At 38.4% G+C, this 69,520-nt stretch overlaps 8 protein-coding genes across 9 annotated transcripts in view; 5 read left to right on the top strand and 3 right to left on the bottom strand.

The window, feature by feature from the left end:
- Positions 1–164, top strand: part of LOC139196888 (uncharacterized) — a 999-nt gene extending 835 nt beyond the window's left edge. The window contains exon 2 of the mRNA XM_070823240.1: positions 16–164. Within this exon, the coding sequence (XP_070679341.1) occupies positions 16–164 (149 nt within the window). The remainder of the gene's footprint in view (positions 1–15) is intronic.
- A 26,296-nt stretch (positions 165–26,460) lies between these two features.
- LOC103400667 (bidirectional sugar transporter SWEET4-like) lies at positions 26,461–29,291 on the top strand. Of its 2 annotated transcripts, none has more exons than XM_008339335.4 (5): positions 26,461–26,770; positions 26,991–27,027; positions 27,635–28,016; positions 28,426–28,545; positions 28,832–29,291. In XM_008339335.4, the coding sequence occupies exons 1-5, from the start codon at positions 26,728–26,730 to the stop codon at positions 29,033–29,035; spliced, it is 786 nt and encodes a 261-aa protein (XP_008337557.3). In that variant the 5' UTR covers positions 26,461–26,727; the 3' UTR covers positions 29,036–29,291. The 2 variants fall into 2 exon arrangements, with proteins under 2 accessions (XP_008337557.3, XP_070680105.1); XM_070824004.1 differs by having other exon boundaries at positions 26,478–26,770; positions 28,795–28,935.
- Positions 29,292–29,472: 181 nt separating this feature from the next.
- On the bottom strand, positions 29,473–34,417 carry LOC103400668 (protein NLP6). Its single transcript, XM_008339336.4, has 5 exons — positions 33,894–34,417; positions 32,445–32,992; positions 32,061–32,108; positions 30,993–31,932; positions 29,473–30,846 (listed from the first exon to the last, which is right to left on the bottom strand). The coding sequence occupies exons 1-5, from the start codon at positions 34,171–34,173 to the stop codon at positions 29,720–29,722; spliced, it is 2,943 nt and encodes a 980-aa protein (XP_008337558.3). The 5' UTR covers positions 34,174–34,417; the 3' UTR covers positions 29,473–29,719.
- Positions 34,418–39,011: 4,594 nt separating this feature from the next.
- LOC114825329 (uncharacterized) lies at positions 39,012–40,765 on the bottom strand. The gene is made up of 4 exons (XM_029103732.2): positions 40,628–40,765; positions 40,412–40,518; positions 39,389–39,423; positions 39,012–39,277 (listed from the first exon to the last, which is right to left on the bottom strand). The coding sequence occupies exons 1-4, from the start codon at positions 40,628–40,630 to the stop codon at positions 39,210–39,212; spliced, it is 213 nt and encodes a 70-aa protein (XP_028959565.1). The 5' UTR covers positions 40,631–40,765; the 3' UTR covers positions 39,012–39,209.
- A 74-nt stretch (positions 40,766–40,839) lies between these two features.
- Positions 40,840–44,881, top strand: LOC114825328 (uncharacterized). Its single transcript, XM_029103730.2, has 12 exons — positions 40,840–41,078; positions 41,158–41,365; positions 41,482–41,529; positions 41,816–41,890; positions 42,062–42,159; positions 42,401–42,644; positions 42,797–42,894; positions 43,212–43,347; positions 43,429–43,554; positions 43,743–43,982; positions 44,103–44,161; positions 44,498–44,881. Exons 1-12 carry the CDS (start codon positions 40,974–40,976, stop codon positions 44,672–44,674), a joined length of 1,614 nt encoding a protein of 537 aa, XP_028959563.2. The 5' UTR covers positions 40,840–40,973; the 3' UTR covers positions 44,675–44,881.
- Positions 44,882–46,197: 1,316 nt separating this feature from the next.
- LOC103400669 (26S proteasome non-ATPase regulatory subunit 8 homolog A) lies at positions 46,198–48,729 on the bottom strand. Its single transcript, XM_008339337.4, has 6 exons — positions 48,523–48,729; positions 48,013–48,091; positions 47,670–47,772; positions 47,248–47,511; positions 46,853–46,964; positions 46,198–46,543 (listed from the first exon to the last, which is right to left on the bottom strand). The coding sequence occupies exons 1-6, from the start codon at positions 48,625–48,627 to the stop codon at positions 46,403–46,405; spliced, it is 804 nt and encodes a 267-aa protein (XP_008337559.1). The 5' UTR covers positions 48,628–48,729; the 3' UTR covers positions 46,198–46,402.
- A 1,320-nt stretch (positions 48,730–50,049) lies between these two features.
- On the top strand, positions 50,050–57,943 carry LOC103418393 (alcohol dehydrogenase 1-like). The gene is made up of 9 exons (XM_070823239.1): positions 50,050–50,115; positions 50,203–50,292; positions 50,418–50,546; positions 55,875–56,088; positions 56,604–56,740; positions 56,976–57,022; positions 57,142–57,467; positions 57,580–57,662; positions 57,753–57,943. Exons 1-9 carry the CDS (start codon positions 50,050–50,052, stop codon positions 57,792–57,794), a joined length of 1,134 nt encoding a protein of 377 aa, XP_070679340.1. The 3' UTR covers positions 57,795–57,943.
- Positions 57,944–61,157: 3,214 nt separating this feature from the next.
- On the top strand, positions 61,158–63,358 carry LOC103400674 (small ribosomal subunit protein bS6c). The gene is made up of 2 exons (XM_008339341.4): positions 61,158–61,620; positions 62,930–63,358. The coding sequence occupies exons 1-2, from the start codon at positions 61,249–61,251 to the stop codon at positions 63,167–63,169; spliced, it is 612 nt and encodes a 203-aa protein (XP_008337563.3). The 5' UTR covers positions 61,158–61,248; the 3' UTR covers positions 63,170–63,358.
- The last annotated feature ends 6,162 nt before the right edge of the window (positions 63,359–69,520 follow it).

The raw sequence follows: 69,520 nt of genomic DNA, 5'->3' as shown, positions 1-69,520 counted from the left end.
ATAATTGTTTGGTAGCCTCCGAGATTGCTCATTATATGCATAGGAAGAATAATGGATGGAATGGGGTGATTGCGTTGAAGTTAGATATCAGTAAAGCCTATGATCGTATTGAATGGAGTTTCTTGGAGCAGATTATGATAATGTTGGGTTTCGCGGAGGAATGAATACAATGGATAATGATGTGTGTGTCTACGGTTTCTTATTTGTTCAAAATGAATGGGGAGCCTGTGGGGTTAGTGTATCTGAAATGGGGAATTCGTCAAGGAGATCCCCTTTCACCCTTTCTATTTGTCTTATGTATGGAGGGATGATCAACATTATTTGATTCTTGGGAAGCACAAGGTCGTATTTAGGGGGCCTAGGTATGTAAAGGGGCTCCAAGTGTTCATCATTTGTTATTTGCGGATGATAGCTTTATTTTTTCCAAGAGTTCTTTGCAGGAGTGTTTGCAGGTGAAAGAATTATTGTGCACATATGAAAGGGCATCTGGGCAAGCGGTTAATCTTTCTAAAAGTAGTGTTGCGTTTAGTAGGAACCTTGCGGAGTTGGATGCACAATTGTTGGCCGATTGTCCACGGATAAAACGGGTGGAGTATCACGACCGATATCTTGGACTACCAATGTTTATTGGTAGGTCCAAGAAAGACGCATTTGCTTAGATTAAAGATCGGTTGTGGAAAAAGTTGCACGGTTGGCGTGGTTCTTTGTTGAGTAGAGATGGTAAAGAGATTTTGATTAAAGCGGTTGCTCAGGTAGTGCCATTGTATACGATGCAGACATTCTTGCTACCTAAGTTTTTTGTGATGAGCTAAACCAAACGGTGGCCCAGTTTTGGTGGGGAAGAGAAGGTGGAAAACGGAGAATACATTGGGTTAAATGGCAAGGGTTGTGTAAGCCAAAAAGTGAAGGGGGTTTGGGGTTTAAAGATTTATATGCATTCAACCTTGCTTTGCTTGAGAAGCAAGGGTGGAGATTACTACATCAACCTAACTCTCTTATGGCAAGAATTTTCAAAGCTTGGTATTATCCTACTTCTGAGTTCTTACAGGCTCTAGTTAAACCTAATTCGTCCTACTATTGGCGTATTGTGGCGGCATCTAGGCATATTATTTGTCGTGGTTCATGATGGAGGGTGGGGGATGGTTTACGAATCCATATTTGGGGGGATAACTGGCTGCCACGAGAACACTTCTTCAAAGTTCTTAGCTTCAGACCTATGGGGGTACACCCAGAGCTCACGGTGAGATCTTTGATGGTGGAGGATGATGGGATTCGGTGGAATTCAACTTTAGTTTGTAGTTGGTTCTTGGAGGAAGAAGTAGATTTGATTTTGAGTATACCCTTGAGTTTATTCTACTGTGCGGATTTGTTGATTTGGATAAAGGAACCTAATGGCTTGTTCACTACTAAGAGTGCATACTTTGTGGCTCGATCGGGTTCAGGAATGAGTGGTGATGATCCTATTGGATCGGTGATTAATGGTGATACAAGATTCCTATGGAAAGCTTTGTGGCGAGCTAAGGTCCCGGGAAAAGGTGAAAATTTGTGTATGGCGTGGGTATATGAATGCTTTGCCTTCCAAAGTTAATATGAAGAGCTGACAGGTAATTATAGACGATACTTGTGGTTTTTGTGATAAAGAGGCGAAGACGGTTGAACATGCTCTTCTAATGTGTCCTAGAGCGGCAGTGGTGTGGTTTGGAAGTCCATTGGGCATCTGTTCTTTTCATCTAATTGAGGAGGACTTTGGGACTTTAGGACTTTAAATAACTAGTGAGTCATATCCATCACGTTTTTTTTCCATCAGTTTTGGTATTGGCCAAAGTACGCAGTCCCAGCTTAAGCCAGTGGTTTTTGGGTTTAACAAGTAATTTCTGGTTTTCAACTAGTTAACCAAAGTATGTAGTCCCAGCTTACGCCAATGGTTTTTAGGTTTATCAATTAATTTCTGGTTTTCAAGTAATTAACTTGGTAGTTGGATCAGGAAACTTGGTAATACTAAAGGAGTGCAAGAAATTAGAAATTATTAATTAAAATAAAGAAAAAGAGAAAGAGCAGGGTCTAAATATATCTCAAGGTGCCGACATAGACAGAAGGTGTGCTGAAAGTCAAAAAGGGGTTTCATGAACCGAAAATCTACTTCTATAAAATATCAAAACACGCATTAATCGACACTAAAATATTAGCATGATAAGGGAGAGCAGAACTACATATATATTAGTACATTTTCCATGTTTTTACACGTAGCCATCTCTTTTTCAATGATTTAAGATGACGAGAATCGTATCAATGTCGAGAAATATTCATGCAAATCGGTCCTAAACATAGGCCATTAGGCTCGTCTTTAAAAATTAAGTAAACCAATAGTTAATTTTCAGAAAAAACAAATAAAATGCATTAATTGATAAAAAATAAAAAAAGGTAACACAATCCATTTATTTTGATTAATAATTAAGTATAATGCTAGGAGATCAATTTTTTAGACTAAATTTCAGAGAAAATTTCAGTGTGGTGGTAACACGACTTCAAACACAAAGTATCATAATACAATTGGTTGAAATTTTTTTTTTCAAGTTTCTAACCAATTTTGTTTTACAATTGGTGTATTGGGCTGTGTTTCCGATACACTGAAAAATCTCTCATGATTTTGTAAACCATATGATGTTGTTGTTGATAATTGAATAATTACTTAAGTTTTGATTAACGTGTTTATTTTTTTATTAATTACACATCATATAATTTACAAATTTGATCTAAAAAGTTAGTAACTCCCATAATATTATTCCTCAAAGTTTCAAACTTTCAACGAAAATAATAGATAACTATTTTTGGACGGCTTTAAAAGTAAGTGGACAATGTGACCTAATTAGTCTACTTGCTCACTTTAACTGAAATATCGATGCCTCTGTATCCCTTATTAGTTCATTTTGGCATGAATGTGCGTTCCATAATACAAACCTAAACAGGGTAGAGAACTGGTACAACTATCTAATTAATCATATTTATTTACCACAGTTATTATAGTAATAGAGAATGGAAGCTTACACACATTTGAGAAGAGATAGAAAAAAAGTAATATATACAACCCCGTTATGTGCAAATTAGTTTCCTAATAGAGATTTCACCTATCTCAACATGTTTGTATTGGTGGGAGAAAGAAGTACATCTCCCATCATATTTACATGTTTTTCTCCTAATCAATATAATGCGACCTATCGCAGCGTGTTTATACACGCAAGTTTCACATAAAACTAAATTTTTATGAGAGAGATATGGTCAACAATGATGACATAATTGGTTGTATATACATATATGATAGAAATGTTTTTACGTCCATTTTTCTTTGTTCTTTTGCTCTCTTTCTTTGTCTAGATTGTGATTAAAGTCCGGCTGCTTCAGCCTTCAGGCTTCAGTATTGCTGTTATTAACTTATTAGAACTGATCAAAGGACATGCATTATTTATGCATACAAATTTAGTGCTCGTGTTTATGGGTTGAACTTGATGATAATTAATAACTTAATTAAAATGTTGAACTCAGATTAAATGCATGACCAACTCACCTTTCGAACTGAGACAGTGTGACTCACCAGTCACCACCCCTCGTACCTTCTGCGTCGACTAATCATACAAATTTCTTCCATTTTGGTTTTAGCATATGAAATAGACATGTTTGGAGATAAGGTGAAAGGCCATCCAGTTACTGAAAGAAACAAAGAAAATATGACCCACTGCCTGCTCACAATTATTCATAGACTAAAAGAAAAGAAAAAAATAAAAACAAATCAACAATTATAGAGTATCTGATCTTAAGATATGTAACATCAAAATTGCACCAATTAAACTTGCTAGTTGTATAATTATGTATGCATAGTACAATAGATATGTATTTGTTAAAATATTAATTTGAGAGTGTGAATCTCACATCAAGGAATTAAGGGACATTGCATATGCTTATAAAATGTTGAGCTACTTCATACATATTGCCAATTAATTTTAGGAAGACATTGGATGTGGTCCCTAATTGTAAATATTCTTTGACTGAAACCTTGTTGGTTTTTAATTTTTGATCCAATTAAGTCCCTGAAATTAATGTGATAATTTATTTCTATGTACGTTACTATATTTTTTTAATTAAAATTTGAAATTTATAGTTGTTTATATTAATGAGATTTTAAATGAAAACCATAATTTGTGGGATTAAAAATATTAAAATATAAATATACTATTGTGTGTGTGTGTGTGTCTATATATAAACATGGGTACATTCATCAAAATTAACCAAAAAATTATTGTATCAAAACATGGGTACATTCTTCAAAATCACAAAAAAAAGAGAGAAGATATTAGGCTTAATAAAATTAGTAAATTTCTTCGATTAAACTTAACATGGATACATTCTCAAAATAAAGAAAAAAGAATATACCCATATAAGTTTAAAAATGGATTAGAAAAAAAATTGAATAGATTTTATATTAAAAAAGGGTACATTTTACATATAACAAATTGGTATATTTAAGAATGAGTACATTTTAAGATTAAAAATTTGAAAAAAATTACATGAATGGTACATATAATTAGCATGGGTACATTTAGCAAAATTAAAAATGGGTACATATAAAAAACAATATGGGTACAAATACAAACAAAACTTTATAAAATATGGGCAAAAAAAGAAATTAATATACGGGTACAAATTAAAACTGAAACGAAAATTGGTACAAATTAAAAAAGGGTTGCAAATTAAAAATGGGTGCAAACTAAAAATAAAAATATATGATAAAAAATTTAGCCATAAATATAAATATACTAATTGTAACATTTTTAACATTAAATGAATATATTTAGAAATAAAAATATTTTATTATTGAAATAATTAATTATGTTATTAATAACAAGGACCTTAATCAAAAATTAAAAAGGAATAAGGTTTTAATCAATGGAGTAGCAAAAGGAAGGATAAGAACCTAATTTCTCTTTAATTTTATGATAGAACTTCAACTTCTTTCGTAGTATCAAACCATTTGTTGAAATTCTTAGAGGTATTTGTAGACATCGAAATTTCGGTAAATAAATGTTGACCGATAAATTAAAGTGTCAACGCTCATGTATTACATAAATTTTACACGTAGCATGCAACTCAACGAAAATTGAAATGAGTTGGAAAAATCGTCAAATAGGACACGTGTCAACACCTGGCAGAAACAATTTATTTCATCTGGAATATTATATTCAAAACTAGGCCTTGGAAAATTCTATAAATAGAAGGCTAATTCATTCATTTAAGGAGAACCAATTCATATTACACCTTGAAGCTCTGAAGCTCTGAAACTCCGAAGCTTTCAAGCATCCAGGTTCCCGAAGAATCAAGAAAGCCTTCTTCGTTCTTCGTTCATCGTTCTTCCAAGATCAAGCCCCGACGGCCCTTGGATCAACAATCATCCACCTTCAAGCCCAAGCCTCAACGGCCCCTTGAAGAAAGCGTTCATCGTTTATCAACTGTTCATCCTCAAGGATCAAGCCCCAACGGCCCCTTTGGATCGACAACATCTCGGAAATCCGTTCATCACTGTTCTTCGAGATCAAGCCCAAAAGCCCTCGAAGATCCGTTCAAGCCCAAAAGCTCTCGAAGATCCGTTCGTCACTGTTCTTCGAGTTCAAGCCCAAAAGCCCTCGGAAATCCGTTCATCACTGTTCTTCGAGATCAAGCCCAAAAGCCCTCGAAGATCCGTTCAAGCCCAAAAGCTCTCGAAGATCCGTTCGTCACTGTTCTTCGAGTTCAAGCCCAAAAGCCCTCGGAAATCCGTTCATCACTGTTCTTCAAGATCAAGCCCAAAAGCCCTTGAAGATCCGTCAATCACCATTCTTCAAGATCAAGCCCAAAAGCCCTTGAAGATCCGTTCATCCTCGTTCATCCAAGATCAAGCCTCGACGGCCCTTGGATCAATCGCACATCCCACAAATCAACACCTTACGGAGATCGAATCAGAGGATCAAATTAGAGAGAGATTGTAACCCAAAATCAAAAATACAAATATTTGTTTGTGCGCGTTCGTTCTTGTCTCTTTCGTTTCAGGAATTTTCCGTGTTCACAAATTGGCACGCCCAGTGGGACATCTCTACCTCTCATCTCTTTCTCCGTTCAAGGAATATAAGCACACTTCCAAAATCAATGACGTCAAGGAAGGCTCAAGCTGTTCCCATAACCGGCGCAAAGAACAAAGGCGCCCTCGTCGCAAGTGGTGTCACGTTGGGTATCACGACTCGAAGCAAAGCAAAAGCTACTTCTGCCACCTCTTTCACCTCTGCATCAACTCTGCCATGGGAACGAGAGTACCCCAGGCACGAGCCTGTGATCACCTTAGCCTCACTAAGGGCACCAAGGGGGGAAAAACCAAGGGAATACTCCGAATCCGTGCTCTCCGATGACGATTCAAGTGGCAGTTCAGCCATGCAAGTCATGACCGCTGGAGCAACTTCAATCGAGGAACAAATTGCTCAAATGAATGAAGCAATCGCAAGACTAACTCGAACTGTGGAGGAAAAAGACTTGCAAATCGCAGCATTAGTCAACCGACTGGAGGCGCAGGACAGCGAGAAACCCGACCCAGAGGATGATCCACTAAAGGGAGTTGGCGGGGACGAAGAACCCCCGGTGAAGAAAATCGATGGAAAGCCGAAACCAGACCCAGCAGCGGCGCTCATGGGGTCTCTTTCTATCCAGCAGCTGCAGGAGATGATCACCAATACCATCAAGGCACAGTACGAAGGGAGCTCATATACCTCCGGGTTGTACTCAAAGCCGTATTCAAAGAAGATCGACGCCTTGAGGATGCCGAGGGGTTATCAACCACCAAAGTTCATGCAATTTGATGGAAAGGGAAACCCGAAACAGCACGTCGCCCACTTCGTTGAAACTTGCAACAACGCAGGAACCGAAGGGGATTACCTCGCCAAGCAGTTTGTGCGCTCGCTGAAAGGAAACGCCTTTGAGTGGTACACGGATCTGGAGCCTGAGTCCATCAACAGTTGGGAGCAATTGGAGCGGGAATTCCTCAACCGCTTCTACAGCACCCGCCGCACTGTGAGCATGCTAGAGCTAACAAGCACAAAGCAGTGGAAGGACGAGCCAGTCATGGATTACATCAACCGATGGCGTAACCTAAGCCTCGACTGTAAGGACAGACTCTCCGAGATTTCTTCAATCGAGATGTGCATCCAGGGCATGCAATGGGGTTTACAATACATCCTTCAAGGTATCAAACCACGCACTTTTGAAGAATTAGCCACCCGTGCCCACGACATGGAGTTGAGCATCGCCCACCACGGAAAGAAAGAGCCAATCACCGATTTCAAAAGGGATAAAGTGTTCACTTCAAGAGCAGACAATCATGGAAAAAAGCCCGCCAAGGAAGCTTTTACCACCAATACCACCCCTATCAAGACCTCGTCCGCGCCCGTCAAAATCTCTTTCAATAAAGCAAGGGAGACAAAAAAAGGTGAGCCTTCCCACACCCAAGATAGGTACAAAAACACCTTGAGGGAATTGGAGCAAAAGGTATACCCTTTTCCGGACTCCGACATGGACGCAATGCTGGACGACCTGCTGGAGAAGAAGGTGATTGAGTTACCCGAATGCAAACGCCCTGAAGAAATGAATCGCATCAATGATCCCAAGTACTGCAAGTACCATCGTATCGTGGGTTATCATGTGGGCAAGTGTTTCATCCTAAAAGAACTCATCATGAAGCTGGCACAACAAGGACAGATTGAGCTCGACCTAGAAGACACAGCTGCGACGCACACCACTACAGTCGTGTTCGGATCCTTTGATCCCGTGCTTCTTCAAGAAATGCCTGACCATGCCCGGCAATACTCAAATCACTCTACACATTCTGCACCACCATCACTGGGGGCAAGCAACCAGGACGCACCTACTGACGATGACAAAGGATGGACATTGGTAACCTATAAGAGGACAAGGAAACCAAAACCGCAAGCTATAAAGCAAAAGGGGGAACAAGGGAAAAAGCACCGCCGTCGCGGCAATAGGAAGCCTAAGAGAAACATAAGAGCTACTAAGCCAATATATGTTGGGGAACTTGCGGAGCAAAAGCCACGCATTCCCGTCTCATTGCACGAGTACTTCCCGGAGGACTTATTCCAACATTGCACTATCACCGCATGTCACATGGTCGAAGTAGAAATGGAAGAACCCTCAAAGGAAAAAATTATCGCCGCTGAGGGAGAAAATACTCCGACACCTGAAGAAGGTCTGCCAATACACTTTAGCATCGAGGAAGCGCTACAATTGCCAAAGAAGATACGAAGGGCGTTGGCAACGGTTCTAGCGAGTTCAAACGACCACGAAGTGCAAGAAAGCAAGAACGAAGGCTTGAGCCTTTGGCCATACGAGTGTGCCACATGCTGTGCCGCCGATGACACAATCCACTTCGCCGACGAAGACTTGCTGCTAGGATCCAAGCCTCACAACCGACCTCTCTTCGTCTCTGGGTACGTAAGGGAGCACAAAGTCAGCCGCATGCTTGTGGACGGTGGGTCAGCCATAAATATCATGCCAAAATCAACAATGACCGCAATCGGCATCAAGGTAGATGAACTATCCCTAAGCCGTCTACCAATCCAAGGTTTCAACCAAGGAGGACAAAGAGCGATGGGCATGATCCGAGTGGAGATGACCATTGGTGAACTCAAGTCAAGCGTGATGTTCCACGTGATTGATGCAAGAACTTCCTACGGTCTGCTCTTAGGAAGGCCTTGGATCCATGCGAACGGAGTAGTACCGTCCACCCTTCACCAATGTTTAAAATTTTACCAAGAACGAGTGAAGGTGATCTATGGCGACACCAAGCCATTCACCGAAGCCGAATCACATTTCGCAGACGCCAAGTTCTACATGAATGAAGACACGGTGCCCGAAACTCTTCCAAAAGAGATTAAATCCATGAGCAAAGCAGCACCTAAAAAACAGGAATGGCAAGCGATGCCCAAGAAGCAAGAAGAAGAAGCTATGCCCTCTTCAAGCAAAAGCGACGATGAGTTTTCTAAACCTGCAACAACCAGAGGAAGTAGGACGACCTCAAATGGACCAAGCGTACCCGTCTTCCGATACATCCCGACGTCGAGAAGAAAGAATGGTCAATCCCCGTTCGAAACTGCAGCGAGCAAAGCCGATGCACAGCGACACATAGATAATGTAAAGTTGCTCAAAACAAATGCAGTTTTGCCTCTGACCCAGCTAGGCGACACTAAGGATGCAAAACCGTCACAGGGCTTCGTAAAAGGCCTACCAAAGGGGGTAGAACCAAGCTTTCTCCCAACCAAAAGGACCGAAGAAGGTTTTGATCCAAACGCCCACAAACTTATGTCGAAAGCTGGGTATAACTTCACCTCCTCTGCAAACTTGGGAAAGAATGATTTGAACACCGTCAAAGACAACGAACGTGATCTCACTAAAACTCAGAAGAAGTTGGAGAAGCATGGTTACAGGGTTAGCAACAACAAAGCTGGACTTGGCTTCACACCAAATGCACCGGTGAAGATCTCCAGCAAGGCAAAAAATGCTAGCGCTCAACACATCAGCATAAGCATTATACAAGATAAAGAGGAGACTCAACCTGCCCCCCGGACATCAGTATTCGGTAGAATGAATTGTTCAAAGCCCAGAGTTTCGGCACCTAAACTCATTGGCGGTCAAAACAAAACTTCCATCTTCAAAAGGCTTAACACGTCAGTATCTCGAGGCTCGGTTTTCAAAAGGTTATCAAAACCTAAAAAGCAAAGCAATACGACTAGCTTTCCTCCACGACAGTCAGTTATGGAAAGACTTGGAGAAGCCAAAGAGCATTCCAAAAGGAGAAAGACTACACCAGAAGTAGAAGAGATCGATTGCCTGGCAGAAAAGGATGACGTTCGAAGTTCCATTCCTTCAAGAATGAAGCGCCAAGCAATTTTGGAGGTTAACACAGTTGGATCACTGAAAGTGAAAAGGCGCACCATCATTCACACTGGACAATCTTCATGCCAACTAGCTCAAGAGGTTAACACCGAAGAAGAAGCCCAAGACATCTTCCACATCACAATCCAAGAAGATGAAGAAGATGAAAGCCTCGAGGAAGATGTCATTGCAGCACCGTCACAACTCGAAGATGGGGGGCAAGCCACAGTTGACGATCTCAAAGAACTCAACTTAGGCACAAGTGAGGAACCGAAGCCTATCTTCGTGAGTGCATTACTAAGTACAGACGAGATAGGGAAGTATTACCAGCTGCTATTAGAGTTCAAGGATGTCTTTGCGTGGACCTATAAGGAAATGCCCGGCCTCGACCCTATCATTGCGGTGCATCATCTTGCAGTCAAGCCTGGAACGCGACCAATAAAGCAAACTCAAAGACGCTATCGATCTGAGCTCATCCCACAAATTGAGGCCGAGATTGACAAGTTGATCGAAGCAGGCTTCATTCGAGAGGTGCAATACCCCAAGTGGATCTCCAACATCGTCATAGTCCTTAAGAAATCCGGACAAATACGTGTTTGCGTGGACTTCCGAGATCTCAATAATGCTTGCCCAAAGGATGACTTCCCCTTGCCAATCATTGAAATCATGGTGGACGCGACCACTGGCCATGAGGCACTATCATTCATGGACGGCTCTTCTGGATACAATCAAATTCGTATGGCTCTTGAAGATGAGGAACTAACAGCCTTCCGCACTCCAAAAGGTATCTACTGCTATAAGGTGATGCCCTTTGGTCTGAAGAATGCTGGAGCTACATATCAACGCGCAATGCAGAAGATCTTCAATGACATGCTACACAAGAGCGTAGAATGTTATGTAGACGATGTGGTGGTCAAGACAAAGAAAAGATCAAATCACTTGAAGGATTTGCGAGTAGTGTTCGAAAGGTTACGAAAATACAACCTCAAGATGAACCCACTAAAGTGTGCATTTGGCGTCACATCTGGAAAGTTCCTTGGCTTCATTGTCAAGCATCGTGGCATTGAAGTGGACCAATCAAAGATCAAGGCCATTCAAAGCATGCCCGAGCCAAGAAACCTGCACGAGTTGAAAAGTCTACAAGGACGGCTAGCCTTCATCAGACGCTTCATCTCCAACCTCGCAGGGCGTTGTCAACCGTTCAGTCGACTCATGAAGAAAGATGTTCCGTTCGTATGGGACAAAGCATGCAACAATGCTTTTGAAAGCATAAAGGAATATTTATCAAGTCCACCTGTCCTGGGGGCACCTGTACCAGGGAAACCGCTCATATTGTACATTGCTGCTCAGGAAAGTTCAGTCGGAGCACTCTTGGCACAGGAAAATGAGGCCCAGAAAGAAGGAGCGCTCTACTACCTCAGTCGAACGCTTACCGGCGCTGAATTGAACTACTCCCCAATAGAGAAAATGTGCCTGGCCTTGATGTTTGCCATCCAGAAGCTCAGACATTACATGCATGCTTACACCATCCACTTGGTTGCTAAAGCTGACCCGGTCAAATACGTCATGTCCAAGCCAGTTTTGACAGGGCGACTAGCTAAATGGGCATTACTTCTCAATCAATACGAGATCATTTACGTCCCAGCTAAAGCCGTCAAGGGACAAGCGCTAGCAGACTTCCTTGCCGACCATCCAATCCCAGCCGATTGGAAAATCTCAGACGACTTGCCCGACGAAGAAGTGTTCTGCATCGACGTATTCCCGACATGGACGATGTTCTTCGACGGATCTGCACGAGCAGACGGAGCGGGGGCAGGAGTAGTATTCATGTCGCCACAAAGGCAAGTACTACCTTATTCATTCCAGTTAAGCGAGTTATGCTCTAACAACGTCGCTGAGTACCAAGCACTGATCCTCGGGCTCCAAATGGCAATCAACATGGAAATCACAGCCCTTGAGATATACGGCGACTCCAAGCTCATAATCAATCAACTCCTGACTGAATACGAGGTGAGGAAAGATGACCTCGTCCCATACTTCCGGCTGGCAACGCAGTTGCTACAGAGGTTTGAGGTCGTAACACTAGAACACGTGCCAAGAAAAGAGAATCAAATGGCAGACGCTCTCGCCAACCTAGCCTCGAGCATGACATTAGGAGAAGACGAAGCTACAAACGTGCCAGTATGCCAAAGATGGGTAATCCCGCTTGTCACTGAAATAGTACTAAGTGATGCGAACGTTATTTCAATACTTCTGGTCAACGTTGAAGAATGGAGACAGCCTCTGATCAACTACCTGGAGCACGGAATGCTTCCAGATGATCCGAAACACCGCTCTGAAGTACGTCGACGAGCACATCGCTTCCTCTATTACAAAGGGACACTATACCGGCGATCTTTTGAAGGGGTACTTCTGAGATGCCTAGGCGAGGAAGAAGCCAATCAAGCCATGGAAGAAGCACACTCAGGAATATGTGGAGCGCACCAGTCCGGACCAAAGCTTCATTACCAGCTCAAAAGAATGGGTTATTACTGGCCAAGCATGGTAAAGGACTGCCTAGAATACGCCAAAAAGTGCCAAGCCTGCCAGTTTCACGCCAACTTCATACATCAACCGCCTGAACCATTACACCCCACAGCTACTTCATGGCCGTTCGATGCATGGGGATTGGATGTCGTAGGACCAATTGCGCCAAAGTCATCTACGGGAGAGGCTTACATCCTGGCTGCAACAGATTACTTCTCTAAGTGGGCTGAGGCCATACCCCTGAAGGAAGTCAAGAAAGAAACTGTCGTCTGTTTCATCAAGGGACATATCATCCATCGATATGGGGTGTCTCGCTACATTGTCACCGACAACGGAAAGCAGTTCTCAAACCGACTCATGGACGAGCTCTGCGAGAAATACAAGTTCAAGCAGCGCAAATCCTCCATGTATCATGCTCCGGCCAACGGTCTTGCAGAAGCATTCAACAAGACATTGTGCAACCTCCTGAAGAAGGTAATCGGTAGAACAAAGAAAGACTGGCATGAAAGGATAGGCGAAGCCTTATGGGCATACAGGACAACATATAGAACGCCTACCCAAGCCACACCTTATTCTCTTGTATATGGCGTAGAAGCTGTTCTACCACTTGAAAGTCAAATCCCCTCGCTAAGGATGGCTATACAAGAAGGCTTGACTGACGAAGAGAATGCAAAGTTGCGTCTTCAAGAACTGGAGGCACTGGATGAGAAAAGACTCGAAGCCCAGCAACACCTGGAGTGTTATCAAGCTCGACTTTCTAAAGCCTTCAACAAGAAAGTTCTCCCTCGGTCTTTTCAAATGGGAGATCTCGTCCTTTCATTGCGTAGGCCTATCATCACAACTCACAAGACAAAGAGCAAGTTCACGTCAAAATGGGATGGACCATACGTAGTACAAGAAGTCTACACCAATGGTGCCTATTTAATCATGGCGGAAGACGGCTTAAAGATCGGCCCTATCAACGGCAGATTCCTGAAGCGCTACTACCCCTGAAAAGCAACAAATTCATGCTCCTTGTTCGCACGAGCCTAAACTGCACGAACCAAAGCTCCTCGCCTGCACGAGCCTAAACTGCATGGCACAACGCTCCTGGTCTGCACGAGCTGAAACTGCAAACGGCAAAAAAAAAAAAAAAAAAAATGTATTTTGAACTACGTTATGACTTGATCCCTCCTCAACAAAGGGTACGTAGGCAACTCGAAGTGTCAAAACTTCAAGTACAGTCACACCATCTAAAAAAAATAATAGTAATAATAAGTAAACACTTTGAGGATCGAGGAGCAAATTCAAGAACATAAATGCTTTATTTCTTTGAAAGAAGGAGTTGGCTCCAAGGCCTTATTACAAGAAATATTACTTGAAAACTATGTCTCTAAAGCTACGAAGGCAATCTCCAAGTGAGCCTTCCAAGGTCTTCAAAGTCTCTACCTCGGTGGGAGACAAGATGGGTAACTCTATAGTCGTGTTTTTCTCTCGTTCTAGGCGTGAAATCTCTTCTTGGTACTGAGAAAGTGCAGTTCCCTGCTCTGCGAGGACACTTTCAAGTTGTAATGCCTCGACTACCAACTGCTCTCGCTCTCGCGCCAATGCATCTAGACGCCTTTGGACAGAAGTTAACGAAGCCTCCGTGGCTTGATAATCTCCTGAAACAGCTTGCTGAAATGACCAGACTTGAGCCAGTGAGGAGTCTATCATGGTTAGCTGGTGAGCTCTGACATCTGGACTCAACTTCTCTAAGGAAATAGCACGCAAGGAAGAATATTCAGTTGAGGCGGCCATGAGTTCGGCAATCTTGATCTTCAAGGGGGAGGAATCAACGTTAAGGTTGTCAATCACCGAAACAAACTTCGACAAATCCTCATTAAGCAACGGGAGGTCTTCCAGTGGACACTTAGAAATCCTCGCCTCAATATGGCTCTTGATCTCCATTGCCGCACCAAGGCTTATGCGATGGATGAGTCGCTCAGTACCGCTAAGATTCGGCCCTCTCAAAGAGATCTCAGAGCTAGCTGGCAAAGGCGTTGGACACATGACGGGTTCTTGCATACCCCCACCCACACGTGGCAAACTCGGGAAGTTCGACGGATTTGGAACAAGCTCTGCACCAGGAGGATCCCCGATATCCCCGTCTGTAGGTAGGTTACCTGCAAATAGCATCCTCGTATAGGAATAAACATCTGCAGTTGCCAAATCAAAATGACGGGAAGGCCCAACCTAAAGAAGACGGAGAAAGAAGTTAGAAATAAAAGCCAAAACGATAAAAGCAGAAGAAATCGTGAGAGAAAATAAAGGACATACATCTCTCTCAAATGGCGCACGGTCATCGAATTGAGGAGTTCTAAGCGCTTCTTTCTTCTTGTGACGAAAATTGACATCACTGTCAGCCTGAGCATCCTCAAGTGATCTCTTGGTTGAAACTTGTGGACGCTGCTGCAAAATGAGTCCATCTTCGGGCGAGTCACCTTCATCCCCTGCCTCTTCGGAAGCATCCGGATGTCGAGGGGACAAGCATGGACGTTGAAGAGTTAAAGCTACAGGTCTATCTTGTAAGGGAGCCGCACTTGCACAATCAATGGGTACCAGTTGCATAGAAATCACAGGACAACCCTCTCTCGACGTATCATCTCTTAAGTGAGAAGAACGGGTGCCACTTGCCGTCCCCGAGTTCTTATAATGTGTCTTTGACCACCAACGTGCGTAAACACGGGTCACTGGATTACTCATGAACTCATCCTTGGCCGGCAGCGTAATAACAGCATTTGTGCATGAACGGGTACAAGACTCCCAATGCATGTACACGGCTTGCAGGGATACCGATGGGTTCCTTTCCTTCAACTTGCCTGGCTCGCTTTGGACAAAACCAAATTGCCTGCTGAAACGGTGGGGGCTATATGACTGGATGATACATCGGTCTTCTTGCCGCAAAGAAACAAACCCTGAGCGAAGGCTTATAAGATAAGACAAGTCCGAGAAGCGGAGATGCGAGTTGTCTACAACGCCTCGCCGCACCGAGCCAACTCTCGCTAAGGGGTCCATCCTCAAATCTTCACAACTTTTAAATAGCGCTCGCGCTTGCAAATCGTCAAGGCTCTTCGCGGAAAGCACACCAGAATACTTCGTCATCAAAGGAACTAGCTTGGCTCCGGACGATGAAGAAGGCCTTGACTTATCCAGAGTCGACAGAGAAAAATGAGTGCCAAAATATTCACCCAACCAACCATACACATAGTGGTAAGGGAGCACCGCAGCACGATCTTCAGTGTTTGCCGAGTCAGAAACCACGCTCAAGCCATTGTAAATGTTGGCTAAGACCGGAATAGCGAGGCTAAAAGACTCACCTGCAGCCATCTTGCTAGCAACTTTGAAAACTTCAGGACGAACTAAGTTGACGTCGCCTGCGGGGAAAACAAATTTACAAAGCCAACAAGCTAAGAAAGCAGCCAGGTAAGACTCCTCCACATGCTCTGGTGTTATGCCAAGATCCTCGAATGCTCTCAACTCGTCAGAAGAGCGACGCCTGGTTGCGCCAATAACACCGGACGGGTCTGAGTCGCCCTTTGGCCTAGTGGTCTTGTTACGACCAATTTTCTTCAAAGGCTTCTTATACCTCATGGCCTCCCAGTACCAGAATCGGATCCATGAGGAAATCCTCACGCCTGATTTACCTCGAGCATCCTGGAAAAGCCTGTGATACGCCCAGAACAAATAGCGGCAACTTGCAGGCAATCCTCGGTTATTGAGCGAAAGGTCCTCTGCACTGGGAACGACCTCGTCGTAAAACTTGCCTTGGATCGGCAAACCTCCTATCCTGTGAAGATCCCAAAGTGAAATTGACATCTCCCCTTGCGCTGTGTGAAGTGTGTTGGTGGCCGAACACCAACACTCTAAGAACGCACGAATAACAGAAGGATGACGATCGTAACTAAACAAGGATGCATACACAGCGTGGTAAAGGCCCACCTTGGTAAGCATATCCTTGGATCGGCTTAAGACATCTTCGAGCCACTCCCAATAAAACTCATCAAAAACGACCTCTCCAGCGGTAGACATGGTACCAGTCCAAGCCATAGCTCCGATGCGGATGTGATCACCAAGAAGCTTAAATGAGGCCGAATGATTGTCACCGGTGTGGTGCGACGGATTCAAGATAAGAATCTTCAAGAGGCGCGCCTTCTTCTTCGTATCTGCTTGGACAGAATCCACCACACCCCAAGATACTTCGGAAGACCACGACTTAATATGCATGGAGTTATCTTTCGCGGGAAGAGCAAGCGCTTTAGGACCAGTCAGGGGCTCGTAAAGCTTCAACGTCGTTCCTCTGTCTTGCGAGTCACCTGCCTGCGCAAGAATGGTAAGGGTGCCACCCTTAAAGCACTTAAAAAATACCATGACCTCGAAAAAAAAATGAATCAGCAGCAGCACGGCAAATGGGGTAGCTGCGAGACAGTCCTTCCAAGCAGCGACAAGAGGCACTTCGACGTCGCCACCAAGGAAAGTTATGATCAAAAGGCACTACACTGCGAAACCCCGTTGCAGTCTCTGGCACAAAACCTGGGTAGTAGAAAGCATAAATATGCTCACGCCCCGCTCACTCCAAATGCCTCGTCTCTGAAAGCTTCGTAATTAAAGATCCCTAGCAGTATGACAAGGAAATCCATTAGTAAGGATGATAAGACAAACGAATATATATATATATATATATATATATATGCATGCAGCTCTCGGGACAGATGACATGCAAACAAATATACATATATATGCATGCAGCTCTCGGGACAGATGAGGGGGCAAACAAATATATGTACATATATGCATGCAAACAAATATATATATATACGTATACGCATGCAAACAAATATACATATATATGCATGCAGCTCTCGGGACAGATGGCATGCAAACAAATATACATATATATATATATATATATATGCATACAGCTCCCGGGACGGACAAAGGTATATATATATACATATACGTGCAGCTGACGAACAAACAAACAAGACACCAATCTAAGGATCAGACCTTTTATCCATTCTTTTCGAAATGATTCAGAGATCAAACAGGTCAGGTCGCCGGGTTCTGACATACCCGGCAGTTCATCCGTGCGAAGCCATATCTCCGCTGCATGGCGAATCAGTTCAGGGTCTCGAGTCGGGCCGCGAGCACGGCTCTCGATGTCCTGCCTCTCGCGTCAGTCGGCGCCTCCGTTGAGGTCAAGGAGCACGTGGAATGGATGGCCAGGCAAGCACGAAAGGCGGGGTACGAAGTCGACCCGGATGATATTCGTGTCGTAGAAGCGGTAAAGCCTGTTTTGGCCGAGTTAGAGAAAGGAGTTGCTCCGGGCAAGGTGGATTCGGAAGTTGGGTTCGAGAATTCGAGCCAGAAAAAAAAAGAGGATGGAAATGAAGGACGATATTTTTATTTGAGGCTCGCCGCGCCGAGCTCCGGTTCAAATCCGCAAAGGGGAAAGGATTGAATGCCTGCCTGGAAGCCTTACAGGAAGGCTCATTTATACACACCCAAAACAGACCAACACTACAGTGCACATGCCGCCGAATGATGATATTCACATGCAGCAATCTTTTGTTAAAGATGGAGAGACTTTAAACGCCCATACCTACCTGCCAGGAGACAGCATATTTGGGGAGAAAGCAAAGGACATACAGCTTTAGCTGTATGTTTCAGATCGAATAAATCACCACGTAGGGCACTTCCTGCTGAAGGGCCGTGATAAATTAAGAAAGAATTTAGAAAGGCCCTTGGTAGAGTTAATTTGTAGCTTCTTTGTTGCATCTTGGACTGGGGTTGTGAAGTACCACGGACCACGGCCCAGCAGGCCGCCTAAGCAGGTCTTTATGGCCAATCATACTTCCATGATTGATTTCATCACCTTGGAACAAATGACAGCATTTGCTGTAATTAAGCAAAAGCATCCTGGACGGGTTGGATTGTTGCAAAGCACTATTCTGGAGAGCATAGGGTGCATTTGGTTCAATCGTTCAGAGGCAAAGGAGCGGGAAATTGTAACAAAGAAATCAAGGGACCGTGTGCTGGGGGTAGACAATAACCCTCTCCTTATATTTCCCGAAGGAACGGATGTAAACAATCACTACACTGTTACGTTTAAGAAGGGTGCATTTGAGCTTGGCTGCTCAGTTTGCCCCGTCGCAATCAAAGTACAACAAAATTTTCGTCGATACTTTGTGAGAAAAAAAAAAAAAAAAAGAAAAAAAAAAAAAAAAGAAAAAAGAAAAAAAGTATATAGACATTTAGAGAAATAAAGTTCATTTATTAAACGTTTTGATAAATTGCAAATATACATAAGTCAAAATAAACAAACGAGAGAATGAGAGCCTTCACAAAGGTTGCTCAGGCGGAGCTTCAGCGGTCGGCGGAGCCACAGAAGGAAGAGGTATCGGAAGTTGATCATTCGGAGCTTCATTACGCGGTGTAGCCCCAGAAGACGAAGGCAAATGTTGCTGGAACAAACCCACAAACCTCCGATGATCAAGTAAAATCTGACCATCAGATTCCTGCATCTGGTCGATTTTCCTCTTCATGTTGGTGGCATAGTTGTGTGCGAGCTTGTGCAGCTGTTTATTCTCATGCTTGAGCCCTCTGATCTCCTGTTTGAGACTCATTACTTCAGCCGCCAACGATTCAACTTGACGGGTTCGAGCAAATAGGCGTTGGGCCATGTTGGACACAGAACCCGCACACTGCACACTGAGAGCCAGAGAATCCTTAACAGCCAACTCATCAGACCGTTTGGAAAGTAGTCTGTTATCTCTGGGAGTGACAAGGTTCCGGGCCACCACCGCAGCAGTCATATCATTCTTCACCACCGAATCCCCAACGGTAAGAGGACCAGTAGGGGATATGAATGATGGGCGCCATATGTTGTCTGGAGAAGGCGGGACTGCCTCTTCACCAAGATTCAAGTCAAAACGACGGTCGGAAGGTCCAGACATTTTTAAAGTGTTGAAGAAATAAGAGATCGGACAAATCAAGATCTTAGAAGTGCAAGAAGGGAGTTTTCACAAGTGAAAATTCAAGTGTGCTTTGAAACGAACTGCATGCCTCTATAAAAATCAGCGCTCGACGGGATTTCAGAACTCGAAGAGGCGCGCTCAGAATTCAAAGAGGCCATTCAAAAATCGAAGAGGCAAGCTCAGAAATCGGAGAAGCATCTTGCTTTTCCAGACGCGTCGCACCCATCACACGCAAACTCAGCTTTGCGGAAATCACGGGTAATTTGTCGAAGCGCCAATCCCAGATATCGAAGAGGCGCCAGTCATTTTCAGCCGCGTCATCACCTGTCATATGCGCACTCAACTTTGCGCAAATCGCGGGCAATTTGTCGAAGATTTTCAGTGAAGGAGAAAGCACGTGAAAGTTTACTGTTCAATCACGCGTTAGTTGCCGACACAAGTGAAAGAATAGTACCTCTACAGGTATTAAGGGACCTCCTATAACTGTCCACCTTCACCTTCCATAGCAAGGCAAACATACAGAGTCTTTCTTCATTTCCAAATATGCTTTCTCAACGAAGTCTTTCGAGTCATTCAGTGTTCCTTATTCCTTGGGGTACCTCGGCAAACAAATGACACCAAAGCAAAAGTATCTCATATCACTAGGGTAGAAAGCAAGAGTATCTCATATCATGCGTTCTCCCTGTCCTTTCCTTTGTCCTTGTTCTTACTTACAAAGACAAGGATAAAGAAAACAATATGCCGGAACCTCCACTCAAACTCGGGTAAGGAACCGACTGCTTGAAACCCTTCCCTGGTTGCCTACCTGGCACTGCTCTCAAGTACCCCCCCTCCCATTGCTGCTGTACTTTCAAAGAAGTTGCCACATCTGCCCAGAGAACAGATAAGGCAAGTAAAAAAGATACCTTGAAGCATGTGGAGACAACGTGCGGAAGGAACAAGCAGAGAAGAATGCGGTCTGCACAGTCAACTCAGCAGAAGGAGTCCGAACTGAGGAACTCGAGAAGCTGCCATATCTGCCTGAAGAAACAAGCAGAGAAGAATGCAACATGAACAGTCAACTCAGCAGAAAAAGTCTGAGACGAAGAACTCGAGAAGATGCCACCTCTGTCTGAGGAACAGATAAAGGAAATGAAGATGATACCTTGAAGCATGTGGAGACAAGGGCAACCAAGCACGTGCTGATTCATCCGCTACTTCTTCAAAAGCAAGAGTATCTCATATCATCAAAGTTGCAATCACTCTGACGGTGAATTCGTTTTGACCCTCAAATTCTTGGGTCGGCTTACTAGGCGTTGTGGGCTGCACGTGCCGATTCACCAACCTTGAATCGAATCCTTAAAGATCAAGTCACCAACTGGAAGAATAATCCATCAATCTTGAAGATCATACCGTTGACCAAACTGCTCAGGTGTGAATTGGAAAGATTGAGCAAAGCAACAAGTCGTCACCTTCACCTCGTGCCTGCTTGCCATATGTTCGAGTCAACCTTCAAGAATCAAGCCTCAACGGCCCTTGAAGAAGTTTCCAACCAAATTCAAGATCAAGCCTCGACGGCCCTTGAGGAAATCACAAGTCCGATTCAAGATCAAGTGTCTACCACCCTTGAATCAAAACCTAGTTCAAGAATAAGCTGTGGAAAATCAACAATTGGAGGAATCCAGAAAATCCTCCAACCCAGTTCAAGATCAAAGCTGTGGAAAGTCAACAAGCGCAACAAAATACGTGCCGATTCACCCACTACCAAAGCCAAAGATCATCTACCACATGAAGCTCCTTGTGGTCCAATTTCAACCTTCAAGATCAAGCCTCGACGGCCCTTGAAGAAATTTCAAACAAAGTTCAAGAACAAGCCTCAACGGCCCTTGAAGAAATCTCAAGCCCAATTCAAGATCAAGCCTCAACGGCCCTTGAAGAAATCTCCAGCCCAATTCAAGATCAAGCCTCGACGGCCCTTGGATCGACATCTACAGTAGGGGACTTCAAAACGCATCTCCTACACGTGACAAACACATGTATACGACGCGCCTTGAAGTGGGGGCATTTGTAGACATCGAAATTTCGGTAAATAAATGTTGACCGATAAATTAAAGTGTCAACGCTCATGTATTACATAAATTTTACACGTAGCATGCAACTCAACGAAAATTGAAATGAGTTGGAAAAATCGTCAAATAGGACACGTGTCAACACCTGGCAGAAACAACTTATTTCATCTGGAATATTATATTCAAAACTAGGCCTTGGAAAATTCTATAAATAGAAGGCTAATTCATTCATTTAAGGAGAACCAATTCATATTACACCTTGAAGCTCTGAAGCTCTGAAACTCCGAAGCTTTCAAGCATCCAGGTTCCCGAAGAATCAAGAAAGCCTTCTTCGTTCTTCGTTCATCGTTCTTCCAAGATCAAGCCCCGACGGCCCTTGGATCAACAATCATCCACCTTCAAGCCCAAGCCTCAACGGCCCCTTGAAGAAAACGTTCATCGTTTATCAACTGTTCATCCTCAAGGATCAAGCCCCAACGGCCCCTTTGGATCGACAACATCTCGGAAATCCGTTCATCACTGTTCTTCGAGATCAAGCCCAAAAGCCCTCGAAGATCCGTTCAAGCCCAAAAGCTCTCGAAGATCCGTTCGTCACTGTTCTTCGAGTTCAAGCCCAAAAGCCCTCGGAAATCCGTTCATCACTGTTCTTCGAGATCAAGCCCAAAAGCCCTCGAAGATCCGTTCAAGCCCAAAAGCTCTCGAAGATCCGTTCGTCACTGTTCTTCGAGTTCAAGCCCAAAAGCCCTCGGAAATCCGTTCATCACTGTTCTTCAAGATCAAGCCCAAAAGCCCTTGAAGATCCGTCAATCACCATTCTTCAAGATCAAGCCCAAAAGCCCTTGAAGATCCGTTCATCCTCGTTCATCCAAGATCAAGCCTCGACGGCCCTTGGATCAATCGCACATCCCACAAATCAACACCTTACGGAGATCGAATCAGAGGATCAAATTAGAGAGAGATTGTAACCCAAAATCAAAAATACAAATATTTGTTTGTGCGCGTTCGTTCTTGTCTCTTTCGTTTCAGGAATTTTCCGTGTTCACAGTATTTCAAAATACAACTCTTAAATATTGATGTCAAAAATTATTGGTCACTTTAATATCAAATTATATATTCACACTCACGTCCACATTTCAATTTTTCTTTCCAAACCAAAATTGATGCATTAACTAATTTATAATCGTTGACCTTGTTAATTGGCTTTCATCATGTATAGCCTACTTTGTCCTTCTAATAACATCCCTCTCTTTGAGGCTTATGCCGTTTTTCATATTATGTATTTATTTTTTCTTTCCTACAAATGTCACCTAGTTGAAAAGAATCTTACCGTTCTTTCCTCTCTTAATCTTTGTGTTCTTTCAAATGCTATTATAATTTTCTCTTCTTACATGCTAAATGAAAGAATCAAATTGTTCACCCGATCTAACTATTGTGAGTTGCAAAGTTCATAGGTTGTTGTATCCTGAAAGGTAGGACGCCATAACTTGTTATACCAAGACATTGTCTCCAAGGGGTGGAATCTACTCTTAAGGACAGTGACTTACATGCCTTAACCTAAAATCATATTCTCTTCAAGCATCGTTAATGTTGGAGATCGATATATTCGCTACAAAAGATAAGTATTTCATTACATTAGTTTTATCCATTGTAATATGGCTAAATATCCAAAATGGTCCTTGAGATTTGCATAATCAATAGAAATGGTACCTGAGATTCAAAATCAATAAAAATGGTCCCTGAGATTGTCTATCATCCATGATTTTGGTCATTCCGTTAAAAACTCTTTGGGCAATTTTCAAAGCTTCGTAACTCAATCGATTATTAACCAATTCGACCCATAATATATCAAAATGAAGATAGAAAAGTGTAGAACTAGATTATACTATTTGGAAGCCCAATCGTTGCCGGAGATGGCCAGAAAATAGCCTGAAATGTGACTGGTTCGCAGGAAAACAGGAAAACTCGCCGGAAACTGGATAAATTTTAAACGTTCATAACTTCTTCAATACTCAACGAAATTGAGTGATTCAAAAACGAAAATCATACTTCTCGTTGAGATGAAGATAATGGTAAATTTATCAATGGCTAAATCACTGTGTTTTGGCCAGAAAACGGCTCGAAAGTGGCTAACTCGAAAATGGTTAGCCATTTTCGAGCCGTTTTACGGGAAAACCAAGACGAGTTAGCTATCGATAAAGGTACCATTATCTTTATCTCATCGAGAAGTATGATTTTCATTTTTTAATCACTCAATTTCATTGAGTATTGAAGAAGTTATGAACGTTTAAATTATACCCAGTTTCTGGCGAGTTTTCCAGTTTTCCTGCGAACCAGTCACATTTCAGGCTATTTTCCAGTCATCTCTGGCAACCATTGGGCTTCCAAATAGGTATAATCTTGTTCTATACTTTCCTATCTTCATTTTGATATATTATGGGTCGAATTTGGTTAATAATCGATTGAGTTACAAAGTTTTGAAAATTGCCCAAAGAGTTTTCAACGGAATGACTAAAATCATGAATGGTGGACAGTCTCATGGACCATTTCTATTGATTTTGAATCTCAAAGACCATTTCTATTGATTATGCAAATCTCAGAGACCCTTTTAGATATTTAGCCTTGTAATATTTCAATGTGAAATATTATTTACTAATATTTATCTTATGTGATTTGTTTATAGGGAGAAGTAGCATTCTCTCACCAAACATTTCCAACACACGTTACCAACGTGTTGAGTCCATTCTCAATATAAGAAGTTAGACTACTTGCTAGGTTGGTATTGATGTACTTTAAAAAAAAAAATTTGATTCTGTTGTGCTGTGAGAAAAAACAACTGTAAAATAAAGTTGTTGAGTGTTTAATATATTTTTTTTTTTACAGAAGTGCTTTTAATAAAAAAAAAAGTAATGTCTGAGTGTTTGGTAAACTTTTATATAAATTACTTTGAATATGTTAAATGACTAAAAAGGATATGGTATTTAATGTGATATAATAATTGTCAAGGACAATAATGTGGGGCAAAGATTGTAATTTTGTAAAAACATGTGGGGTTATACTTGCTATTTGAAAATTTCATTAAAAGATCATTGATTACCCTACTTCTGCTTTTCTACTTTCATTGACAACAATTAAAAAAATAATAATTTTTTTTTGTTTTACCAAACACATTTAACGTTCTAGATTTTTTAATAAGTTTTTTTTTTTTTTTTTAAACACCACAATCCCAAACCATGTTGACAAATAACTCTATGGTGAAACCTCAATTTTTTTTTTTTTCAATATATGACTATAGAAATATGAAGGCTAAATTGTAGCAAATGTTCCTAATCTAAGAGTTTAGTTTTCTTCCCTTAACTCTACTAATAGTTTCTCCTATCATCGAACTATGTCTTTTGTTGCATTAGTAGTCATTTTTGTTAACTCCGTCAACTTTTTCATTAAGTATAAAATGGGAATTTTATCCAAAAATAAGAAAATAAAGTTTTTAAAGAGAAAAACTTGGTTCCTCAAGGATTGAGGAGGAATTCCTTATTAAAATATCTCATGACCTATTCACTGAACTTCGTGCTTATAATCGTAACTCCTAAAGGATTAACTAAATGATATTAGTTTTAATTGATTTTTTGCAAATATGATCTTTACATAGTGGTTTATAATATGAACAAATCTAATAATAAGTACGAAATTCTATGCATAGACCACGAAATATTGTAAGAAGGAACTCCTCCTTAACCTTAAGGAAGATCTTCTTTTTTTAAGTAAATTGAATTTTTTTTTTTGGTATGAAAAGACCACTATACCCTTACATTTGATGGAAAAGAAGATAAATTTGACGAAAGGACCACAAGAAAATATAAGATGAAAAGATTGAATCCCAATAGTCTTAGTACATTGAGCTTTAGTGGTGGAGCGAGAATGCTTTGTGAGAGAGGGTCTTTCATATATGTATTGAGAAAAAATTTCGAATTCATTACACAAAACTGAAAGACCCTTTAAATTAAAAAAAGAGAATAAAAAGAAGTGTATACTTCAAGTAAGTGGGAGGTAGAGAGCAGGGTAATCACTAAAAAAAATGAAATTATAGGAAGAAAATACAAAGAAATCTGGTTTTAATCGTTTGATAGAAAAAGTACTGCAAGGTGGAGGGCTGCAAATAATAGTTGATTATGTTGCTTTAGAAATAACATTAAAGTCAATTTTAAAACTCCATCCTTGATTTTCACTAAACCACAAAGACAAAACAAACAAAACTGTTAGAAAAATATAAGATACGACGTCGTTCGACTCAACTTCTTCACAAGGACAATTCATCTTCTTCCTCACATCTCACAATTCTACAACTGCAAACTTAAGGCCGCTAGAAATTTCTTACACAATGATTAGAATAAGCACGGAACCACTCTGGTCCCTTAGTGGCTCTGCCATGTGATTATTATGATCCTAGGTAACAAAGCCAAACTCAAATTTACTTCTAATTGAGAATGCATCTTATCCGAATGTATCTGCATAAAAAAGTAAGATTAGACTTAACGGTAAGTTAACGAGCACTAAAATGAAAGAAATTAGATGATTTTCTATGAACTCAAATAGAAGAAATGCACCATTGAAAAAATAATTGATTTGGCTAGGCAAGAGTTGAATTAAGTGGAAAGTGGACAGCAATTCTCGATGTGGCTATAAATCTATCCAAAAAAAATAAATAAAAACATGGCGAAAAATAGATATCATCAGTCACTTTCTTAAGTCCTGTAACGTTTGTTAGCTGGGAGAGAGAGTCTTTTAACCTTCTTAGGGTTTTGAGAATCTTGAGGGTAGGTAGTGCCAAAGGGCTTTCTCTCTCATCCAGTCATCCTTTGGATGAATGACATTATTCTCCCGATCCATCATTTCATGTGAACTCTTTTACATGTGTTGCCCTATAAGTTGCACCGCCCAGTGCATGCCATGCAATGCGAGTGATTTAACGACTAATGCTCTCTCTCTCTCTCTCTCTCTCTCTCTCTCTCTCTCTGTTAATTTGCAAGTTACAGTCCAACCCATCAAAACTATACAAGACAACCCTCACCGACTTTGCTCCTCCTCATTTCCTTCTTGCTATTAATATCTCATTCTTTTAATTTCTTTTCCTTAATTATCTCTGCAATTTCTTCTCCTTCTTCTTCTTCTTCAGCTAGCTACGTTAATTAGCACGACTCAGAACCATGGTTTCTGCAGATGCTATTCGAACTGCAGTCGGTATCATCGGTGAGTTAGAGATTATATAATTTGGGTTGTATTACACATCATTGTTATTTAATGCTTTAATTAGCATATTTGAACTTAAACAAGGGAGATTTATACTTTCTGGTTCTTGTTAGAATGAAGCAATTAATTTTTGAACTTGTTTTCTTTCAGTTTCATGTGTATAGATTGCTTTATTTTTTGAGACTCAAACTTGTTGTGAACGCTTTTTGCTTATTTTCAGGAAACGTCATCTCACTCATTTTGTTCCTCTCACCAGTGTAAGCATGGGTTTTTCCCCATTTCTTGAATTCAAGGCACAATGATTATGATATGCTTTTCTGAAAAAAAAGAAAAAGAAAAAAAAAGACTATATATAAACAATTTTACAGGTATCAAAATTTGTTTAATTGTACAAAAATTGTCGGTAAAAAAATGCATGACATATGAAATTATCTTATGTTTTTCTCAAGGCGGAAAGTAACCATTTAATATAGATGGTAATTTACAGTATTTAGTGGATTGTCGATATTTTGTTGATAAATTATTAATATTGTGACGATAAGTAATACTAAGCATATACCACCAGTAAATTGATACACAACACCAAACAATAACTGCCTTTTAAGAAAAATGGTATGACACTATTATCTTATTAGAAAGAAGAACTACCGAGTATTAATCAAAAGTACCTAAATCTCTCATTTGCTATAAGAAATTAGGAAGGGAATTTACTGATAATTATCCAACTTAAAGGAGGGTGTTGCCCTAATTAATTTGGACCTCCACCTAATACTTCTTTCCATATTTTTCCTTATTTGAAGGTGGCAACTTTTTGTTTTGGCACACAAGGAGTTAATAATATCCATATTTCCATTTAACTTGCAGGCAAACTTTTGTTCGAATTTGGAAAAAAGGGTCAGTGGAGCAATACTCACCAGTCCCATACCTTGCAACCCTATTTAACTGCATGGCATGGGCCCTGTACGGGTTGCCTGTGGTGCACCCCAACAGTCTTCTGGTGGTGACCATCAATGGTTCTGCAATTTTCATTGAGCTTTCCTACATCATCCTCTTCCTCATCTACTCATCTGACAAGAAGCAGAGGCTCAAAGTGCTTCTCGTGCTGCTTTTGGAGCTCGTTTTCATGGCTCTTCTGGCATTTCTTGTTATCAAATTGGCTCACACACACAAAAAGAGGTCACTGATTGTTGGCCTAGTTTGCATTCTAGGTAACATCATGATGTATGCTTCACCTCTATCTGTCATGGTAAGTTGGTAACTACCCTCCTAATCGTATTTATTTTTCTTTTCATTTAAGGTCGTGATTATTGGTCGGTATATATTCGAACTAATTTACAGCAGCTGGTATATTGTCGACGTTTATAGTTGAAATTTCAATAAATTAATCAACTAGATATACCGATTGACAATGTTCTAAAGCATTGTAAACTAGTATCTAATACCAAACAAATTTTACTTTTAGTTTCTCGTTTTACCATGTGGGCCAGTATCAGTACTAACTTACGGTGCTTGTATATTGTCGATATCTAGTTTATTATCAATACACTAATATATCGACAATGCTCTACATAATGTAAATTAGTATCTGATACCAAATTATTGTTTTCCCCTCAATTTTATCATATGCTAATCTATGGTGTTTTGGTGCATGACAGAAATTGGTGATTACAACAAAAAGTGTGGAATACATGCCGTTTTTCCTCTCACTCTTTTCCTTTTTCAATAGCATTGCCTGGTTCACATATGCTCTCATCCGTTTTGACATCTTCTTGACTGTAACGATCTCAAACTCAAAACTTTACTTATAATAATCCTTCATCTAAGTTAATTAATCTGTCGTTTGAACATAAAACTGAACGCATAAATAATTAATAAACACATTTAGTGTCGACAGATGTAGGTTAGCCAATTGATCATGACCATGTTCTCACTTTCTTGTAGTTTGAATCCCTCTTACCGTAATTAGAATATCTTTTTGTTAAACCAAAGAAAGGAACGTAGTTCTCATATGCACATGTTTGTAGATCAAATTAAAATGGCATGCGGTGTGCTCACTTTCAGATTCCGAATGGGCTGGGCTTACTTTTTGGATCAGCTCAGCTGCTTCTCTATGCCACATACTACAAGAACACTAAAAGACTGATGGCAGAAAGAAAATCCAGACAATTGAGTTTGACAGAGGTGGTTTCCGACAGAGATGAACCCAAAAAGATAAGCCGCACTAATCACAACGGCCGTGCTCCCTCTCAGAACAACGGGGCATGATCAACCGCACCTTTGAAGTCTCTGCCGGTCGATAAGTCGGACGAGCAGGGTCCCCGTCAAAGATCTACAAGTTTTTTTTGAACAAACGAAAGAGCTACAATTTTATTTCATAACACATGCATTAAGAGTCTCGTATGTAACTCTGTGGCATGATTGAACATTATACTTATGCCATACGAAGTAGTGGATCTCATAATTGTACTGCAACTATTTCAATTGATCAATGATCAAGGCACAAGCCCTGTATGGAAAGCAATTTGTTTTGCGACTGTATTTGTATGCATACTTTATTATACAGGCAATATTTGCAGTGGGGGAATCGAACACCTGATCTCGCGTGCAGGGATAAATACGTTGTACCACTTGGGCTTCGAGCCCGTTGTAATTTATGGCCGTAATTTCGAGTAGCTAGCGCTGTAAGCTCTTGACAATGATACTTCAGAAAGCTGCAATTTTGAGACTAAAGGAGCTAATACCAGAATATATATATATATATATATATATATATATATATATATATATCGATTGTAATTTACAATCCATTGAAATTGAGGTACTGAGGGAGCAAAACTGAAGCAAACCTCGAAGAATCTACACCTACACCTTGGCAAGAACAAAAGAGAAAATACAAAACTTATCCCTTCACTTGAAAACTAACCATATTTTACAATTTAATCGTCATCCTTACGCACTCCCGCAAGAGCTCCCGAGATGGGACATTATGTCATGAACCGAGAGTCTGATCATATTGCTGCCTGATGTTCTACAAACTTCCATACACTCCTGCAGATCTGCATCACAGGCTACCAGAACCCGTTCAAGGTCATCATCCACATATTTGATGTCGAATGTGCCCACTTCCAGTTTTAATCTCTTTGCCACTGCCTCTTTCAGCTCCACAATACCTGAACTCATCGACACACGAAACCTAATAATGTCCTCTTTATATGTCGCCTTTATGGTTACACTCTTCATTTCTTGCCTGCCCATGATATCTGGCATTGTGTTGGATTGCTTGGGAGCTGAATCTGAAAATGGAGGGTTTGTGTTACAAGCTTCTCGAACTTGCTCATCCATTATTGTGTCTGCCAAAGGACAGAGATTTCTCAAATCTTTTGAACTTCCAGCATCCTCTAATAGCATTCCTCTACATGGTTCCTCAGGTTCTGCCATCAGGAGAGCATCGGGTATTGAGCATGCAACTAATAAATTTGACTCCTCCGGTGTTCGAACTGCTGATTGAGGGGAGCCATTTACTTCAATACATTGTTCATGGATGAAAGGAACAAAGGGATAGTTTACCACGGCAATTCCATTTCCAGGACTACCTTGGCATGAACCATGAGAAGTAGGGGTACCAGCACTGGCCTCCCTTGAGCTGCTTCCTGTGTTGGATGTGTTTGAGCCTTTACCCCTGTCTCGCAGAAACCTGTTATGTTCTGGAACAAGTTCCTCGTGACTCAGTATCCGCCAATCTAACACATGATTGTCAATCCCAGCCTGGCCCTCTGTTCCTGGTGAAGTAGAGGTGGTTGAGTCTTTCTTTTCTCCAGAAACTTCACAAGGTTTAGAGCTTGGTGAACCTTGTTTATTAGAACCATTTAAATTATAAGGCTGAGAAATGGAGCCAGCAGCAACCGGACGTGGACTTGCAGTAAGAGGAGTTAAACCAAATGCTCCTTCAGCACCTTGAACTGATTCAATTACGCGTTGTAGCTTAGTGAGAGAATGGTTGACCTTCTTGATCTTGCGAGATGGCCAGCGGGAGATTCCATGATGCCTGCAGATGCGCTTCATTGTAGTGGGGCAAACTGCAAAACAATAATTTATTTCAGAACTTATCACAATTGCTACTGAAAACCAATCGATCCAACATTTTAGCCACAGATTTTAGCATCTGTTGACACAACATGAGCATAACTGCAGGAAACAGTATGATATACACGCGTAAGCATACCTCCAAGATTCTTTGCAGCATCTTTAAGACTCCCTGCAAAATATTGTTGGAGAACCTCTAGACTAATTGATTTCTCTGCTTTTCCACGCTTCTTCTCCGGTCTCTTTTTTATGTCTTTATTCTCTGGGAGAGAAATATTGTTTACTCCACCTTCATGAACAGAATTTCTCCCATCATTTACAACATCATATACTACCTTTAACTGTGGTTTCGATGAATCTAGTTGTGCCATCTCTTCTCTGTTAGGTAAGACAGGCCCTGGTGGTGATTCCACAGAATGGGGTATCAGTATACATTCAAGTCTTGTGGCAAGCCCGTTATTTGTAGAAGCTTGAACAATTTCAACTATTCCCTCCTCTTCAAGTACAATACCAGAAGCAACACTGAGACTCCGGAAATCATTCTTCATTATCGCCAATATGGAGCCCAACAAAGTTTGTTGTTCATGACCGTCCATGATACTTGGTGGCAGAAAAAATTCTAGAATATAATCATCATTTCCAGTATGAGTGCTCTGTAAGCAGATAGCAAAAGAGCTGGCTAAACCAAACATGCGCGCATAGTGTACTAAAGGGTACTCAGTTTTGCAGAATTGGGTAATGTCTCCACAGAAGCAAGCGTTACGGGATGAAAATGCCCTCCCAGCAACCCCTTGACCCTTTTGTAAGTGATGTTCAACGCAGGCATCTCGAAAACGCCACATATGAGCATCTATAATGTAGAATGCAACATCAGTTGTAGACATGCAGACCTGTTCCATGCAACTGCCATCAACGCTAGTACAGCTCTTCTTCAGGCCCCCGCCATAAGCCAAAACACTTCGATGCATACAGGGAACCCATGTCTGAGCAAGTGGTAATTTGTAAGTTTCGCATACCACTGTCAGTATCTTCAAGATTTCAGCCAATGCAATTTGGCGACCTTCATTGCATATTTGAATCTGGTTACAAGTGGCAAGCATATATCTGTGAGAACGAAGGAGGAAGAAATGAAAGAAAAGTTTCCTATTTATTTTCTTGTTTTCGTTAAGAAAACCATACTTAGGCACATATCGTTATTGCAGCTCACCTGCCTGCTTGGATGATCCAGTATCTCTGAACTTTTCAAGCTTACCGCCTGCAGGAGAACGAAATTATGTCACTGACAAATCTCTTGATGTTTGATATTAACTTAGGCAACTATATTGGTACATTTGATGGGCAGTGATTTCTGCACACTCTTTTTCACCTTTTGCACACCCCCTCTTAGTTCTGGTTGTTGATTCTCCTTTGCTTTATTCAAACAAATGGCTAAACAAAGGAGGGGTGTGCAAGAGGTGGAAAAAGGTATCCAAAATCATTTTCCTATTCCCATAACAAAAACCATCCGTCATGTACCATTTACCAAATAATTAGAGTAAACATCACACAAAATGCAAAATATATGCATAGAAAAGAAGAGAGTAACCCCCACCTCAAGTGCTTTGCAAACTTTATCAACCTCAGGACCACAGTTGATAATAGGAGAAGTCATTATGAGCTCAAGTACACCAGCACAAGACTGTCCAGAGGGCTCAAACACGGGCAAAGCTAAGGTTCCCTGAACATTGTAATGCTGAGCATGACCAAGCCGTGGATACTCTTTAATGGAGTAGTACTGAACATTTGGAGTCCATTCGGGCAATTTATGCTGGAAAACGCGGCCAGGAAGCCCAAGCATTCCATCACTCTCCCCACCCACAGAAAACATATACATCAGAGAGGCCATCCTATACTGATGAAGTCCAATACTATGTTGATCAAGTACAAACGGCTGCCCTGAAGTTGTGAGTACATACCGATTTCCGTCCTTTACTGGTACCCAAACCTGAGCTAGAACATGTTGGTCAGTCAATTCCTTGAGGTACCTAAGTGCTTGAGTGATCTTCTCTTTAAATAAACTATAACCATCTGAACTTTCAACAGGTTCCAGTCTGTTATCCTTGTTCTCTGTTGACCCTTGTGTTACGGAATTAGAATTACCTGTATTTTTGTGATATTGTAAAAGAGAAAACTCAAATGAGTGAACCTCTGACAGCTACTCTAGAACTGCAAAATGCTAAATGAACAATATCCTATTCGGTTTGTAACTGGATGGCACAAAGTAAGCCAATTAAAACTGCTTTAAATTCCTATACAAATTCTCAGGCCAAAAAGAAAAAAATTCCTAGACAATCTTGGAGTCTCTCAACTCTTTCTATTTAGAATCTTAGATGGCTGATTTCAAAACCACAGGATGTTCAGAACAGATAGATAGATTAAAGAATAAAAATCCCCAGTTCCAAAGAGACCAAAGTCTACAAATTTAAGGGCTCGTTTGGGACTACTTCTACAGGAAGCACTTTTGTTCAAAAGCAGTTGTATTATAAACATGTCGAAATTTTATCAAAACTCCAAGTGCTTGCTACCTAAAGAAGCACCTAGACTTCTCCAAAAAGCGCTTCTACGACGCATACACACTTTTAAGGTTATATGACAATCATAATTAGGCACTTTTAATTACCAGATAGTACTTTTAGCCCTTCCTGATAGAGCAGGAATGACAAAATGTAACCTTTTGAGTATAACAAGCTGTTTGGTTACCGAGAAACGAGCAAAGAAAACATTTTTTGACCAATAAAAGTGATTGTAGCTTAATTCTCACAGAAAACTATGATTTTTAGATACCAAGTCAATGTAATTAGTCTCTAATTAAAATCAAATTTCATACAAAACAGAGGAAAGCAATTGTTCAGCCAAGTCAAACACAGTAATTACACAAACTTCGAACAGATTTCTGGTTCAACAAAACCAAATTCAACAGTAATACAGCATAAACAGATTAACCCAGAAAACCAAAACCACAAGAACCTCAAAAACTTCCTACTCTCCAAAGAAAACTCACAGGAAACGAATTGAGAAGGGTCAGAGAGATCTTGACCAACATGCCCGGCGAGCTTATCTTCACCATCGACATCGCCGTCGGGGAAAGCCCACAAAGGGGTGCAGGGCTGGTCATTGGACGGCAACAAGAGCGGCGATGTGGGGTTCGAGAGGAAGTGATTCGGATCCAACGGCCAGAAAGCGTCGAGGTCGAGATCAAAGTCCATGAGAGCAGCCTCTCGTTCGTTCTTTGGCTTCGGCGGAATGGCTGGCGCTTGGGTATCGTCTTCAGGATCGGACATTTTCCGGGAAAGCGTTTGTTTTGTTTTTTTCCGGGAAAGTTGTAATCTTTACCGGAAAGAAAGACATGGTTTGTGGTAGAAAGAGAGGAGCATTATCAGCAATGGTAACAATTCGCAGCGTCTCAGTGTGATTCCATGGAATCCATGAGTTGTTTAATTTCTTTATTTGTTTTTTTATTCCAACTTGCAGTTGGGACCTTGGAGGCTTCAATAAAGTATTGGGAAAAAGATCTTCTGTTGCAATTAACCACCAATTTGGTCGACATGAGAACTGGGGAATAAAAAAGTCGCACATGGTGGCGGATTCGGCAACTCTTGACCGTTCATGCATAGTTAATACTCGTTTACTAAATTAAAACAGATAATATATTGACAGGTTAAACCATACTTTGATATTTTTTTATTTTTTTTTCTCTTTTTGATATGTCAAATTTTAAATTATAATAAACTTTAAACAAATAAAAAACGTAATCAATCAACAATCATTTATAATAAATGTTTAAACAAATAACAAAATTAATAATAAGTATTTGAAGGTGCTGTGAAATTTGACACAACCCTTCTTGTTACCAATCTATGTCATACTATACAGAAATTGGCATTTCGGTTGGAAATTAGCCTAAATTTATTCTTTAATAATCTCAGGCTAAAAAATTTAGGCCTGAAGGATTAGAACAGAAAAGCTGTAAGTTAAAACCTAAATTTTCAGCCTAAAAACGTTAAAAGACTTTCTCTCCCAGCTAACAAACGTTACAGGACTTAAGAAAGTGACGGATGATATCTATTTTTCCAGTGTTTTGTTTTGTTTTGTTTTTTTTATAGATTTATAGCCACATCGAGAATTGCTGCCCACTTCCACTTAATTCAACTCTTGCATTTCTTCTATTTGGGTTCACAGAAAATCATCTAATTTCTTTCATTTTAGTGCTCGTTAACTTCTGTTAAGTCTGTGAGGAATCATACTTTTTGACGCAGATGCATTCATCTATGCATTTATATCTAAATAAAGATTGATGCATTCTCAATTAGAAGTAAATTTGAGTTTGGCTTTGTTACCTAGGATCATAATAAATTCTTGACTAGGCTCACATGGTAGAGCCACTAAGGGACCATAGTGGTTCCGTGCCCATTCTAATCATTGTTTAAGAAATTTCTAGCGGCCTTAAGTTTGTAGTTGTAGAATTGTGAGACATGAGGAAGAAGATGAATTGTCCTCGTGAAGAAGTTGAGTCGAACGACGTCGTATCTTATATTTTTCTAAGAGTTTTGTTTGTTTTGTCTTTGTTGTTTAGTGACAATTAGGGATGGAATTTTAAAATCGACTTTAATGTTATTTCAGCAACCTAATCACCTATTATTTGCAGCCCTCCTCCTTGCCTTACTTTTTCTGTCAAACGATTAAAACTAGATTTCTTTGTATTTTCTTCCTATAATTTCAAAAAAATTTAGTTATTACCTTGCTCTTTACCTCCCACTTACTTGTAGTATACACTTCTTTTTATTCTCTTTATTAAATTTAAAAGGTCTTTCAGTTTTTTGAGATTACTTCAATTACTCATGTAATGAGTTTGAACTTTTTTCTCAATACATATATGTAAGACCCTCTCTCACAAAGAATTATGGCTCCACCACTAAAGCTCAATGTATTGAGACTATAGAGATTCAATCTTTTCATCTTATAATTCCTTGTAAGCCTAGATGGATAGGCAATTTTTGGATGTTAAAGTAAAAGTAAGAGTTTATTCTCTTCCGTTCTCTCAACTTGGGTATTATGTAGGAATCAATAAGTTATAGATTTATTATGACCCTAGGCAATAAAGTTAAACCCAAAATTACTCATAATACAATGCATTAATACGTATTTAGATATAAATGCATAGATTAATGCATCTTGCCCCATTGTATATGCATCACATTTACTTCTATTTTATATTAGTTTCCTTTCCTAAGCTCTTATATTAGTTTCTTGTGTCCTCCAACTTAACTATCCGTTACATGAGTGGTCCTTTCATCAAATTTGTCTTTTTATCCCATCAAATGTAAGGGTATAGTGGTCTTTTCATACAAAAAAGAAATCCAATTTCCTTATAAAAAAAAAAAGAGAAGATCTTGGCTCCTTAAGGTTAAGGAGGAGTTCCTCCTTACAATATTTCATGATCTATTCACAGAATTTTATACTTATTATTCGAACTGTTCATATTATAAATCACTATGTAAAGATCATTTATGTAAAAAATCAATTAAAACTAAGATAATTTAGTTAGTCCTTTAGGAGTTACAATTATAAGCACGAAGTTCAGTGAATAAGTCATGAGATATTTTAATAAGGAATTCATCCTCAATCCTTGAGGAACCAAGTTTTTCTCTTTAAAAACTTTATTTTATTTATTTTTTATTTTTTATGAAATTCCTATTTTATGCCTTAACTTAATGGAAAAGTTGATGGGGTTAACGAAAATTACTACTAATGCAACAAAAGACATAATTCGACATGAGAAACTATTAGTAGAGTTCAGGGAAGAAAACTAAACTCGTAGTACAAATTATGAACATTTGCTACAATTTAGCCTTCATATTTCTATACTCATATATTGAAAAAAAAAAATAGAGGTTTCACCATAGAGTTATTTGTCAACATGGTTTGGGATTGTGGTGCTTTAGAAAAAAAAACAGCTTATTAAAAAATCCAGAATGTTAAATGTGTTTGGTAAAACAAAAAAAATTGTTTCTTTTTTTTAAACTGTTGTCAATGAAAGTAGAAAATCAAAAGCAAGGTCTACCATGCTTCTAAAAAAAGTGTTTTTTTTTCTTTTCAAAGCATAGTAATCAATGTTTTTTTAATGAAATTTTCAAATAGCAAGTATACCCCCACATGTTTTACAAAATTACAATAATGTGCACCATAATTATGTTACCTTGTGCACCATAATAATAAACTTTAAATGAATAAAAAGCACAGTCAATCAACAATCACTTATAATAAATGTTTAAACAAATAACAAAATTAATAATAAGTATTTGAAGGTGCTGTGAATTTGACACAACCCCTCTTGTTGTCAATCCATGTCATACCATACAGAAATTGGCATTTCAGTTGGAAAACAGTTGTGTTGGCTTTTTTTTTTTTTTTTTAATGTTATTGTTGATGTAAACTTTTTGACATATCATTTGGAGATGCTCTTTGTAGCTAATAATTACTATATGAGTATGATCGATAACATAATTCTGGTGCACATTATAGTTTGGATAATATTTCTCTCTTATGTGACATCATTTCACTATCTAAATTTTCATAATTGGAATTGTTAGATATCATTATTTAAGAATCATTATATAAAAACTCAGTTCATTTAAAGACTGTATTCATTGACGTGAATTGAATAAAACTGATTGTTCATTACTTGTTATCATAATTATCAATTTACACATGTAGATGACTAAGTATTGTCTTTCTAGTCTTTACAACAAGATACATGTTTGGTGTCTTATTTAGTGCTTTACATATTCTTTCAACTCTTAAATAATTTGGAGAACAAAAATAGAATTCTTGCTGTTTTAAGCTGTATTTTTAGTACGTATTTAATTTTCATCTGAATCACGACAATGATATAAGTTTTATGAATCTACTTTGTCAATCATATGAGTTTGAGTAAAATTTAATCTTAACGTGTTATAATTTAAATAAGTTCATGTTGATGTGCTATCACATTAATAATTTTTTCCCAAAAAAGAAACAAAAGGAGGTGTGAAAAAGTAAGTGGCCACAACCTATAAGGCAATTAATTTAAAGTTAATCCCAATTTTGGCTAATGACATGATGATCCCAAGTTCCCAACTCTTGTTGTTTTGTTTAAACAAAGTGACAAACTTTTCAGAAAAAAAAAGAAAAAGCTAATAGATTAGTGAATAATGACTAGGGCAGTCTCTTAAACAAAGGAGTTGTTAGCTTCCCAAAATGTTAATTAGCTTTCGTAATGATATGGATTAAGCTTCTTTAATTATTAAGAATGGCAATGCTGGTTGGTTTTAGTTTGATTATCTGGAAGTTGATGTTCAAATTATAGAATAATACAGTTGTTTATTTGGACATCATCGATTAAAATATAGGTTATTTTTGTATATAATTGGATACATTAGAGAAGACGACAAATCCAATTGCATCCACTAATATATTGATTACTAAGATGTCACTAATTTGGTAGCACAATACCATACGTTTTACTTTTTCTTCAACTTTTTTTTTTTTAAACAAACGAAAATATTATAACTAAAGGAAAAGATGAGAGTTTAGAAAAGTGGACGGGAGATTAAAAAACTAATTCAGAAAATAGTTGTTATATGATCACAAGGTGTCACTACGTTGTGTTTTATAAAACAGATTGATAGATAAACGTAGTTTAAAGTATAATATTAAAAGATAAATTACGTGTAAAAAACCAATGGAACAATAACATCACATGACGATGAGACTATGACTTCCCGCTGTTGCCCTTTTGTGCAATCGAAATGAACGATTCCGGTTGGCTTACATGGATCCACTTGTGCACTTGTCACCCAGCAAGTTGCGTTTGTTGGCCGGTGCGTATAAGATCCTGTTGTGGCTTGTGGAAATCACGGTGCACAACGCCGCGTATCTTATCTATATTTGGACCCCAAATAAGCGGCAGCGTCGTGGGATGAGATTTTACCAAAAGTTTACATTCGATTCTTGACAACACTTGTTCATGCCAATATATTGTACGAGGGTTGCTGGCTACCTTTCCCTTTTGCCTCTCCCAACTTGCCTTCCCCACTCATTTCTTGACACATTCAGAAGGATCGATGTCCGCAAACGAAAAAACAAGAAACTGATTTCAATTCATTCGTAAAAATAGCTGTGTTAACAATAATTTATGTACATATCATCAATCTGCAGGTAATGTTAGTTTTTGTCGCAAAATTAAACCGCCAACTACAGGTCAAGAACAAGAACAAAAGGGGCGCGTTAGGACAGCAAGACAAACGAACGACGAGATGCAGCTGCATCCAGGAGCACCTCAGAAAAATATAATTGAGATCCCCATCGTAAAGCATCCAGCCGCAACCCAAGGGCTCAGGCGTTCACCTGTTTCACGTACCGAAAAAATTAATCCACCACACAAATGGACTAGACAATTGAAACTGTTTGAGGAGCACGACAACAACAAAAAAAATAAAAAGAACCTTATTAACATACCTATTCTAGCCGCCTTCCAGAAAAATCCCCGAAATCTGCCAAGACGAGGAACAAAATCAGAACACGGCTTGATCTTGAAGGTTGACATATCATATAAAGACATGGACGCGTGAAGGAAAGTAAAACACAAACATCATTGATTGGAGGAAAAATACATAAATGTCGGAATCAAATAAGTAGATCCAATGCAAGTACACCTAACTACACAATTCTTGCGGCAACTTTTAGAAATCATAGTCCAAATACCAAACATCTAGCGCGTGCGCATCCAGTTTGCAAAACCACGTTGAAGGGAAGCAAACTTTAGACCTATCCTCATCCTAACCCCTTACCCCTCGCTCGTTACTTGGGCTAACCGCAAGGGCTTAACAAATCACAACCCTTTTGTTTTTAAGCAATTCTACTCTAAACCGATGCTGAACGCAACACCCGGGCAGGATTAACATTTACATTAAGTGGAAGCCTTTAAGGGAAGCGATAAAAATGGGAATTAGTTGTGGGGTCCACATTATATCGAACTTTAACGATCCGAACCTCTATTTTTCAAGTTGTACCTCATCCTTGCAAAATATTAGCCAAATCGGAAATATTTAAAACATCTAATTGGGATTAAAGAAATGAACGAATACTTTGTTATATAAGAAACAATGAAATTTGATCTTGATAATTAAATAAGCAAATGATTTCAGATTGAATTGAATTTTTGCAATGATGATCTATGAATAAAGACTAACAAATAGACAGTTCGGATCGTTGAAATTCGATGTGGAGTGGGCCCCATACCTAATCCTCATTTAAAAAAAAAATTGGGGATCCGGGCTGCACATTAAGTTTTCTTAACCTCAAGTAACAGTGTGCATAGGCAATATTGATTAAATGTTGAAAAATGCTTCAATGCATACAATTGGATTATGCTAAACTTTCTTTAGACACACACTAATCAAAGCATTAAATTAAATTACAATGAATAAAAACACACATATTTACAAAATTAGAGAAGCCATGGGAAGTGAGACCACTGACCCGCTTTTTAGCTCCAGGACGGCCGGAAACTGCATCTTCACGAAGGTGCACGTGCAAATCACGAGCAGCACCACCGTCAAGAACGAATTGAAGTTGAAAAGCGCCGACTGCATACCATAACCAAAAAACCCAAATCAAAAATCCCAATTTGTAATCATAAACACAAAATTTCAATCAAATTAGAGAACATCGATAAGAAAATTCACCGACTATTACCATGTTTCGATTCCGAGTCTTCGATTTCGTACGGATCTACGAGAAAGATCGGAGATCTGAGCAAAACTGAAGATTTCCGAGAGAGCTCAGCGCTTCCAATTTGAAAGAGAACACATAAAAAGCTGAAGCAGTTTAAACGACGAGTCGTTTGTACTGAGGTCATCCAAATTTACTGAAGTACCCATGTACTTGGTTTAAATTACGAAGCTGAGCACCGCCAATTCGAAAATTTTGGCTGCGAGTCCCCCGCCATAAGAAAACCAAACGCTTTCTTTTGATTCGATCATTTTCTGAAAATCTCGGTCGCTCTCTCTCGGAGGACACTGAGAGTGAGAAGGCGGCAGTGATGGCGGAGGTGAAGCGGTGGAGCGTGACCTACACGAAGCACATGAAGCAGAAGCGCAAGGTCTACCAGGACGGCTCCTTAGAGCTCAACGCCTCCACCAATAAGGTAACTTAATTCGCAATTTCTCTGAATTAATCCCATTTAAACCGGAATTCTGTGATTAATTTTCCACTCCGGTGTGCAGATGTTGCTGTTTGACGACTGTGAGAAGCTCTTGGAGTGCAGGATCTTGAAGAAAGACGAACAAGTCAGCTGCGGCGAAACTCTCACGTTCAATTCTTTTCTCGTTGACGTGAACGAAGCCTTATCGGCTGACGGAGATCGAAAACCTGTACCTGGTTTCGATTCTCAAGCAAAAGATGAGAAGCGCCCAAAGCCGTTTGTGATTTCCAGTTCAGTTTCTAATCGCTAATTGTTATCTCAAGTCAGTTTTGTGCAATTTCATAGCATTGTACATTTTTTACTTGTGTAATTATAATCACCGACACCGGTTTTGTGATTTATACAGGGAATAAGCCACAGATAAGTATGAGTCCGTCGCAAAAGATTATCAGAGGTTAGTGTAACGCTTTGCTTATTGTGATCTGATTTCATATAGAAAACTACCGCAAACTGGTTTGAGCTATTGTCACAAGAATATAAGGAATGTTGTGTAACAGCGGTAACTGATGAAGCGTTGTATTCAGTTCTAGTTGTTGTTTTCGAGCATTAACCTTTTTCAATGCGTCCAGTGTTTCTGTGTCTTTGCCATTTGGTATTGATTGTGTTACAATCAAAGCCATTCTGTGAGCTTGTTGAGTTTACAACGTGACACACATGTAACACGTTTATTCACATTTTAGAGTTTAAGAGTAGGGGACTACACAAGTATGGCGCAGGACAGAGTAGTCCAGAAACGACGAATACTACCAAAACAGGTTAGTTTGTGAGTTAGTAGCTTTATTTATACAAATGCAATTTTAACTATAAAATGTTGAAGTATAACATCATTTTGTTAGTTCTGCACTGTCAGATGTTTACTAGCATTTATCTGGGGTTTCTTTTCTTGCTTCACATTTGACATACATATTAATTTCGTTACAATGAAGAGTGGCAGGTTTTGTACACGACCCAACTAACTCAAAGGGCCAAGAAGTATCATGACGGTTTCTTACAGTTTTCGACTTCTGGGTCTTATGGAAAGCAGGTTGAGTTACTACCTGTCTATTCTTCTTTGCAAGTCCCATTTATCTCAACGGATGGCCATTCAACCATCTTCGTTTTACTTTTTTAGTTATCAATCTCAAATTTTGCCCCTTAAATACTAAAGTCACTCAGTTATGTAAGTAGAATTTCTTTGTTGCCCTGTATGTGTGTGATTGCAAACGAATTTACCTAAGGAAAACTTGAGTATCCCAGGCTTTAGCTTTTATCTCTCTGTTGTTCAGATAATACTGTTAGATGCAAGCAGGAATCAAATAGACTGCAGGTTCCTTAAGAAAGATGAAGTGGTAGCTTCCGGTGAATCAATAAGATTTGATGCTCATTTAGTTGAAATTGGAGAACGTGAAGGAGATCGTAAACCTGTAGCAGTTTTGCATATAAGAGAAAACAAACATAATGTTGTCGCTGAGGCAGGAATAAACCTTGAACAGGGTAATGGTGTTATCACCAATAAAGGTGCTGGAAAAGGTTAGTAAGTGAAGGGTTTTCTCTTTTAAATTGAACTTTTGCATCTCTAAAGTGACTGCTTAAAGTTTTTTTCTCCATTGATCCTATCTTACCCACCCCTAATGATATGGTCTCAGGCTGACAACTCCTTTTGTTTTCCTGTTCTAACATAGAATGGAAGGTCCTCTACACTACACAAATAACTCAAAAGGCCAAAAAGTACCATGATGGTTTTTTAAAGCTCGCAATGTGTGGCTCCCAAAGGAGGCAGGTATATATATTTTGAAACTATTGATGTTTACACAATGTTATCATCTTGTCCTCACACCCAACTATGTATGATATATTTGATTGTCAAAGTTGATTTTGTTTTCATTGCTGGTTTCACTTTCTACCAAATTTGATGAATACCTGTTCTGTCGTGGTTGTTGGTTTCATATCTATGAGCCGTATCTACTGAATCTGATGCGTCACATGGTCCCGTCCATTCCTTGCTTGGAATCACACATCCTTTCAGAGTCACATCATTTCATGGGCTAATGAATTCAAACTAGCTTCTAACTTTCTGTATCATTATACACATGTCAGGTTAGTTTGTTTAGTGAAGATAAAACCATGCTGAGTAGTAAGCACATCAATTTGTCTGAAGATATAAGACAAGGTTGTATGTTTGAGCTACCAAAATATCTGGTGGAGGTCGGTGAACCTTATGCAAGTTCTGGAGGTATGGTGCTGTTCTGATACGAGTTTAGACATTGATGCTTGCTTAGGTCTTGATCATGTCTCCTGCATTTGTTTTGGCCAGAGGGTGAAGGAAAGTCTGACGACAAAGATTGTTTGAAGAAAGCTTCAAACTCAAATCATAGCATCTCCAGTGTTGAGGAAACAAAACCTGGGAGGGCAGTCCCTACAAACAAGCCTTTGCGTGACGGTGAGTCTAGGGTTACCCGGGGAATCACTTACAGCAAGTTTATTGATTGTATTGACTTCAAAGATTGTCTTTCTTTTTCTTTATACTGAGGCACCTGGGCTAGGCGTGAGAAATTTTGATGTGTACGTGTGTGTTTGCCTTTACTACTTAATAGATTTCTGATTATTAATCTGTTTCCATCTATGCAGCCCATCAGATTTTGTGCATTCTCCAAAAACCTATGGCTCAGGAGAGCAAAATTTCCAGTCATGATATTAACAGCGCGGCTAGGCCAGTTACCACCGCTAAGGGGTCACATGTTTCAGATGCTATAATATTGGATTCCTCTGAAGCTGATCAACCGTCACAACCACATAGAATAGCTGTGAAAATAGAACCGAGTGAAAAGATGGACACTGGAAAACCCCCTGATCTTACGTCTTTCAAAGGCAAGTTTCACCCGAACATTTTAAATTTGCACCACCATTAACTGTTATATTTTCTGAAATTAGGTTTTCATTAATTAATTATGTGGAAATTCAATTTGAATCGGAGTATAGTCTATGCAGGCAAATCCGGTGGTAGTGGCGGGCGAGTTGCTGAGGGAGCCGACATCAGAAAAGACCAGGTTGGCTGTTGTTCCATAGTATCTATGTAGAATGTATTGTCACTTTTTTCTGCTGGTGCTATTCCAATTTAAATTATCTGCAGTTCTTATCAGCCACCAAATTAGAGGAGGAATTAATTAGAACTATTAGGATTTATGTAGTTGAACCCATTCCACGGTGAAGAATTTATGACCGTGGCTATATCTCTTGAAATTTAGGAAGACAACATGAGTTGCAACGCTATCCTTTATTTATTTGATTTCTTGTTTTTACAATGCATTTCACTCTTTTAGCAACCATCGGTAAACTTATGTAGCTTTGATACGATGTACTGTGTTTGCAATTGTTTCAAGCAGCAATATTCAGGCAATGTGGAAGCTGACACTAAACAGCGTGACAGAGCATACACTTCTGAGAAATCAAGTCTCAGTTCTTGTGCTTCTCATGATGCTGCTGATGAGAAAAGACCTCGTTTTGAGGAGCCTGTTTTGGAGCAAATCGAAGTATTCCCAAGTTTCGATCTTGGATTTTAAACAACTTTACCCAAGTTTCGTTCTTCTAATCAATCGCTGTATGCCCAAGAAAAGCTCGTCAACGTATATTTTCAGTTGTAATTTGTATGTATGGAAGAAACTTTATTTTGGATAAACCATGTTCGGATGCAATTCTTGTGAACTGAAATGCTCACGGTGAAGATTGTGGGGAGTGTAATGCAGAGCAGCAGAAGACTTTTCACTGCATTAGAACATGCAACACATGTGACTAAGAGCATTCACTCATGCACTGCGTTTTTGTGTTTGAAAACTCTGAATCTCTTCTCCCCCAATATCGGTTGTATTAAAAAAAAAAAAAAAATTAAACAATACAAGATGCTGACATTCCACTCAGGAAAAAAGTGAGAGTGAGACTGTGAGAGACTTCTGCTTATGGGTTTATTAGGGAATTGGCAAAATCAGTACTAAATTGTGAAAGCTGATTATCAACTAGGTTTCTAATTATTTGTTGTTAAACTACTTATAACATCAAAAGAGCGTGTTGTTAATATGAGCAAACGGCATAGTTGATCAAGGATACATGATAAATATACCCACATATTATAACATGAGTAAATTAGTAATACTACGTGGCAGTGTGACAGTTAAATCAAAAAATTACTTTCATGCAACGGGTTTCTTTAGGAACTTAGTGCAAAATGAGGAAAAGAAAATGTTAATAAATCAATTAAAACAAGCCACTTGTCATCCGCGTGGTGGTTTGATTAACTTCAAACATTGGACCCCCAAAATTGATGGGAATAGGGTGAATAAATTTTATCTGACATCTAGGGTGGAGTGATTGCAGTGCTTCGCTTGCTTGGCTGAAGAAAGTTAAATGTGGGCATAAACAGATCGTGCATTTTTAGCTCATCAAACATTTAATCCAGTGCTTCAATCTTATCATGTATTACCTTTCGACCCAACTACTTTGCCCTCTAAACTATGATGATACCCTTTTTAACATTTTGATATAGATGATATTCTGTTTTCTGATTAATCTGACATACTCGTGACAATGTGACAACTTTTTATTAAACCACCATACCAGTCCGATCATGTAATACTTCTATCACGCTTCTATTTTAAACTATCTAAATTACAAAAGGAATGATTCGAACTCAAGTGCATAAAGATAGTACATTCGGAAGCCTTTTAGATGTTTTTAGTACAGATAACAAGTCAACACACTTGCAAAATGACGACACCTTGCGTGTGGGTTCCACCTGATCTCACTCATTGTGAGTATGATGCCTATGCGGCAGCCATACTCAAGACCGACGCTTAAAGAGAGTTTTGAGTGCGGCTACCCTCAGGTAGGGCAGCAGCTGTACTCAAGACCAACTCTAAAGGAGAGTGGGTGAGGCTGCCCTACGAGTTGGCTACCGGCTGCTGCGGGCCGTCTCGCTACAGACTCATCCCACTGTAGAGGCTGAGTCAGGTTAGTTTGTGAGTACCATGACAACGCTTTATGCTAACCATGTTTTTTGCGTGACGTTTAATTCAAGCAGACAGATTTGGAATTAAAAGTAAAGCAACCTGTTTGATTAACGAAATTGCAAGAACATAAAATCTGAAAAATATTGCCACCTAAAGTGGTCAAACTAAAATACAATAGTACACAGTTTTGGGCTGAGTGTTAAATTGGGAAGAAGTTTTTGGAAATGACGGTTTGAGCAACACTTGCGAATCACAAAACAAACGAACAGAAGTCGGCAGCAGCTCTTTTTAGACAATCCGCTCCAACTCTCTTGCGTAGCTGAGAGTTTGGTTGATGAGTTGTAGAGAAGGTATCTCTTTGCAAGGTGCAGACTCCTTTGCCTTCTGGAAATAGACGGCATCATTCTTCACTTCCCACTCAGGATGATCCTGTATCCACGGAACAAAGTCTTATAAATTTGCAGAACCAACGGAGAAAGGATTGTGTTACTAAAGCTGGTGGAGCATAAGCGGTAGTGCCTTGATGCTGTGTATACAGTTTAAATCATTGGAAATTTACATGTCAAACATGCTGCCCTTCCCACCCATGAATTGCAAGGATATGCAATTTTAACTTTCTGCCAGAAAGCGATAGGCATTTTATGTGATTTCAAAAACAGAAGATCAATCATTCTTAAGAAGTTCAGTCAACGTGGACTTTTTATGAATAAGGAAAATAAAATGTTACACATGATGTACCTCACTGACATATGCCAAAAGTTCGCGGTCAGAAGGAAACAGCAACATTTGACGGGCATCCTTAATAGAGAGTGAATCATATGCCTTCTCGCTGCATCCGGCTATCTCATCCCTAAAAGCGACAGAACAGATCAACCAAATAGAAATCCGCATAGGCATTTTTAATTTTACATTGCAAACATATTATCTAAATAGCTAAACTACACAATAAGTTCAATAACAGTAAGATAATGGGCTCAAATCATTCACATATTCCTATGAGTCACGGACAATGATAGAACGTTCCAAAGAAAAAACCTTCCCAACTTCCAGACACTAGCATTTCTTGCCACAAGTTTGAAGAGCTTTTGCAATTATTTAAACATAATCATAATTATTAAGTAAAACAAATTTACCTGACTGTTTTAGCCAGTAGATCCATGAAATAAACATAAGTCTCGTGTGGCACTGTCTGACGAGCGCTCAACACACGGTTGTAAGCCCCCTCCATGAAAGATTGCTCTAGCTCTACAGCATGCTTAATGCAAGGGTTCTCCAAAGCAGCAGAAGAAAGAAGTTCCAGTTCAGTGTGGAACTCAGCAATTCTATTCTGGACAAGGAGCCTCAACAGGTTGAGACCTAAAATTGGGTACTCTTGAAGGGATGGTGGAAGACGGTCACTACTCCATTAGAAAAGTAAATTCATTAACAATCCTTCTAAACAAACATTTATTTCTGTTTCGAAAAAAGGACCAAGTAATTGATACAAGATAAACAAAGTTATTACTGCATAGACAGAACAACACTTCATAGTTAGTTTAAGCAATTGATAACGTACCGAGCGTCTACGTAATAAGACTTCAACTGAAAGAAATCCCTTTCAAATGCATCCTGATCCTCAATCTTCACACTAAGAACAACAGCATGCTCATATATATCCCCTGACATTTTATGAATCTTGAAAAAGGTTAAGGACGAGGTAGTTGAATTAAGATAATGAAGGGGACTACACCAATGAACAATATTAAACTACCACACTCTGTCGTTACAACATAAGCAGGTAGCAAAATGAACTATAAAAGCAGAATTTTTGTTTCTGGTGCATTCACTACTTAAACAAAGAAGTTTGGAACTACACGAACAGGAAAGTAGAAGCAATAGATTTGGGTAAGGAACATTACTTGCTAATGTTAATTCCTTGACAGCATTAGGTGTGTCTTGAAACAACGGTGGTAGGCTTCCGAATTCAGTCAGCTTAACCTGTGAACACAACCGATACAACTCAATCCACTTACAACAACACCATAATTCCACATATCTTCACATAAAAACCAATAAATAACTTAATAAATCTTCCAAACGGACGTCTTTGAATAGCATTTCACTCCCAGCAGCTTAACAACCAAACACTTGCGACAACACCTTACACCAAAATCTCGAAATCTTGTAAATTCAATCAACCAATACCCAAAATCTAATTACAAAATATTTCAAAGGAAGAAAATCAAAACGACAATCCCATCACTCTGACTGACCCATAAACCTAATCACCTCGGGGCAACACACAAGAATCATACTTTAACGCCAAGCAGTGAAACGAAATAGCAATAGTTACTAAATCATATGAACAAGCAGCTGATAATCTCGAATTTGGGATTGAAAATTAGGGTTTTTGGGCATTGGCGAGTTACCTTGAGCTGGGAGAGGAAATTGGAGCATGTATCGAAATCGTTCCGGACGAATGCAGCTTTGAATCGCTCGAAGAGCTGTGCGACCTCTGTGAGCTTCGGATCCATCTCTCTCGTCTTCCTGCGGTGGCTTGCCTCTTCGTCTACTTCTTCCTCCGATTGCCTTTGCTATTTTACTTTGCTGAGTTTATGTTCGCTCTTTGCTTCCTCTACAAGAAGAAAATTGTAATTTATTGGGCTTCAATGTGGGTTGGACTTGGGCCCATAGGTTTGATTTCATGGACCGGGTTGTTGATAATGGGCCGTATTCGAGTGTGCTCGCTAATACATGGGGTGATCGTCACTGATGCCTCCGGTTTTGATACCGCATCAAATTATGTTTTTTTGTCTTTTAGGCCATTGTTCACGTGGCGTATGAGAGCAAGTCCATTCCTAAAGACTTTGCGCAAGCACCTAGCGTATTTATCCACTCAAGTGAACAGTAATAGACCCTAATAAACAGTAATAGGCTAAGGCATCTCCACCTCTAAAATTAAATAGCCTAGTCAATTTTATTAAAATATTATTAATTTTATTATAAAATAATAATTTGATTTATTAAAATATTATCAATTTTATTAAGGAACTCTTTTGGAACCTCCCTCAAAACCTCACCATTTCGCTCCGCACGCCTGGAACCTCCCTCTGCATCTCTCTCTCCCTCTCTCTCTCTCTCTCTCTCTCTCTCTCTCTCTCTCTACCCATTCAGATTTAAGGAACTCTTCCGATCTTCCCCCACAGAAAAATGAAACACCACAACAGCAGTAAGGTTCCTCGGCCCACCTTTTCCATCCTCAGCTGGTTATACAACACCAATTCTTCCTCATGGGTTCTATTGGAAGGTGGCATTTTTCTATCCAAATTTTCAGAAAATTAATTTCTTGAGCTTGGTATTGCAAATTGTGATATGGGTTTTTCTTGGTTTGCCGTTGCTTTCTGGGTTTGTTTATACGTTATTCTATTATGTTGTAGCTCGGAATCGGAGGTTGTCACCGGGAAAAAACCCAACGAAATTGTTCTCTAGCTCGGTCCTAATTAGATCATCGAGGACGATTTCCGCGTGAAAGGCACGCGCCATTCAAATAGCCTGGCTTCTTGGTTAGTCACTTTTGGACTGGCCCAGAGACTAGCTTGGGCTGGGTGCCAGGCAAGTGGTTGGGCTGGAGTGAATTGATAGGGTGCCAGCCTGGTTTTTTGACCGAGTGCTGGGCTATTCCACCTCCGGTGGAACTGCTCTAAGGGACTTATTTGTAGGATCCATAGAAGTTGAGCTGACATTTTAGACCCAACCTGTTAATCCGACCCGATCATTTAATATTAGTATTTGGATGGATGCTTAACTGGTTTGGTCACTAATGGGTGAACCCGTTAAATAACAGATCATTTTGGGTCAACTCGCTAGACCCTTTAGCACCCGTTAGTTGAGGATGTTTGAATAATTTCAATAAAGTCTTAATAACAAAATATAAACTCTTAGCTGCTGGTTGCACCATGGTCACCAAACCTGCTGAGCAAACACCTCTATCTGCATTATACTGTGCGCATCTGGCTAAGTTGGTAAGCTCAGTCGTTTTTTGCGTTTGTTCGTGTTTATTGCCAATGTGGCTTGCCATTGTTGACTCTCTCTTGTAAATTCTTATGAAGGTTGGTGTTCCTAACGGAGTGTTCAATGTCATAACCGGATTTGGAAAGACTGCTAGTGCTGCCACCAACCATCATATGGACATTGACAAAGTAAATTCTCTTTCTTTCGTTCAAATTTGAATCCTTTATGTGAAAAATTGTACGAAATTCAATGACAATACTTGAACGCCATGTTGTGATTTGTAATGTTGACGCTTGTTCTTGAAATAATGCAGGCTGCAGCAAAGAGCAATATGAAACAAGTTTCACTTGAACTAGGAGGCAAATCACCCCTTGTGATTTTTGATGATGCTGATATAAATATGGCTGCTGATCTTGCTCTCTTGGGAATCCTTTTCAATCAGGTGAAGTTCATAATTTCCATAGTTAATATGTGTAAGTGTTGGGTTTGGATGACCCCTTAGCTTAAGCGGGAGTTTTAATGAAAAGGGCTTGGACTAACTTTTATTTAATGAAAAACCACCCTAAACTATTATTTAATAAAAAAGGCTTAAATTTTAATAATAAGGACTTGAAATTTAATCAAAAAGGACAAAAACTAAATACTCTAACGAAAAAACAGGTCCATGTGCAAAACCAAACTATTTTTTTACAGGCGCTACCCTTGACGGAAGCCCCATTCCGTCAGTTAATGTCACTACCTTACCCATTAAACACGAAAGTGATGATGGAGGATACGAAAGCCATTAGTATACATGCTGCAAATCAACATGTCAAAGCCCCACCAATTTGAAAGCAAAATCTTTGAAAATCTTGCTTTCAACAAATATAAGCAGCATGTATATATGTCACACCAAATCTGAAGTACAATGCCATCTGTTCAGCAATTTTTTTAGCTTTTGTTATCATGAAACAAACTTTTCATTGGTATGCTCCAGTAAATTAATGCACAGTAAATAAACGATCGAATAGACCCTTTGTGTTTTTGTTAAAATTAGATAGAGGAAATCTAAAAAACATCCCTTGGATGCTTTTTGTACTCAAATTCAAATCTAAAATCATAACAAAACACCAAAATTTTATAAAAGAAATCTATAAATATGCTCTGATTGGAAGTATCATGAATTTTTTGAGGTAAATTGTATGATATAATTGGTCTTTCAGATTGATCATTAGTGATTTTTTTTTTCAGATCAAGAAATAGTTCGGTTCTAGAAAACTTAGTTTTTGCACTACTTCTCTATAAAAACCTGGTCAATGTATTGAAGATCAATTGTTACTTGTGGGACATACGTTCCATATGGAGTAATTATGTTGTACCAACTGTTTGAATTGAGTTAATATTTGTTTAGACATAAGCTTTTAGGCTTTGATTGGATGAAGTATTTGGGACCCATAAGCTGATGAGAGGTACTAATCTCATTTTCTTGTTAATTACTTATTTCAAATTAATGTTTGCATGTTTGTGATCCATAAACTTAGTAATGTTTATAACTCACATCAATGTTTATGATTATGTTTTTTTTTTTTTTTTGGAAACCAGTTTATGATTATGTTTGGTCTGAATTATGTTTGGAAGTCTCATGTAATTGCCTTGGATCTATCTTATTATAAAATTGAACTCATGTGTGTGTATAGTGTTATGTTTGAGAAATAATCAGTGTTTAGTTTACGAAACAGTGATAGTACTAGTGTTCCGTTTGAAAAATAATCAGTGTTTAGTTTACGAAACAGTGATAGTACTATTGTTCGTTTGATAAAAAGTCACTGTTTAGTTTACGAAATAGTGATAGTACTAGTGTTCCGTTTAAGAAATAGTCAGTGTTTAGTTTACGAAACAGTGATAGTAATAGTGTTCCGTTTAATAAATAGTCAGTGTTTAGTTTACGAAACACCAAAATTTTATAAAAGAAATCTATAAATATGCTCTGATTGGAAGTATCATGAATTTTTTGAGGTAAATTGTATGATATAATTGGTCTTTCAGATTGATCATTAGTGATTTTTTTTTTTGCAGATCAAGAAATAGTTCGGTTCTAGAAAACATAGTTTTTGCACTACTTCTCTATAAAAACCTGGTCAATGTATTGAAGATCAATTGTTACTTGTGGGACATACGTTCCATATGGAGTAATTATGTTGTACCAACTGTTTGAATTGAGTTAATATTTGTTTAGACATAAGCTTTTAGGCTTTGATTGGATGAAGTATTTGGGACCCATAAGCTGATGAGAGGTACTAATCTCATTTTCTTGTTAATTACTTATTTCAAATTAATGTTTGCATGTTTGTGATCCATAAACTTAGTAATGTTTATAACTCACATCAATGTTTATGATTATGTTTTTTTTTTTTTTGGAAACCAGTTTATGATTATGTTTGGTCTGAATTATGTTTGGAAGTCTCATGTAATTGCCTTGGATCTATCTTATTATAAAATTGAACTCATGTGTGTGTATAGTGTTATGTTTGAGAAATAATCAGTGTTTAGTTTACGAAACAGTGATAGTACTAGTGTTCCGTTTGAAAAATAATCAGTGTTTAGTTTACGAAACAGTGATAGTACTATTGTTCGTTTGATAAAAAGTCACTGTTTAGTTTACGAAATAGTGATAGTACTAGTGTTCCGTTTAAGAAATAGTCAGTGTTTAGTTTACGAAACAGTGATAGTAATAGTGTTCCGTTTAATAAATAGTCAGTGTTTAGTTTACGAAACAGTGATAGTACTAATGTTCGTTTGATAAATAGTCAGTGTTTAGTTTACGAAACAATGATAGTACTAGTGTTCCGTTTAAGAAATAGTCAGTATTTAGTTTACGAAACAGTGATAGTACTAGTGTTCCGTTTGAGAAATAGTCAGTGTTTAGTTAACGAAACAATGATAGTACTATTGTTCGTTTGATAAATAGTCAGTGTTTAGTTTACGAAATAGTGATAATATTAGTGTTCGGTTTTAAAAATAGTCAGTATTTAGTTTACGAACTAGTGATAGTATTAGTTTGATAAATAGTTCAGTTTGCTTTGGTAAAAAAATGTGGTTTAGTTTGATAAATAGTTCAGTTTGCTTTGGTAAAAAAAGTGTGGTTTTCTAGTTCACTTTGATAAATAGTTCAGTTTGCTTTGGTAAAAAAGTGTGGTTTTCTAGTTCACTTTGATAAATAGTTTAGTTTGCTTTGATAAAAAAGTGTGGTTTAGTTTGATAAATAGTTCAGTTTGCTTTGGTAAAAAACATGTGGTTTTCTAGTTCACTTTGATAAATAATTTAGTTTGATAAATAGTTCGGTTTGCTTTGATAAATAGTTCAGTTTGCTTTGGTAAAAAAATGTGGTTTTCTAGTTCACTTTGATAAATAGTTTAGTTTGATAAATAGTTCAGTTTGCTTTGGTAAAAAGTGTGGTTTTCTAGTTCATTTTGATAAATAGTTCAGTTTGTTTTGATAAAAAGTGTGGTTTAGTTTGATAAATAGTTCAGTTTGCTTTGGTAAAAAAATGTGGTTTTCTAGTTCACTTTGATAAATATTTTAGTTTGATAAATAGTTCAGTTTGCTTTGGTAAAAAAGTATGGTTTTCTAGTTCAGTTTGCTTTGGTAATAAAGTGTGGTTTTTTAGTTCAATTTGATAAATAGTTCAGTTTGCTTTGGTAAAAAAGTGTGGTTTAGTTTGATAAATAATTCACTTTGCTTTGTAAAAATCAAAGCAATTAACTAATCTAATCACAATTTCCTAACTTTTAATTTGAACACATCACAATTTCCAACAATAATCCAAAATTAACTAAGCTAATCTGTCAAGTAAAAAACCGAAAATCATATGTGGCCTCTCATTGGCTTCCCTCAAAATTTACACTTGTCCCTCAATTGATTCAATATAACACTGTTAACTATCCAAATAACAACTCTGAAACAAAAAAAAGGAAAATAGCAGCCCATTACCCAATCTTCACCTACAAAGATAGAATCCCACATCAACAATGAAAAGAGGTCAAACCATATGGAAATTGGATGATTGTGATAAACTATTTAAGATGTATATGTACTAGAAAAGTAATTAAAAGAAATTTTAAGAGATAATTAGATAATAAAAACTCATCCCTCATATTAAAAAGGAGGTGCCAAATGAAGCACCTAACAAATTGAAAAGCAAAAGCATGAAGAAACAACTCTGACCGTTTGTTCAAGCTCTTGACCTCCTCTTGTGTCATTTGCCCTCCAAGCCCAGTAGTTCCAGCTTCTGGAATGTAAAGAGAATGCAGGAATGTAAAGAGAAAACTTATTATGAATTGGTCATATGGAATTTGTAAGCATACTTTGGCTATTAGTAGAGTCCACACTTGAGTGACTACAACCAACGTAGACTGAGAAAAGAATAATGGGTTGACCTATCTAGATACTATTCGATAAATTTCGCCAAATCGTCAGACATTATTGTGGTTAATTGGAAATGCAAAATAAAATTAATAGAGTTTAGTAGATCTAAAGCATATAGATTCAGTAAACATAAGCTAGTTAGTAGTAAATTTGATTACTTTTGAGTGTACCAGAGAGAGAATACAAAGCAATGACTACAAAGGTTACGCGAAATCGAATCACCTATGAAGGCCCGTGATTTGATCCTCAAGGACTACACCAAACAAAAACACCGAAACAGGGGGATAAATAAAATAAAATACTTACAATTGTCATGTGTTTGGGAGTTATTTCCAGGAAAATCAACAATTTTAGAGTTTATAATTTGAACAGGAAGTAAAGAAGAATCACAAACATAAGAGGAGGAGGATTCTGTTTCTTGCACCTCTTCCTAAAGTCTACATCATCATTCAAGGCGGTTAAAAGATCCTAAACCTTTCAAAAACATCAAGTTCAGACTCTTCCTCTAAAGGAGACATTAAATCATCAATGAAAAATCCAAGATCCCAAAAAGCTCAAATCTAAATAATATAGCATAATTGTGGTACCTCTAATGGCAGGTCAGGGACCGTCCCGGACATCTCGAACTTCTCCTCGGCCTTGACTCCATCATGGATTGAAAGGGTGGCGTCACTGTCGTTGTCGACATTATATAATAAATGTCATCAATGACTGGGTTTAATAAATGCATACCCAAAGCTTGGGCTTCGCTTCCCATGACGGAGGAAGAGGTGGATCTTGATGTAGAAAATTACCTAATGAATGGGAGAATCATGGAATCAAGTCATATGGGATCTTGTTGATTTAATAGAGAAAAAGATCAGTGACTGGTTCATGAAATGAGAAAATAGCTGAGAGAAAATTAATATTAGATCCATAGAATCTTGTAGAAACTGTACAAAGGCTTTCTCTCCTCATCTGGAATGAAACAAACTAAATAAACGGAGCAACGTTTGCCGTTAAGGGTTAAATTAGAAATTCGTGCTTGGGCCAATCTTTCTTGGACTCATTTAATGTTAGGCTTTGTCCTAACCATTAAATAAAAGGAAAACTAACCAAAAGGGCCTGAAAACTTTAAGTTTTAACCAAAAACCATGTTGTAAGTTTATTTAATGGTTAGGACAAAGCCCAACACTAAATCAATCCAAATAAAATGGCCCAAACAGTGAGTGTCCGATTTTGCCCCTGACGGCAAAGCATTTCTCCGTTTAATCTCTCTTCCTTTATGGGTCTCTCTGCTCTGCTGTGGTCTGTCTCCCCCCATTTCTTCCTGACACATCTAAAGAGAGAAAGAGAAGTGAAGGAAGTGAAAGAAGAACACATTTGAATCCTTTTATTTCCAAGTTCAATTCCAATTCCTCCATTTTTCAATCGAATCGATCGAATCTCTCTCCCTCTCTCTCTCGATCTCTCCACCCAATATGTATTTTTGTTTTCAATTCAATTTGAGTTCCACAATTTTTCAAATCAATCGAATCGATCGAATCGGATAAGCACGGGCGACCTTCTCAGCATCGATTCTCTGGAGCTCGAGTTCCCCTGTCAGTATAACACGTTACCTTTCTCTTTCGATCTGGTTTTTGTTTTCAAAAATTTGCATGTTGCTGTTTCATTCCTGTTTTCAATTTACGATTTTGAATCTTTGCAGTTGAATTTCTTTTGCATACATCATTAGTTCTCGAACGCTTGAGATTTCTATGAATCCAATGATCTATTTTGTTTTAAATATTGTTTACATGATCCTACTGCTGATTTATTTTTCTATTTTGTTTTAAATATTGTTTATAATTGGTAATGATGAGGATGAGGATTTGGTTTTCGTGGATTTCATGAGAAGTTAAATTTTAGTTTCGAAAATTTCGAAATTGATTAAAAAGAAATTAACTTGGCAGCGGACTGAATATTCTGCTGTAATGAATTTTTGTCTCTATTTTTCCATAAATTGTAGATTTCATTACATTTTGTCAATCTTGATATTGTTGACGGTAATTGTGGTAAAAATACTGATTTTATCGATGTATTTGTTGCTAATCGCATTGGGATTTTTCGGTTGCAGCCGCGGTGGCATGGGAAGCGGGGAAGCCACTGTCAATTGAGGAAGTGGAGGTGGCCCCACCGCAGAAACATGAAGTTCGCTTGAAGATCCTCTTCACCTCTCTTTGCCACACCGATGTCTACTTCTGGGAAGCCAAAGTAAAAACTTCAACTTTGAATGCCATTTTCTACTTTAATATCTGCGTATCGATAACTACATCATTAAGCATGATTCTTCATATGTTTATAGTACTTAGTCCATAACTTGCAATTGATTAGTGAAGTTAAGCATGATTTTGAGTGCTAAGTCTAATGTGATGATAAATCCTATACAAGGCATTTTCGTGCTTAGAATGTCAGCTGTTGGAATTGAAACATATATGTTGTGTGCCAGGGACAACAACCGCTGTTTCCTCGCATTTTTTGTCATGAAGCTGGAGGGTATGTACACATCTCTGAATATAAAAGCTACATAATTTGTAATTAACTTAGTATTTGCTTCCATTTTACGCGGTTTGTTTACTTTTCTAAATTTTGTTTGCTTAACATTTTGTGTTTAGAGTTGTGGAAAGCGTAGGCGAGGGCGTAACTGAACTCCAGCCGGGTGACCACGTCCTCCCTGTGTTCACTGGAGAGTGCAAGGAGTGCGCGCACTGTAAGTCGAAGGAAAGCAACATGTGTGATCTGCTGAGGATCAATACTGATAGGGGTACCATGATCAATGATGGCCAGTCCAGGTTCTCCAAGGATGGAAAACCAATTTATCACTGTTTAGGTACTTCTACCTTCAGTGAATACACTGTTTGTCATGTTCGTTCCGTTGCTAAGATCAACCCGGCTGCTCCCCTTGACAAAGTTTGTGTTTGTAGTTGCGGAATATGCACAGGTTCGAAAGACTTCTCCCATTTTGACAGTGAAAAGTTGGAATAAGAAATTAGGGATTTTCCAACTTTTCTTTCTGGAGTAATCAATTATTGTTTCTGTTGGTGTATTTGAAGGTTTTGGCGCAACTGTGAATGTTGCAAAACCGAAAAAGGGTTCATCTATTGCCATCTTTGGATTGGGAGCTGTTAGTCTTGCTGTAAGTCATTCTTATTGCTCCTCTGTTATGGCTCTTTTGGATAGTTTGGAGTAGTGTAAGGATTTTCTTGTTCATCTTGTTCCATTTTAGGCTGCTGAAGGTGCAAGGGTTTCGGGCTGTTCAAGGATATAGGAGGGAGGATGGATGGGAGGGTGATTGTTCTTGTTTGCAGGGAGTCTCAGTGAATTGCGTCACAATTTATACATTAGGTTTATCAAACTGAACTATTTATCAAACTAAACCACACTTTTTTACCAAAGCAAAGTGAACTATTTATCAAAGTGAACTATTTATCAAATTGAACTAGAAAACCACATTTTTTTACCAAAGCAAGCTGAACTATTTATCAAACTGAACTAGAAAATCACACTTTTTTACCAAAGCAAACTGAACTATTTATCACACTAAACCACACTTTTTTACCAAAGCAAACTGAACTATTTATCAAAGTGAACTATTTATCAAACCAAACCACATTTTTTTACCAAAGCAAACTGAACTATTTATCAAACTGAACTAGAAAACCACATTTTTTTACCAAAGCAAATTGAACTATTTATTAAATTAAACCACACTTTTTTACCAAAGCAAATTGAACTATTTATCAAAGTGAACTATTTATCAAACCAAACCACATTTTTTTACCAAAGTAAACTGAACTATTTATTAAACTAAACCACATTTTTTCATCAAAGCAAACTGAACTATTTATCAAAGTAAACTAGAAAACCACACTTTTTTACCAAAGCAAACTGAACTATTTATCAAAGTGAACTAGAAAACCACACTTTGTTACCAAAACAATCTGAACTATTTATCAAACTGAACTAGAAAATCACATTTTTTTACTAAAGCAAACTGAACTATTTATCAAAGTAAACTAGAAAACCACACTTTTTTAGCAAAGCAAATTGAACTATTTATCAAACTAAATAGTGGAAGAGAAGCACATGCTCAAAGAGAAAGGGGAATGAATCCCATGTCTGCTGGATGGTAGTAGGTTGCTTTGCAGTTTCAAAGACTAACTGTGTTCTTTTGTGCATCATGTGGAGTTTCATGTTCAAGTACACACTTGTGTATATCATTGAGTCATGTAGGCAATTCATTAGATTTAAGAGAGAAATCGATCTCTTGGAGGGCGAATTATGAAAACCATTTTATACATTAGGTTTATCAAACTGAACTATTTATCAAACTAAACCACATTTTTTTACCAAAGCAAACTGAACTATTTATTAAACTGAGCTATTTATCAAACTAAACTATTTATCAAAGTGAACTAGAAAACCACATTTTTTTACCAAAGCAAACTGAACTATTTATCAAACTAAACCACACTTTTTTACCAAAGCAAATTGAACTATTTATCAAAGTGAACTATTTATCAAACCAAACCACATTTTTTTATAAAAGCAAACTGAACTATTTATCAAACTGAACTAGAAAACCACACTTTTTTACTAAAACAAATTGAACTATTTATCTAACTAAACCACATTTTTTTACCAAAGCAAACTGAACTATTTATCAAAGTAAACTAGAAAACCACACTTTTTTACTAAAGCAAACTGAACTATTTATCAAACTAAACCACATTTTTTTACCAAAGCAAACTGAACTATTTATCAAAGTGAACTAGAAAACCACACTTTTTTACCAAAGCAAACTGAACTATTTATCAAAGTGAACTATTTATCAAACCAAACCACATTTTTTTTACAAAAGCAAACTAAACTATTTATCAAACTGAACTAGAAAACCACACTTTTTTACTAAAACAAATTGAACTATTTATCTAACTAAACCACTTTTTTTTACCAAAGCAAACTGAACTATTTATCAAAGTGAACTATTTATCAAAGTAAACTAGAAAACCACACTTTTGTACCAAAGCAAACTGAACTATTTATCAAACTAAATCACATTTTTTTACCAAAGCAAACTGAACTATTTATCAAAGTGAACTAAAAAACCACATTTTTTTACCAAAGCAAAGTGAACTATTTATCAAATTGAACTAGAAAACCACATTTTTTTACCAAAGCAAACTAAACTATTTATCTAATTAAACCACATTTTTTTACCAAAGCAAACTGAACTATTTATCAAAGTGAACTAGAAAACCACATTTTTTTACCAAAGCAAATTAAACTATTTATCAAACTAAACCACACTTTTTTACCAAAACAAACTGAACTATTTATCAAACTGAACCATACTTTTTTACCAAAGCAAACTGAATTATTTATCAAAGTTAAGTAGAAAACCACACTTTTTTACCAAAGCAAACTGAACTATTTATCAAACTGAACTAGAAAACCACACTTTTTTACCAAAGCAAACTGAATTATTTATCAAACTAAACCACACTTTTTTACCAAAGCAAACTGAACTATTTATCAAACTGAACTAGAAAAACATATTTTTTTACCATAGCAAACTAAACTATTTATTAAACTAAACCACATTTTTTTACCAAAGCAAACTGAACTATTGATCATCTCCAGGACCATTGTTTTATCAATCAATAGTCAAGACCGTACTGGCAAATCTTTAAACCCACCAACTAAAAATGAAATTGAAATAATTTTCAATGAAAGGGTTCCTACAGAAAACATTTATACAGGTTCTAAGCGGCAAACAAAATTAAGGTGGAGATTGGTAATTTGAACAACCTAATTCAAATAAGTAAAAAAAAAAATATATATATATATATATATATATATATATATATATAAAATAAAAGAAAGTGGGAATCGATGGGTTTCTCAAGCCTATGAAAAAGACGTCCCTTCCGGCTTCCAGGAGCAAGGGGGAGGGCAAGAAGAAAACAAGAAAAATAAAAAGGAGAAACCAACGGCAAATTCAAAAAAAAAAAGAGAGAGAAACTGGCTAACAAAATGGCATTCAAATTCTAAACGGTTTGGCTAACGGAAGTGGTGTTCCGTCAAGGGCAAGGATTGGAAAAAAAAATTGTTTTGCACGCTGGGCTTACTTCCAGCCCGTGTGCTCTTTAGTTAGTCTTTTATTTCTTATAGTTTGTGTCCTTTTTCATTAAAATTCATGTCCTTTTTATTAAATAAAGTTATTATGTGGTTTTTGGTTAAATTAAAGTTAGTCAAAGCCTTTTTCATTAAAGCTCCCTAAATAAAATTATAATGTGGTTTTTGGTTAAGATTTAAAGTTTTGTAGCCTTTATCATTAGTTTTTCTTTAGCTTAATGGATCGGATTGAATCCGATCCAAATCCGATAAACCCGATCCGTTTACATGTCTATGTAGAAGTCACACTTATTCATTAGAAAAAAATTAGGAATTATGATTTCACTAATGAAAAATTAGCTGAATCTTTATTTCAGTTGTGTTAATAGCGCGCACATCAAATCCGTACTGGTGGGAGCTACAATTTTTGTGACGTGTCAGTGTTCGAAATTGTCAATCCAGTGGCATTGACCCATGGTACTAAAACACAACAAAGTACACGACACGTCGTTTCATTCACCATTGTCCTCTCCTCGAATCCCTTATCAATATCCACCAAGGACTGACCCAGAAGCTTTCTTCTGTTCCAAATAAAGCTTCCAGCAATGGCTTCCACTTCTTCCCTCATTTCATCTCTTTCCCCTTCATCAAATTTCCCGTTTTTCCCCAAAACAATTTCCCAAATCCCATCTCTACCCCAAGCCGTCTCCTTCCCTCTCTTTAACCGAACCGGACCGAATCCCAGTCCGCGCCTAACCGCCAATGTCCAGTCCCTGGAGTTCTCGGGCTCGTTTTTTGAGGGCGGGTTCCAATCGGAGGACGACCCGACTTCCCCGCCCGGGTCGGGCTTGACCGCCGTGGAGGAGAAGGAGGAGCCCCCGTGCCCACCGGGGCTCCGACAGTACGAGACCATGGCGGTGCTCAGACCCGACATGTCCGAGGATGAAAGACTTACTCTTACCCAGAAGTACGAGGAGGTAAAAGGATTTTTTTTATTCAAATTCTGTTGCTGTTTTATTTTGGTGAAGTAAATTTGATTTCTTTGGCTCTTAAAATTAGTGGGTTCTATCTATGTGTTTTCAATTTTGGTTTGTTATCTGTTTGGCGGATGAGAAAATTTAAAGAAAATATAAGAATGTGTTAAGCTAGTATTTGATGCATTTATTTCTTAGTGAGTTAGGACCTTCAGAGATGCTTAGTTTTGAAAAGTGTACTTTGCAGTGCGAGATTCTTTTCGCTATTAGAGCGATATGTTCGAAGATACTACTATTCGAATGAATTTTCTCATAATGTAGTTAAGTTTGCGCAGGGTACATCTGCTGATTTAATTCGTAAGAGAAACTTTCCTCTGAAAAACCGTCTTTAGGTCCCCAATTGTGTATATTGAGAAGTACTCATATCGGACACTTCAAATTTAGCAAATGTGTAACTTTATCGTAGCTTAGGCCCTAAGGTTTTTCTGGATCATTCTGACATCTTTTATAATCTAGTCGGAGGTATAAGTTTACCCAGTACGTCATAGGTTGCAAGATCGAAGTACTTGTTGTTCGTCTATCATGATGTCAAATTAGGAGATCCCAAATTTGTCTTTCTACGCATGGGAGGTAGTATTAGAGTTTGGAAATAACCATATCCGATTCCTAATAGCTTAAACCTTAGTGGTAAACTAATATCTTTTATCATGATCATATACATATTAATTTGTTAACCGTGGTTGTTTTCCGTGAAGAAGTAATATTTGTCATTTGAATTGTAGCTGTGTTAGTTTGGATGTGCAATCAACGAGTAGAGTGAAGATTATCAATGAGCAATCAATCACAACGAGAATGTTAAATACTACACAAGCTATGCCCTTATTTCCTTAATTTATTTTAAATGGTGTGAAAGTTGGCTACTACTGGCAAACCTGATAGATTGTGATTGTTACCCAATAATTCCTGTAATATCAAGAAATGCCAGATTGTATCTTGTCATGCCTCATTTTACCCCTCTGATTTCTAGTCATGCATTTTATGCGTTATTTGTAGCTACGAAGATTCGGAGAACTAGGTTGTGGCTTCCTTTTGATCTCATGTCATAGTGTTGGACTAGTCTAGGGTTTTAGACATAGCTATACACCTATGATTGCGCCATGACTGTGTTAACCGTGTAAGAGCTTATTTGAAATAAGATGAATTTTGACACATGCAATTTAATTTAAGCAGCATTACGTTGCCTGCTCAGGTTATAAAACTGTCTGAGTGTAGTTTGTGACAAGGTTTTAATCTGATGATCCTTATTTTGCAGTTGCTAATAGCCGGGGGTGGCATGTACGTGGAGGTCTTCAACAGAGGGGTAATTCCACTAGCCTATGGCATCCAGAAGAAAAACAAAGCCGGAGAGTCCAACACTTACCTGGATGGTATCTACCTCCTCTTTACCTACTTCACAAAACCTGAATCTCTTGAAGTTCTTGAAGCAAATCTGAAGGCTGATGATAATGTCATCCGATCGATGAGCTTCAAAATAAGGAAGAGGAAGTACTAGTTTAGTTTGAATCTTTTGTCCATCTCGTCGAGGAAGCCAGGAAAGAAAAAAGTTGCATGTACAACGTAATTTCAGATGTTTTCAACTGTCCATTCGTTCCTTTGTTATTGAGTTTACGATCATTCAGTTTGTTTTGTAACATAATTGAATTAATCACCAAAGGAAAAGTATGCAGTTTCTAGAATGAAATTTGGAGCAGAAACTCGAATGGAAGAATGAAATGTCAACCTTTTTTCTTCAATTCGAATACAGATTGGATGAAAAAAAGCCTAGTTTCTTGCACATAGGTTACCTTCCTAAGTGCTTTGCGCTAAAATGTTGATGGACCGTAGTAGAGAAGGAAGGTATAGATCTCTGCCATGGATGATTTCAAGAGGAGTGTCATTATGGGTGCCGAGGGGAATTCGAATTTGAGTGCAGAGGGCGGAGCACACTCTTTAGCCGACTTGCCTTAAGTCCAGGTCTGCTCGAAGGACGAAACGAGTTGGTGCAACCTGGATATAGAAGATGAATCAGGGGACGAAATCATAGAATCAACTCAAAACTTCTGCAATCAATAGAATACGCGTATTTGTTCTGTCGTAGGTTTCATCGCATTGCTCAAATTATCTTTTAGCACAGCAGAATGAGCAATCTCAAGGGTGGGGGTTAGCTTTTTTGGACAAAACTTGATCCAAGTCCATATTTAATTGTCTTGTTTTTAGAACTTCAGCCGAGGGAATTTTATTGATATGAAAAAAAGAAGTTAAATTTAGTTAAGAGACATAAATCTTACTTCTCATAAAACAAGAAAATGAAATACAGAAAAACAGGGGGCATAAATCAAACCCCTGTAAAACCTAAAAGGTAAGAACCTGGCTGCAAGATAAGTTGCAAAACAAAAAGGAAAATCTAAAAGGATGAGGTAAAAATGAAAATCACACATCAAGAAGGTGAGACAAACTTGTGGGCTGCTATGCCCAAAGAAATTTGAATGTAGAAAAGGAATAATTTCAATAGGAGTGGCATACCTAACAAGTGAAAACGAAAGCAGCCCTAAATCGGCTATTTTGTCCGCAACTACACTTTCTGCTAAAAATGTATGAGGACAACGAAAAACTATGTGCTGCAACCGAACAATACAGTTTTTCTAATGAGTCACCATGTTTTGTTGGAGAGCACTAATTAAAACGCACTTTCCCCTTAATCATAAGCCTATGGTGTCTGCCTTTTTGTAAGTGATAATTATGAAAAGCACAATGACGCGGTCACAACTCACAAGCCGACGCCTAATTTCTACATGCAGAGATTTCATGGCTGCTAAAGGATTACTCAGAAATAAAGTAGGAGCACTTTACTCAGTAAAAACAAAATGTGTGAAATAAGATATAGCTAATAGTTTTTACTCAGTAGGAGCACTTTATACAAGCTATATCAACTTCTCAACAAATAAAAAGGCAATATCGAGGAGGAATGAATTCAACTGAATACTTCTTGTACAGAATAAATTTTCTTACCTGATTGAGTTATAAGTTATTATTTAGTGAGATTATATTAATTAAGAGTACAATGACACCAATTCAAATGTAAGATCCCACATCGTTCAGGGAAATGATCCTTATATGTATATTCTCATCCCTACCTAGCATGAAGCTTTTTAGGAGTTTACTGGCTTTGGGTTCCATCGAAACTCCGAAGTTAAGCGAGTAGCACGCGAGAGCAATCCCTTGATGGGTGACCCACTGGAAAGTTCTCGTGTGAGTTCCCAGAAACAAAACTGTGAGGGCATAGTCGGAGCCCAAAACGGATAATATTGTGCTACGGTAGTGGAGCGGGCCCGAGATATGGTGGACCCGGGGCTGGGATGTGATAGATTGGTATCAGAGCCTAACCCTGGTTGTGGTGTGCCGACGAGGTTGTCGAGCCCTTAAGGGGGGTGGATTGTAAGATCCCACATCGTCCAGGGGAGTGATCCTTATATGTATATTCTCATCCCTACCTAGCATGAGGCATTTTGGGAACTCACTGGTTTCGGGTTCCATCGGAATTCCGAAGTTAAGCGAGTAGCGCGCGAGAGCAATCCCATGATGGGTGACCTACTAGGAAGTTCTCGTGTGAGTTCTCAGATACAAAACCATGAGGATGTAGTGTGGCCCAAAGCGGACAATATCGTGCTACGGTGGTGGAGCGAGTCTGGGATGTGGTGGACCCCGGGCCAGGATGTGACAGATTTCAACATCGCCTAGGGGAGTGATCTTTAAATGTATATTCCCATCCCTACCTAGCACAAGGTTTTTTGGGAGCTCACTGGCTTCGGAGTTCATCGAAACTCGAAAGTTAACCAAGTAGCGCACAAAAGCACTCCCATGATGGGTGACCCTCTGGGAAGTTCTCGTGTGAGTTCCCAGAAACAAAACCGTGAGGGTGTGGTCGGGGCCCAAATGGCTGTGGTGCGAGTCCGGGATGTGGGGATGTGACAATTTGGTATCAAAGCCTAACACTGGCTGTGGTGTGCCGATGAAGATGCCGGGCCACTAAGGGGGGTGGATTGTAAGATCCCACATCGTCCAAGGGAGTGATCCTTAAATGTATATTCTCATCCCTACCTAGCACAATGCCTTTTGAGAGCTCACTGGCTTCGGAGTTCATCGGAACACGAAAGTTAAGCGAGTAGCTCACAAGAGCACTCCCATGATGGGTGACCCACTGGAAAGTTCTCGTGTGAGTTCCCATAAACAAAACCGTGAGGGCGTGGTCGGGGCCCAAAACGGACAATATCATGCTACGGCGGTGAAGCGGGCCCGAGATGTGGTGGACCCCGGGTTGGGATGTGACATCAAATCTCAACATTTCATAAGATATGTGGATCAGGACAATTACTGTATTCTAAATTTGGGAAGGGGTGGCACTGTAAGTGGGAATTTGGGTTTAATTACGAAATTGCCATATATTTTTAATTTTATTTTTATTTATGTAAATATGGGTTATATCGTGGGTTTGGCCTTATGGTGTTCCTTAGTTGGAGTAATGTCTTTACCTATTTATGCATGTACTTTGTCTGACACAATTAGTTGTGATCCATTTAAACATATCTGGTTTATCTTTAGGGTTAACAGTTTCATTAGTAGGCAAAGATCATTTTCATGAATAAATATTAAATAGTGGGTTGAATGCCATAATATGTAACCACAACTAGTTGGGACTCGTTTGGCAAATGCTTTTAAACGATTTGAGAGCGCTTTCACATAAAATATTTTTGGAACCAAACGTTAGTAAAACTGCAAGTTAATTATGAAAAAACACTTAAAATGCTTCCAGTAAGAAGCACATAACTGACGCTTTTAACAGAAAGCACCTCAAGTGCTTTTGGAACCCAAAAACATTTCCTATAAAAGTTTTTTCAGTCATTTAAAAGCATTTACCAAACGAACCAGTGTTGTTGTTGAAAACAAATGTATTTCTTTTTTAATATTGCTTTAATTTCATTTTAAAGAGAGAATAAACATGATTTCTTTTTCTTGCACAAATAAATGGTATTAAAACTTTTAATATATTTTTTATTTACATGATAAATTTCTCGACTCGTTGCAGTGCAATGGCATTAATACTTGTTTAATACTATATGTTGCCTGTCTCATAAGTCATGACGGTTTAGTGGTTCAAAATGAATGAGGTTTCCGACGGGGCAAGAGATAAATGAATGAGGATCCTCTTTGTGAGGATCTGAGAATCCTCCAATTACGTCCGTTTATCGTACATCGTGCGGTTAGAAATTATTGTAAATTTTTTTATTTAAAATTGAATATAAATAATACCTGACGAAAACTGGTCGCATAATGTACGATGAATGAAAGTAATTGAATGATCTTCAGGATCCTCACAAAGAGGATTCAGAGGGGATCCTCATTCAAGATAAATAATGTGTTAACAAATCAAATGATGAGAAAAAGCTGAGTACAAACTCTGATAATTATTTCATTGAATGAAATGAAAGAAGAAATATTACATATTACCAAAACAACTACATTATGGGATGAACTATATCTTGCCAAGTCGTGAATCATGATCTATACAAAGTTATAATAGGTGTATTTACAAAAAGGATAATGCTAGAGAGATCAAATTTTTGAACCAAATTTGTAAACCAAATGATATGTCACCAATAAGAAATAAGTACGTTAATCGACATTTAAATAATAATTCAATTATCAACATCTATATTATTTGGTTTACAAAATTTAGTTTAAAAATTTAATTTCCCTAACATTACCCTTATAAAAATCCGATGAGCAATCTTAAACCCTAATAACAAGTAAAAGCTAATTATTCCTAAAACATAAAATATAAAAAGTACTCAATACAAAAATAAACCAAATTACTAAATCGCTAACTTTTCCAACACAACGAACCCCACGGCAACATCGGTCACAATTTAGAAAGTTTGAACACGAGTTAGTGCTACCCTTTAGTTAATAGCTGGAGAATCTGATTGTGCTGCAGTACGAGATATTATCTTCGACCCACTTTGTGCGAAAGAGCTTTCTTCATGATCCACCACTAGCACTACCACTGAAACCTCCTCAACTCAATCAAGGGACAATACACCCCCAACCCAAAGATAAAGCATATATAAAATAACACAAGTTGAACCAACAAAGAACATAAAATTCATGTGAAATACATAAAATATATGGCAGAAAGGTGATGAACTGCAGAAAGTTTGTTCTGAAATCCTCTAGTTGTAGACCAAGATTCTTTGTTTCTTTTGTATTTCTTTTTGGTCGTGCTTGCATAAGTGGTTGAATTAAAGAATAATTTGGGTCTACTCTTCGTACAATATAGGAGAGAATTTGGATGCTTTGTTCTTGTTCTTAGGAAAACTAATGAAAATGACTTGAAAACTTAGAGTTTTAACGATAAGGACAAAATAAAGGGTAAAGTGAATAGTACCAGAATTGACTTTTTAGTGTAAAAATATGATTTTTCGTTAAAGTGAATAATATCAGAAGCTTTTCGTTAAAGTTCCCTTCTTCTTTTCATCCATATCTTATAAACATGCTCAAACAGTTCCCCACATTGCATATTTGAAGCTACTATTCTAATTTGTGCACCTGTAAAATTTAGTCTTGGTGCTAATTAGATACGCACTTGAAAGTCTTTGGCATGCTTCTTCAACATAAAAGAATGAAAAAAGGCCAAATTGCTGGTTGCTTGGTAGTGGTTTTCGAGTGGAGAAAGAAATTAAAACGGGAATATCAAAGTAACGGCACATGTTGCGGTATGCTTTCAAAGTGATTCATAAACTACCTTTATTTAGTACGACTCTCAATCCCTTAAAGCAAGTCCATCCCTAAAAAAATATGTCAGCACCTAGCCCATTTAATCCACTCAGTGAACAGTGATAGACCCCAATGAACAGTAATAGGCAAAATGCATCTCCATTCCTAAAAAATGCCCTGGCACAAACGATTTCTACCCCTACAAAATGCGTTGGCACCCAGCCCATTTAAAATATTATTACATTTTTTATAAAATAATAAATAAATAATAGTTTTAATTTCGGATAGAATTTTTAACCAATCTCGTCACGCCACGTGTCATTATTATAATAAAATTACATAAACTCATCAAATAAACTTAAAAAAACACACTAAATAAACTAAGAACTTTATTGTTACACTACAAGCTCATTTTAATTATCTTGACCTTGTTGCAATCCTCATTGGTGCTCAATCAAGTCATTTTGTAGGGATGTAGGGTTTATAAGGACAAAAAAAGAAAGGATGACGTTCTTGGTATTTTTTTCACAGAAAAAGTATATGAAAGCTTTGGTAAAAAGTGTTGAAAATATTGAAATATGGTGTAAGGTGGAAGATGATGGTTAGGTATTTATAGGAATTTTTTTAAAAATTTTTTATGACTAATGAAAAGGGCTTGAAAACTTTGGATTTTAACGATAAGGAAAAAATAAAGGGTAAAATGAATAGTACCAGGTTTGACTTTTTAGTGTAAAAATGTGGTTTTTCGTTAAAGTGAACAGTAGTGCGGGCTTTTCGTAAAAACTCCCATTTTTTTTAACAATTTTTAATTAATTTTTTTATAAATTTTAATTTAGGTAATTAATCTGGACCGTTGGATTTGAAAAAAATTCAAATCCAACAGCCTATACGTTGACACGTGGCCAACGGTCATAATTCTGACCTTTGTGCCTTTTGTTTTTAATTTTTGGGGGAAAAATGTGGACCGTTGATCTTTGGATCGGATGGTCCAGATCAAGTCACGTCACTAGCCGTTGGATGTCAAATTCAAAATTTTTTTATCGTTGGAAATCCAACAGCCCAGGACGAGCCACGTGGCCTCCCATCAGTTCGG

Source organism: Malus domestica, chromosome 06 (assembly GCF_042453785.1).
Source record: "Malus domestica chromosome 06, GDT2T_hap1".
NCBI lineage: Eukaryota > Viridiplantae > Streptophyta > Magnoliopsida > Rosales > Rosaceae > Malus > Malus domestica.
The sequence above is the reverse complement of the archived record's forward strand: the minus strand, read 5'-3'. Positions and strand labels throughout refer to the sequence as shown.

What these genes read in the sequence shown, in the direction of transcription:
- LOC103400667 (XM_008339335.4), top strand. Translation starts at nt 26,728, where the DNA reads ATGGTTTCTGCAGATGCTATTCGAACTGCAGTCGGTATCATCG. An exon ending in CTTCACCTCTATCTGTCATG is followed by an intron (nt 28,017 to 28,425) that starts GTAAGTTGGTAA and finishes GGTGCATGACAG; the next exon opens with AAATTGGTGATTACAACAAA. An exon ending in GTTTTGACATCTTCTTGACT is followed by an intron (nt 28,546 to 28,831) that starts GTAACGATCTCA and finishes GCTCACTTTCAG; the next exon opens with ATTCCGAATGGGCTGGGCTT.
- LOC103400668 (XM_008339336.4), bottom strand. Translation starts at nt 34,173, where the DNA reads ATGTCCGATCCTGAAGACGATACCCAAGCGCCAGCCATTCCGCCGAAG. An exon ending in CCCTTCTCAATTCGTTTCCT is followed by an intron (nt 32,993 to 33,893) that starts GTGAGTTTTCTT and finishes ACAAAAATACAG; the next exon opens with GTAATTCTAATTCCGTAACA. An exon ending in AAGTTTGCAAAGCACTTGAG is followed by an intron (nt 32,109 to 32,444) that starts GTGGGGGTTACT and finishes GTTCTCCTGCAG; the next exon opens with GCGGTAAGCTTGAAAAGTTC.
- LOC114825329 (XM_029103732.2), bottom strand. An exon ending in GTCCTGGAGCTAAAAAGCGG is followed by an intron (nt 39,424 to 40,411) that starts GTCAGTGGTCTC and finishes TCGTCTTGGCAG; the next exon opens with ATTTCGGGGATTTTTCTGGA. An exon ending in CTGGAAGGCGGCTAGAATAG is followed by an intron (nt 39,278 to 39,388) that starts GTATGTTAATAA and finishes TACGTGAAACAG; the next exon opens with GTGAACGCCTGAGCCCTTGG.
- LOC114825328 (XM_029103730.2), top strand. Translation starts at nt 40,974, where the DNA reads ATGGCGGAGGTGAAGCGGTGGAGCGTGACCTACACGAAGCACATGAAG. An exon ending in CAATAAAGGTGCTGGAAAAG is followed by an intron (nt 42,645 to 42,796) that starts GTTAGTAAGTGA and finishes GTTCTAACATAG; the next exon opens with AATGGAAGGTCCTCTACACT. An exon ending in CCGACATCAGAAAAGACCAG is followed by an intron (nt 44,162 to 44,497) that starts GTTGGCTGTTGT and finishes TGTTTCAAGCAG; the next exon opens with CAATATTCAGGCAATGTGGA.
- LOC103400669 (XM_008339337.4), bottom strand. Translation starts at nt 48,627, where the DNA reads ATGGATCCGAAGCTCACAGAGGTCGCACAGCTCTTCGAGCGATTCAAA. An exon ending in TCTTATTACGTAGACGCTCG is followed by an intron (nt 47,512 to 47,669) that starts GTACGTTATCAA and finishes CTAATGGAGTAG; the next exon opens with TGACCGTCTTCCACCATCCC. An exon ending in CTACTGGCTAAAACAGTCAG is followed by an intron (nt 46,965 to 47,247) that starts GTAAATTTGTTT and finishes TGTCGCTTTTAG; the next exon opens with GGATGAGATAGCCGGATGCA.
- LOC103418393 (XM_070823239.1), top strand. Translation starts at nt 50,050, where the DNA reads ATGGTCACCAAACCTGCTGAGCAAACACCTCTATCTGCATTATACTGT. An exon ending in ATCATATGGACATTGACAAA is followed by an intron (nt 50,293 to 50,417) that starts GTAAATTCTCTT and finishes GAAATAATGCAG; the next exon opens with GCTGCAGCAAAGAGCAATAT. An exon ending in TGGGAATCCTTTTCAATCAG is followed by an intron (nt 50,547 to 55,874) that starts GTGAAGTTCATA and finishes GAACACATTTGA; the next exon opens with ATCCTTTTATTTCCAAGTTC.
- LOC103400674 (XM_008339341.4), top strand. Translation starts at nt 61,249, where the DNA reads ATGGCTTCCACTTCTTCCCTCATTTCATCTCTTTCCCCTTCATCAAAT. An exon ending in TTACCCAGAAGTACGAGGAG is followed by an intron (nt 61,621 to 62,929) that starts GTAAAAGGATTT and finishes CTTATTTTGCAG; the next exon opens with TTGCTAATAGCCGGGGGTGG.